The 71,288-nt window shown below is 33.9% G+C and overlaps 5 protein-coding genes and 1 long non-coding RNA gene across 11 annotated transcripts in view; 3 read left to right on the top strand and 3 right to left on the bottom strand.

The window, feature by feature from the left end:
* LOC127900673 (uncharacterized) overlaps positions 1-68 on the top strand; it is a 732-nt gene extending 664 nt beyond the window's left edge. The window contains exon 2 of the mRNA XM_052435862.1: positions 1-68. This exon is cut by the window's left edge and continues 64 nt beyond it. Within this exon, the coding sequence (XP_052291822.1) occupies positions 1-68 (68 nt within the window).
* Positions 69-22,499: 22,431 nt separating this feature from the next.
* On the top strand, positions 22,500-27,712 carry LOC102630953 (uncharacterized). 3 transcript variants are annotated; one of them, XM_006478102.4, is made up of 7 exons: positions 22,502-22,728; positions 22,993-23,246; positions 24,580-24,797; positions 24,906-25,146; positions 25,323-25,408; positions 25,748-25,839; positions 26,910-27,712. In XM_006478102.4, exons 2-7 carry the CDS (start codon positions 23,148-23,150, stop codon positions 27,182-27,184), a joined length of 1,011 nt encoding a protein of 336 aa, XP_006478165.2. In that variant the 5' UTR covers positions 22,502-22,728; positions 22,993-23,147; the 3' UTR covers positions 27,185-27,712. The 3 variants fall into 3 exon arrangements, with proteins under 3 accessions (XP_015385674.2, XP_006478165.2, XP_024955151.2); XM_025099383.2 differs by having other exon boundaries at positions 22,502-22,809; XM_015530188.3 differs by lacking the exon at positions 22,993-23,246 and having other exon boundaries at positions 22,500-22,728.
* A 19,781-nt stretch (positions 27,713-47,493) lies between these two features.
* LOC102630242 (uncharacterized) lies at positions 47,494-53,632 on the top strand. 2 transcript variants are annotated; one of them, XM_052437401.1, is made up of 8 exons: positions 47,494-47,851; positions 48,188-48,411; positions 48,955-49,663; positions 50,071-50,161; positions 50,237-50,440; positions 51,634-51,728; positions 51,959-52,153; positions 52,789-53,632. In XM_052437401.1, the coding sequence occupies exons 1-8, from the start codon at positions 47,654-47,656 to the stop codon at positions 53,416-53,418; spliced, it is 2,346 nt and encodes a 781-aa protein (XP_052293361.1). In that variant the 5' UTR covers positions 47,494-47,653; the 3' UTR covers positions 53,419-53,632. The 2 variants fall into 2 exon arrangements, with proteins under 2 accessions (XP_052293361.1, XP_006478163.2); XM_006478100.3 differs by having other exon boundaries at positions 47,495-47,851; positions 50,071-50,440.
* A 58-nt stretch (positions 53,633-53,690) lies between these two features.
* On the bottom strand, positions 53,691-56,391 carry LOC102630661 (pentatricopeptide repeat-containing protein DOT4, chloroplastic-like). The gene is made up of 2 exons (XM_006478101.4): positions 54,007-56,391; positions 53,691-53,907 (listed from the first exon to the last, which is right to left on the bottom strand). The coding sequence occupies exon 1, from the start codon at positions 56,268-56,270 to the stop codon at positions 54,348-54,350; it is 1,923 nt and encodes a 640-aa protein (XP_006478164.2). The 5' UTR covers positions 56,271-56,391; the 3' UTR covers positions 53,691-53,907; positions 54,007-54,347.
* Positions 56,392-57,795: 1,404 nt separating this feature from the next.
* Positions 57,796-59,125, bottom strand: LOC107177015 (uncharacterized). Its single transcript, XR_001508178.3, has 2 exons — positions 58,845-59,125; positions 57,796-58,247 (listed from the first exon to the last, which is right to left on the bottom strand). It is a non-coding gene; the product is annotated as an uncharacterized LOC107177015 (long non-coding RNA).
* Positions 59,126-61,472: 2,347 nt separating this feature from the next.
* Positions 61,473-68,740, bottom strand: LOC102629675 (alpha-galactosidase-like). Of its 3 annotated transcripts, XM_006478099.4 has the most exons (14): positions 68,386-68,737; positions 66,400-66,458; positions 66,194-66,250; positions 66,045-66,079; positions 65,803-65,906; positions 65,614-65,689; positions 65,245-65,369; positions 65,035-65,118; positions 63,338-63,402; positions 63,151-63,233; positions 62,849-62,939; positions 62,693-62,742; positions 62,357-62,503; positions 61,473-61,837 (listed from the first exon to the last, which is right to left on the bottom strand). In XM_006478099.4, exons 1-14 carry the CDS (start codon positions 68,547-68,549, stop codon positions 61,751-61,753), a joined length of 1,227 nt encoding a protein of 408 aa, XP_006478162.2. In that variant the 5' UTR covers positions 68,550-68,737; the 3' UTR covers positions 61,473-61,750. The 3 variants fall into 3 exon arrangements, with proteins under 3 accessions (XP_006478162.2, XP_052292281.1, XP_015385701.2); XM_052436321.1 differs by lacking the exon at positions 65,035-65,118 and having other exon boundaries at positions 68,386-68,740; XM_015530215.3 differs by lacking the exon at positions 66,194-66,250 and having other exon boundaries at positions 68,386-68,738.
* Between the last annotated feature and the right edge of the window lie 2,548 nt (positions 68,741-71,288).

Below are 71,288 nucleotides of genomic sequence, written 5' to 3'. Positions count from 1 at the left end.
CTGATCTTCCACCTCCAGAGATAGCTGATCCTTTACTTGCTGAGGCCGTTGACCCTCCTAATCCTTAGGTCTATTTTTGTAAAGACTTTAGATTTTCATTTGCTTTGTAAACATTTAAACGTTTATAAATTTTTAAATGCTCTCTATTGGCTTTCTTGTCTGGTTTTTGCTCATGGGTTGCTTCTGCAAATTAACTTGACAATTTATTTGATTTTGCCTGTTGGTTCTTTAGTGCACTGAGCAGGAATAAGCATCCGTTTGCCTTAGTAAAATTTTCGCAAAATTGCCTGCCGGTCTTCGGTGACCGAGCAGGAGCAGGCACTTATTTGCCTTAGTCGAATTTCATGGAATCATCTGCTGGTCTTTCGATGACCGAGTAGGAACAGACACTTACTTGCCTTGGTGAAATTTCGTAAACTTGCCTACTGGTCTTTCGTTGACCGAGCAGAAGCTGGCATTTTCTTGCCTTAGTAGAATTTTCGTAGAATTAACTGCTGGTGTTTCGCTGACCGAGCAGAAGCAGGTACTTACTTACCTTAGTAGAATTTTCGTAGAGTTAGCTGCTGGTCTTTCGCTAACCAAGCAGAAGCAGGCACTTACTTGCCTTAGTAGAATTTTCGTAGAGTTAGCTGCTGGTCTTTCGCTGACCGAGCAGAAGCAGGCACTTACTTGCCTTAGTAGATTTTTCTAATAGGCTTATTAGCCGGGGGATTTCATGCTGAATTCATCTTTATTGAAATTTGAATGCGTTACAAAATATAAGCATGTGCACCAAGCCACCATGCATTTGACAAATATAACTTATCAAATTGAAGATTTAGTGGAGCACTTTGCTTACTGAAAATACTTCTTTAAGTGCTCGGCGTTCCACGACCTCTTCACGTCTCGTCCATCTAGGTATGCTAACTATTAAGTTCCTGGTCCAGTGGCTCGTATCACCCTATACGGGCCTTCCCATTTTGGGTTGAGAGCGCCATGGTTAGGATCCCTAGTGTTTTAATTCACCTTCCTAAGTACCCAATCTCCTGCTCGGAACCGCCTCACGCGTACGTTCTTTTTGTAATGATGCATGACCCTTTGCTGACACTGGGCCACTTTCTACGAGGCCCCTTCCCTTTTCTCCTCAAGCAGGTCCAGGCTTAAGCAAATATGCTTGTCGTTTTGCTCCTCAGCGAAATATTCCGTTCGATGTGTCCCCACTCCAATTTCTCCTAGGACTACCGCCTCATGACCAAAAGTTAAAGCGAACGGGGTTTCCCCTGTGGCGGTTTTGTGAGTTGTTCGGTAGGCCTATAATACTCTTGGTAGTTCGTCAACTCAAGCTCCCTTCTTCTCTCCCAATCTAGTTTTCAAGAGCTTCTTTATCACTTTGTTGGCTGCTTCCACTTGTCCGTTCGCCTGGGGGTGTGCGGGGGTACAGAACTTCAGGTCTACCCCCAAATTTTGGCAAAATTCCCTGAAGTTACTGTTGTCAAATTGCCTCCCATTGTCTGTAATGATGGCATAGGGGATCCCGTATCTGCAGATGATATTCTTCCAAATAAAATCCGTTGTCTTCCTCTCCGTGATTTGACTGAGGACTCCCACTTCTACCCACTTGGTGAAGTAGTCTATTGCCACAATTGCATGTGTCGCCGCTCCTCGGCCCTTAGGTAACGAACCAATCAAGTCGATTCCTTATTGAGCGAAAGGCCACAGAGATGTCATAGTGGTCAGCTTTTCCGGAGGTTGTACAGGAACCTCAGAGAAGCTTTGGCATGTTTTACAGTTTTTTGCTGTCTTTTTTGCATCCTGGTGCATGGTTGGCCAGAAGTATCCTTGCCGGAGTGCCTTGAAGGCTAAAGTTCTTGCTCCCGAGTGATTGCCACATATTCCTTCATAAATCTCCCTTAGTACATAATCTGCCTCCTCATCATCCAAACATCGCAAAAGGGGCAAAGTGAATCCTCGGCAGTAGAGCACCCCATCAAGTAGCGTGTACCTCGCTGCTCGGCATTTTAATTTTCTTGCTTGCCTTTTGTCCTCTGGTAGAGTGCCATCGCGGATGTATGAGAGAATCAGGCCCATCTAGGATTCTTCAGTGCTTACTCTCATTACCTCTACTTCCTCCCCTATACTCAGCGAGGTCTTCACCTCTAGTGGAACTGACTTAGGTAACTTTGGGTCTACAATTGCAGCAATTCTTGCCAACATATCTACTCGGTGATTCTCATTCCGGGATATCTGTTTTACCTCTACCTCTTTGAAGAGTCCAACCATTTGCTTCGCCTTCTTCAAATAAAGCCCTAACTTCTCTTCCCTTACTTGGAATTGGTCACAGAGCTGATTGCAGACTAACTGGGAATCGGCTCAGATTTCTACCCTTTCAGCTCGTAGTGCGTGTGCAAGCCCGAGCCCAATAATGAAGGCATCGTATTCAGCTTGGTTATTTGTAAGTTGGAACTCGAATTTTATTGCATAGGATACATCGACCCCTTCTGGGGTCCGTATTACAACTACTGCTTCGGATCCTTGTTCATTACGTGACCCATCGACCATCACTAGCCACACCCCCTTTGGTTTCTCCTGCTCTATTGGTTGTGCCTCCGGAATCTCTTCCCCTGGTAGAGCACAGTCAACCATAGGAGCTTATAGAACAGATCAAATTCGCTCAGCTCCACGGACCATTTGACTAACCAACCAGACGCATCTGGTTTTTGAAGCACTTGCTGAAGGGGCTGGTCAGTCATCACAACGATCTGGTGGGCTTGGAAATATGGTCGGAGTTTGCGCGCTGCTGTTATCAGAGCTAGCGCCCACTTCTCCATTAGTGGATATCTGGTTTCTGCGTCTACCAGGGCCTTGCTTGTGTAGTATACTGGGTGTTGCTTCCCTTCTTCTTCCCTGACTAAGACCGAGCTGGTAGCCCACTTACAGATTGCCAAGTATAAAAGCAGCTGGTCACCCTCTCTCGGAGTTGATAGTAACGGGGCGCGGGCTAGGTATTCCTTCAGCTGTTCAAATGCCTCATCGCATTCCGGTGTCCATTCCATCTTCCTCCATTTCTTTATGATTTGGAAGAAAGGGTGGCACTTATCAGTGGCTCGCGAAATGAATCGGTTCAATGCTGCCAATTTCCCTGTTAGGCTCTGTACCTCCTTAACTGTTCGTGGGGACCTCATTTCTATCACCGCCCGTATCTTTTTCGGGTTGGCCTCAATCCCTCGATGGCTCACCAAGTATCCCAAAAATTTACCCGAGCTGACCCCAAATGCACATTTCTCCGGGTTCAGCTTCATTTCATACCTCCTCAGCAATTCGAAGGTCTCTTCCAAGTGCTTCACATGATCTCTCGGTTCTCTTGACTTGGTGATCATATTGTCCACGTATACTTTCATAGTGTGACCGATCAATGGTTTGAAGACCTTGTTCACTAGCCTTTGATAGGTAGCTCCTGTATTTTTCAGGCCAAAGGGCATCACCCTGTAACAAAATAAACCCATGTTAGTTATAAAGGTAGTGCTTTCCTCATCCTACTCGTCCATGGGTATCTGGTTGTATCCGGAAAAGGCATCCATGAAACTGAGCAGATTATGACCCGCGGTTGAGTCCACCAACTGATCTATTTTTGATAGGGGAAAGCTGTCCTTCGGGCATGCCTTATTGAGGTCCGTGAAGTCTACACACATTCTCCACTTCCCATTGACCTTCTTTACCAGTACTACATTAGAAATCCACTCCGGGTACTTGACTTCCCTTATAAATCCTGCTTTCAGCAGCTTTTCCACCTCGGCATTTATGGCCTCGTACCTTTCTTGGTTGAAGCATCTCCTTTTCTGCCTCACCGGCCTTGTCCCTTTCTTGACTGCCAGCTTGTGACAAGCTACCCCGCGATCAATACCTGGCATATCCTCATGAGACCAGGCAAATATGTCTGCATGGGACTGTAGACACTTCACCAGCTCGCCTTTTATTGCTTCGCCCAATTCTGATCCGACCTTAACCACTCTGCTCGGGTCACTCCTGCTTACAACAACCCCCTCTAGCTTCTCAATAGGTTCCTGGCGACTATTTTTTGAATCCCCTCGGTTATCTAGAGAGGTAACCTGCAGCGTTTCCTTGGCCGTTGTAGTATAGCAGCTCCTGACCATTTTCTGGTCGCCTTTTACTACACCAACAACTCCATTTATTCTGTACTTCAGCGCCAGATAATGCGTGGACATTACACATTGGCTTATCCTCATGAACGGTCTCCCCAATATCATCTGGTAAGGACTTCTTTCTTCTACCACGACAAAATCCAGCATCATCGTTCTTTCAAATGGTTTTGATCCCACGGTAATCGGGAGTTCGATGATCCCCATGGGAGTTAGCTGTCCCCCTCCAAATCCCTTCAAGGATGTATTCGTCCGCTCCAGCTTCAAGTCTGAAATCCCCATATCATTTAGGGTCGACTTAAACAAAATGTCTACTGAGCTGCCCGTGTCCACCAGTATTCGCCGCAATTTTGTACTAGCCACCAATGCTTTAATCAACAGTGCATGCTCATGAGGATATAAAATGCCCTCTTCGTCGTCATCTGTCCACATAATGGGAACTTGCCGCACTTTTGCCTTCTTGGTTGCTGGCAAATTGAAAAGCACTTCTTTGCTAGTCAGGGCGTATCTCCCATAGTTCTTCCGTGCCCTGTTCGAATCCCCAGCCAAGGTTGGCCCTTCTGTTATCACACGGATGATCGGCTGTTCTCGTTCCAGACCCCTCTCAACTCCTACATCCCGTGTGTACTGTGATTCAATGACAGGGGACACTCCATCTACATACTCATCCAAGTATCAGTTCCTCACTAAATCCTCCACTTGAACCTTCAGGTCATGACATTGGCTGATAGTGTGACCGTGAGTGTCGTGGAATTTACAGAATCTGCTCTTATCCCGTCGATGAGCCGGTTTTGTTATTGGGGTTGGAGGGTACAGCAGGCCTCGTCCCTCGATCCTCTCATACAATTCCTCCAAGGAGATCTTTAATGGAGTGTACTGTCTATATGCCAAGCTCTGGTCTACCAGTTGAACTGCTCGGCTATCATGAATGTCATCTCGGGCTGGTATAGTCATTAGCTGATCTGGTCGTCCAGCCCTGGAACCAGTTGCATGTAACCCTCTGGGAGTGTTGTGATAAGGGTGGGCAGCCATCTGCTTGAATTCTCGTTACCGCTCCGGGAACGGGGTGCGCGGAGGTTGGGCTCGGCTGTGTTGGAACTGTTGCGGCCTCTGAGCTATGGGGTAAGGGCGGGACCGAGCTGATATTCCGCCCATAACTGATGATTCCCTAGCTCGCTTTCCCGATCTGCTCCCGGTCGGGGCTCTCCGTTCTTTTTGCCTCAGCTCTTCCAGCTATTCACTCTTTATCCTTGCCAATTTCTCCTCTTCGATTTTTATGTCTCGCCTCGCTTGTTCATACCCTGCCGAATAATTCTGCACTAAGGGGCTTATCAAGTTATACCACAATCGGCCGATTCTTACACCTTCTTTTAATCCCCTCAGCGCCTGTGGGTGATTAAAAGCTCCCAAATCTAGCACGGCCCGGTGATATCGCTTTACAAAATCCCGAAGGGACTTATGCTCCTCCTATTTCATCCCCATCAGTTCCATCATGTCGTCCTCTGGGGCTACTGCCCCTCGGAACTGTTCGGCCAACTCTTGCCACATTTGCTCGTACCCTTTTATACCTTCTCGGGGCAGCTTGCGGTACCATTCTCGGGCTCGCCCCTCGAGAGTCAATGGGAACACGCTACACCTCTGAGCTGGTGTCAACCCCTGCACCCCCGTCATGTCGTTGAAATGCTCAATATGCACCAGAGGGTCACTTCGACCGGAGTATTTGAGGTCGGGGAATCGAAAATCTCTTGGGATTACTGTACCCATGATCTCGGTTGATAACGGAGATTCTTTATCCAGCATTATCCTCCAGCTCGGGAGCTTTCTCTTGCCTTGTATCTCCTCCATTACCTGCACCAATCTGCGCACCTCCCCTTCTAATTCTACGGCACGGTCAGGGTCACATGCAGCTACCCGGTCTCGTTCCAGCTCGGCATTGTGCAACCGATGTCTGAGCTCTCCTTCATCAACAATGGCCCCTCGGCCATTGACTTCCAATACCCGTCCAGGGAGAGGTTGGTCCCTCCCTTCATCTACTCGCTCTCCTGGAACTCGACCAGTGCTTCTGTGGGGATGCACCCCGTTAGGTTGGTCTGCCGGCGGAGGGATTTCCTCGACTCTACGCCTCCGGAGGCTGGGTTCTGCTCCAACATCATCTCTCCCCACGGGGGTTTCACAATCCCTTCTCCGCTCATCCCTCAGCTCGTGCAGTATGGTCGCGAGAGTTTCCATTTGTTTCTCCATCCGCTCCAATCGATCTTGCATCATCCTCTCTCGGGCTTCATTTGTAATTTCCCGGAGAGTGATTGTCTCCACCGTTTCATTGTCCTCCCTTAAAGTATCCTTTCTTGACACATCCATATCCAATCATTCGCTGCTTCTCCGGTAATTACTAATTTGGTGGTAGCTTTTTATTCAGCTCCCCACAGACGGCGCCAAAATGTTGATGCTTAAATCTACTCGCCTTTTGACCGACCGGATTTTTTCACCAACGTTTGTGTTATCAACTGTTGCTCGAATCACTGGGGTTGGAATCGCCCTCCTTTCTCCTACTAGACATGCGTTCACAAAAAACGGATCAAAGTTAGCACAAGGTGTTTACGGGAAAACAATGCAATTTGGATTCAAGAATCGTTTCTAGTCTATTCGAAGTTTTTTAAGAAAAAGGCCTGATTGCAATTTGGCAGCGTTTTCCCTCTCTCAATTTTTCTCTCCCATTCTTCATTGATTTCTTCTTCTTTTATAGCCGCTGTCCCCACGTTCCCGTTTGCCCTGCATCCCACTTTTTTCGGGTGGTGGCAGCCCCTCATGGGACTCTAACTGCTACATTATGGGCAAACGTGGGATCTCGCATCTCTCGCAACGGTTTTGGGAAAAGCATAACTACCGTGATTCTGTGAGATCGTGTTCCCGCTTTTTTTGGGGACGGGTATCGGCTCGGTATATACCTCTGGTCGGTATATTCGCCTATGGTCGGTTCATCTTGTCACCGTGTTCTGCTCGTACCATTCGGCTGAAGTGATCCATGCCGGGGTGGAAATAGTAGCATGGCCGACCTGGTGCTTTTATTTACGTAACAGTAATGACGAGAGGTGAGCCGTCAACTCGGTAAGTAAAACTATTCCTAACACACTTTTGCAAGCCTTATTTTCTTTATCAAAATATATATTAGAAACATAAGTTTTACAAAATTACATATTGTAATAGAAGGACACAAATTCGTAACGATCAGAATCAGAATCAACATGACTATTGAGAATGAGCCAAAATATTTAAATATATTTTTCATATGTAATGACTTGCATGTGGCACTTTGACCCTCGAGAGGTGAGCTTCATAAAATCTCAACAGGTGGCCATTGAATAAATTTTCATAAATAATCTTGGTCACATTCGTATAGGGTTCATAAAAGATCATAAAAATGATTTACACTTGAAAAGTAAATTCCATTCTAACATTTAATAAATAACTTCATAAAAGATAATCATTTAGCAAAATAAATTGTTTGTTTAAAGGCATTTAGAATATTTTGTTAAAACCATAAAAACCACTTAATTTTCATATTTGAAAACATTTATATAATTTTGGTATGAAAATCAGTGAATTTTTAAAGATCTATAAAAACACATTGACTCATAATAGTTATCAAAATAATCATACATAACCAATACATTAGTAATAAAGATACTTACCTTGACAAAAGCAATGATCTTAATACACCACTAATCCTCCAACTGCCTCAAGTAACTTGAATAAATACAAGATATAACTATTAATAACTTATTCCAATATCCTAATTTTCTAACTCATACATGTACAAGTCTGGTTCTCTGAATTTTCATTGTTAATCTAATAATCAGAATGATACAATATTATGCAAAACTATTTTACACATCCATGGGTATCTCCCATAAAATTTTCAAGACGATCCTATGCCAAAAACATTTTCAAAACCATTTGTTTCTTGACAAATTCAAAACTGTCTTACAGTGCATTAACTAAACAACATAGGTTCTGAGATTTTTATAAAATTATATATTGATAAGAAATATGAAATTAAAAATGAGAATACAAGACAATATAATAATCTTTGTTTAAAATTTTAGAATTTTCTGAGTTCATTTGGCATTCCAAATAAATTTGTAAACTTGGTCATTCTACTAAAATCACAGTTTTTGAGTACAACAATGTCTTTCGAAAATTCATATAAAATCGAAAATAAGGCCAAATCTTATGAAATAAAATTTATTCAATAAGCCCTATATATCTAGTTTACATAAAGACAAGGCTTTGCTAAATAATCATTCATAAAATATAAGTTTTATTTCGAGATATTCATATTGTCCAGAATTGTTCAGAGCTTTTATTGCATAAAAAATTAACTAACAAGATTCAACAACAAATTAATGCACTAAACATAACTTAAACACATCCTAAATCATACATAAAGGTAGAGCTGACAAAACGGGTCATTGGGTCGTGTTCGTATCATGTCAGCTTCATATCGTGTCAAATTTAGGTCGATCCAAACCCGACCCATTTAATAATCATGTCAAAGTATTGTGACCCAAATCCGACATGGAAAAATAATCGGGTTACCCAATAACATGCTTAATATCTATATATTAAAGAAATTTATATAAAATATTTACCCACTGTCATACATACATACATAATTTATCGATATTATAAAATATACACATCTAACAAAATATTACACATTTATACTATTGAGGTTTTAATTATATATGTAAATAATATTATATATCAATATTATAAAATATACATATCTACTAATATTTTACACATTTACACTATTGAAGTTCTAAATGTATTTAAAATTTTATAAATAAAACATTGTATTTATATTTAGGGATCCCCTATCTTACATGCATGTAAGATACATGCCTCTCACATGAATAGTGTGTGGATCCCACATATACACTATTCATGTGAGAGGCATGTATCTTACATGCATGTAAGATAGAGTTTGCCTTATATTTATCATTTCAAAGAATAGAAATAAAAGAGAAAATCATCTATAATATTTGAGTTTTGATGACAAGAACCTGTAAATTATTTTAAGATAGAAAATATAATCGGGTTATTGATCGGGTAAATAGATCAAGAATTTTAACCCTAACCGGACACGGAAAAAAATTGTGTTGACCCGGACCCGACCCATTTAATAATCGTGTTAAATTCGACGACCCATACTTATTTATTTTTGTTGTGTTCATGTCGGGTAATCAGGTCATGTCAAACTTTGCTAGCTTTACATAAAGGTCTATAACAATCTAAAATCATGCAAGATAAGACTCTTAGTAGAACAAAACAATAGGAAATTTAGTAGAGTGTAAGTAAAGTAAGACTTAGCAATCTCTTCTAAGCAATTGTTCAAATTATAGGGTATAAGAAAGGAGTGATGTGCAGATAAAAGAATTAAAAAAATAAATGCCACTATGAACTTAGGGTTATAGAAGAAGAAACAAAGAGTATGAATTTTTAGAGAACCATAAGAAATCCTATTAACTTTGGAAAGAATAAATCTTTTCTAAAATTACCTCATGAATCCTAATTAGGAATTTAACAATTATTATTAATAAAAGGTAATAATGCCATTTTGATTTCTTATTAAACAAAATTTTCATAATTAAGATTATGGAAATTGAAATACAAGTATGCAACCCAAGAGGGGGGGTGAATTGAGATTCTAAAAATTATTTGATTCTAAAACAAATTATCATGCAAATCTAAAATGAATTTAATGGAATAACAATTAAATCAATTACAATATAAAAAGATAAGGGAAGAGAGATTCAAACACGAAGATTTTTACGTGGTTCGGCCAACCTCGCCTACGTCCACGCGTCCAAGCTTTCCGGGCTTGAGAATTTCACTAGGCAAACCTCCAAGGTTTCAAATGCTTACACTTGACTTCCAAGGTGTCAATGAACCTTTACAACAAGAGATTATCCCCAATCTCTTAACCCAAGTGTATCCCAGCACTTACAATCACTCAAAGTAAAAGATTAAAAATTGTTTTTCTCTCACACAATATTTAAGATTACAAATCAATGCCCAATGTGTGAATAGATGAAACAAGAATGTGTTTTAAAGTTCTATGAAGATTGTATTCTCGAATATAAGCTCAATGGTCGTGTTTTGATCAATCTTGTTTGAATTTGTATGACCTTATATATAGTTGGAGCTGAAAAACTAGCCGTTACAAACTGTCTGCCCGAAAACTGTTCACTGTTAGCCATTAACGGTTAACCGTTTAGGCTGGTCAAAAGTTACCGTTGGGCCAAATTTCAAATAAACGGTTTGCCGTTTAGGTTTACCTGTTAGCCGTTAAAATCCAGAGACCTGCAAGATAAACTTTGGTTGTTAGTTAATATTAAACGGTTAAAGATTTATACGAAATAATCTTTCTGGAATTTATCAGTTAGCCATTTGTCATTAACGGTTCGCCGTTTGTTTCCAATAACCTGCAAAACAAGTTAGCCTTATCCGTTTCAGTTAAGCTTTTGCCGTTTGTTTCTAGGTACAATCTTTCATTATGGATTTTATTGGTTAACCGTTTAAATAAACAGTTCGCCATTAAATTCCAATAGCCTTCCCAGCCTTTTGTGTTTTCCGTTTTTCTTAATCGGTTAGAGTTTAGGCAATTTATTGCTCTCTGGTTTTAATTGGTTAACCGTTTAAAATAAAATGGTTTACCGTTTATTTCCAGAATTGCATTTTAAGCCAGATTTTGCAGAGAATCATTTTCCAATTTGAATTTTAACAGTTATCCAACTTTTATGAATATAATTGGAATTATTATAAGGCTCTCATTTATTAAGGTATAGCTCCAACATTTTAATAAAAAACCATTTAAAATTTGTTATCATCAAAATCAATATTATTAACATATTCATGTTAACAGAAATATGACATTACATACCGAATATAATTCGATCCAATCCCATCCATGACAATCATGTTCTTATACAAATATTCTTTTATATTTTATGCATATATAGAGGAAAAATTTTAATCTAGGAAGAATCCTGCACATTATAAAATTTGGATGCTATAAATATATAACTACCACAATGTTATAAAATACATGAAAAAGACAATTTAGAATAATATAAAATACAGGAAACATATAATTTACAATGATGTCAATAGGGTCATGAACTTTACAATTTCTAGATTACTCACTTGAGAGGGCAGGAATGCAAACGAACTGAGAATGTTTGAGTGTACATGAGTCTCCTGAATGTCAGCATGAACAAGAGAATCTTTGTTTTTGTATGGAAAAAAGTAGGGACCCAATAAAAGAATAGATCTAAAACCTTAAGTAATCAAATAAGGGCATGTTAGCTCTCCTAAAATCATTTTATTGAGTTAGCTGATCTATCAAACAAACCTTAAACTTTATATAATGGTTCAAATAATGAACACCACTTATAGTTGGGCTGTTGTGCTTGATGAAAATCACTAATAACAACAATTTAAGTGAAATTACTCAGTTATCCTTACTTAAGGAGGTAAAAACTAATGGAAAATTTCCAAAGTGGCTGGATCTCAAGTCCCTCGAGTTCGCTCCTATTTAAACTCAACAAATTCAATTTTAAAAGAATTTGATCTCTCTCTCTCTCTCTCTATAACTTCATCTTTAACCTAATTTGAGTGTCGTCGTTTAGTTGTCGACTATTGCCGATCATACCTTTAACTTATGTTCTCTCTGTATTGAATGTTATTTTATGACCTTCAGATCCAATCATTGTTTTATTCACACACGCAAATTACTTTACCTACCTCACCTGATGTAGCCACTAAATTAGACTAATTATTGTTCTAGATATTCAATTTTGGATGGAGAGTTAGGTACACCTAACCTTTTTTTTAATTTTTTTTCCTGCAACTATAAATACCTCTTTTGTGTAAATTATGAGGCATAAAATCTTCAATCGAAATTTCATTGTTTCTGAGTTCTCACTAAGAATTTGCTTTCAATTTTCTTCTCTAATTTTTAGAGAACGCAAGTTAAAGCGCATCTAGCAATCCGCTGCGTTATTACCTCAATTCAACAAACTACATTGATGATTCTATACTCCTCACTAAATCATTCCTAAACCTTTGTTAATCCGTCTTCTTTAAAATATAAATTGATTTGTAGAAATCGAGTTACAACTAAATTCAATGATAATAATTGAAATCTAGTGAAAACAATTGGTGGCCTCTGTGGAGAATGCTACAACAAACCTTTATAGCGATAACCAACAAGATTTAACATATGTATGAATGAATGGCAGCAAAGCATCCGTGGAGTCTAACACCATTTCTAATAAGAAAAATGTAGAACTAAAAACCTGTTATATGGAGGATGAAATAAAGAGAAAAGTGATCAACACCAATAGTAGGTCATGAAGAGTTATCAATAATGATCAACACCAAATATAAGGTGCATTTATGATATCGTAGAATGGTTAGATCTACTGTTGAAGTAACTATAGTGATATAAAAACAAATAATATAGGCGAAATAGTCATTATAGACCAAAAACATCTTCCATAAAAAAGAGTCTTATATTACTAAGAAGGATGAAAGAAAGAAGGCTTAATAGAGAATATCCTGCTAACTTAGGAAGTCACTAAAAAGGCACATCACTTAAAGTTGGGGTACATTAGATTATAGGCTGAGAGAGTGCCAATGTGGAATCAAACACCAACAATGTACTAAATGTAATTCCTTGGAGATCCGCCAAATAATATTTTCTCCACATCTCAAAGTACTTGGAGTACCCTACGAATAGATATTTAGGGTACAGTAGATATATCGAGCTTTCCCAATGGTTGGGTAGGATAGCTCAGGTCCATAATACATCAAAGGACACCTAAAGTTTAGAAATTCATTCCAAGCACTAGCCTCGCATGCCTGTCCCAAATTCGAGTCATTGTTGATTTCATATTTGAATTTGGTAATAGCTCAAGAAAGATGGAATTTGAGAGAGTCGAGTAAGGAGATAAATGTAAAAGGACCTTTATGCAATCAAGAACGTTTTGTTAACACATTATAATTGCTTTTTACATTATTAAGTTTATATATACTTTGTGAGAAGACCTTGGGAGGCTTTCAAGAGCACCCTACTACAGTCAACTTAATATCTCTACCATTTGTAAATGGATGCTTAATCTCTGGCTATATTTATCATTGAGTTAACTAATTAACTTCTTATTTATGAATGAATGACTTGTCCTTTATTTATGCAAAGTTAAAGCATATTCCTTAGCGTTTGGTACGAAGGTAGTGGTTCTAGTTGAAATAGGGATGCCATCATATTGAGTGCAACACTTTCAGCCAGAGCAAAATGAGAAGCAACTAAAATTCAATCTTGACTTACTGGAAGAAAAAATATAACATCCCCGACTTAGAGTTGCTGTGTATAAACAAAAGGCAGCTCGATATTTTAATTTAAAAGTAAATTCAAGAAGCTTTCGGGTTGGGGACTTAGTTTTTAGAAAGGTATTTCAGAATACCAGAGCAGCAGAATGTTAGAGTGTAGGGGTCGAACTGGGAAAGTCCCTACAAAATAACAGAAATTGTTCGTCCTGTAATCTACAGGATAAAAGATATGAGTGGAGTCGTGCTTCTGCGTCCCTGGAATGCAGAGTATTTAAGGATCTATTATCAATAGAAAGTTTATTAATTTTTTAGTAGTAATAGTGAAGCCCTCCTTAAGCCATTATAAAATTTAGTTATTACCAAATGACTGTTCACGATCAAACTTATAGCTATTTATGAATAAAGGCTTTTCTTTCACAATCTATGTTGTTTTCCTTTTTAGTTTCCTATTCTAACCAGAAAGAAACAAGAAAAGCTAAAACCAAATTTCAAGCAATTTCTCAGAAAAGTTAAAGCATGCATGAAAATTTAAAGTAAATTTCATGGCAAAGTTAAAGCAATTTCCTTAGGTAGGAAACGTTAACGCATGTCGAAAAGAGTTAAAGTAATTGTTAAAGCACGTTTCCCGGTGCAGGAAACAAGCAAAAGAAAAGTTAATGTAAGAAAAGACAAAAAAAAGTTAAAGCAGGAAAAATCAAAAAAGAAAAGTTAAAGCAGGAAAAATTAAAGCAAATTTCAAAGTCTGATGTAGAAAAGTCAAGCGAATTTCACGATTCTAAGGGACTTCCCAAAAGTTAAGCATGTTGAGCAAATTACTGGTTCAAGAAAGGCTTCGTGCACGAAAATTGAGGTGACAAAAAAAGAACAACAACTTTATAAGTCTATTACAAGAGAAGTGGAAAGTAGAAGCATCATATAATCCCACCAGCTTGATATAAAAAGGGGGGGCATATTCCATGATCAGTCCTCGTCTTCATCATCTTCTAGGAAGCTATAGTCAAGGTGAGGATAATGACTTTCCATCAATGTTTTCACTTTTCACCTTGGTAGCACCTTTCCAAAATTCCTCATCAATAATGTTGGCAAACTTAGCAAAAGTTTTGCATTCCTCCACAGCCGAAGCTTTGGCCGTGGACATTTGAAAATTAAGTTGTTTAAAGGAATTGGACAAATTTTGAATCTTAGATTGGGACTGAGCCCTCAGGTTGTCATACTCAGTTTCCAGGTTATCATATTTCGTCTCTAGTTGCACCACACGAGCTTTTTCTTCAACTAAGTTTCCCTTTAGCCCAGCAATCTGCCTCTCAAAAGCTCACCCAGATTTAATTAGTGTGTTCCCTTTTAACATCAAATTTTTAATTCTTTTTTTAGATACTTGGATGGCACAGGTAAGCTACAGTGAAATAAATAAAAAATTTTAATCGATGGACACCTTGTTGAAAAACCAAGAGTAAGGAAGTGTGAGGTACCTGACAGATATTATTTAACATGATGTCAGTTGGGTCACAATTTTTAATATGCCTCACGTCATTGGAAGAAACGTACTGGGGTCAAAGTTGGTTGAAAGAATTAAGATACGTATGAGCAGAGTCCTCTCAAGTAAAGTTGGGTAAGCCTTCCACTGCAGGCAAGGTCCCTTGCCTGGAGTCTGATGGGAAAGGAGCAAAAGTAGATATGTTGGCAGTAGCAGAAGAGCTGAAAGATGGTGGATACAAAGTCATGTTAACAGTTGGCAAGGTCTTTTGCTGAGGATGATTATGAATAACAGTTTGGGAAGATGATCTTCCAACAGGAAATGTAGGCATGTCTCGTAACTTTCTACTAATCTTAGAAGGAGGAAACTTTTCAATCTTTTTCTTTTTGTGAGCTCCGTCATTCCTGGAAGACATGGCTAAAAAAAAAATAATTACATGTTTCTGCGTGATCAAAGATATGGAAAAGAACAAAAACTCACCTCTAGGAGTATCTACAAGATGTGTAGGGCAGATAAAACCAAATATTGACAAAAAAAAAACTTGGTTAGGAAAGATATGTCCAAGATCTATGTTCTGATGGAATATTGAGGTCACTCAGCAACAACTCTCCCTCATTACCAAAAATAGGAGGAGGTGTATTCCAAGTAGCTAAAAAAAAAAGGGGGTTAGTGACGCTGTGGTAGTATATCAAAATAGTGTCCAAATAGTTACCTGGGGTATAAAAATGGGTTTGAACCCGACATTTAGGGTTTATATCACTAAATTCCCTAAACTCTCAGTCTTTACTAACAAAAAACTATGAGTCTTTCCAAGACCCCCCCAGAAGATTTCTTTTGGATAATTAAAGTAGGAAACTTAGACCAGGTGCGCACGTAATACCAACCCTTTATAGAAGGGCCTCGATTAGGATTGAAGATGGCCATCAATTGGTAAACAAATTGAAATTGTTGGAAAGTAGGGCTAGGGAGGTTTTTTTTTTTTCCAAAGGATGTACATGTCAATCATAGCACGCCATACAATTGGACTTAATTGAGCAGGGGCACACTTGAAGTTGGTAAGCATGTACCTAAGAAAAGGATGAAAAGGGAGTCCCACACCATGGGTAAAAAAATCAGGGTGCATGGTGACAACCGGGAGGAGGATGGCTAGGTTTATCATTTTCCCCAGCCCTTTCTAAGGAAATGGAATGAGGTATGTCGTAAGAGACACAGAGGGATTCGAGTGACATTTCATCGATGTGGTTAACCTCTTCATCTATACTCCACTCTGTAGAGGTAGAATAGGGACCAGTAGAGATAAAATGAGGGAAAAAAAGCAGGGGTAAAGTTTACATTGAATGGTTGACTAATTACAGGCTGATAATCATCCTCTTTTAGAGGATATTCACAAAGTTCATATTCAGAAAAGTCTGGTGAATTGAATGACATTGTTGATAAAAAAAAAAAAAAAGAGAGAGTAGGGAAAACAATGGCAAATGCTCCCCAAAAGAGAGTGGGCAAGACTTAAAAAAAAAGTTGGTTGTTGAACGAGAGAAAAAAGACCAATTGATGGGTTGAAGAGGTGACAACCAAGTATAAATAAGCGAGGAAGTAGCTCTTTTGAGCTTGAATAATAAAACCCTAAAAGTGCAAGGGGGCAGTTGATACCAAGAGAAAATGAAGCATGAAACCCATGAAGCAGCATGGAGCATGAGTATAGAAAAAGAGGCTAAGTCCAAGAACCAAGAACTAAGAATCAGAAACCGGGAACCAGGAACCAAGTAAAAGTGAAAAGTAGAAAAAGAAAAAAGTCCAAGAATCAAGAACCAAGAACCAAGAAAAGTCAAAAGTAAACCAGGAAACCAAAAATAAAAGGAAATATAGCCTTCAACATACAAGGAAACAAAGCGTAATAAAATTCTAATTAATCTAGAAGTTTCGGAACCTACTTTAAGAAGGAGACAAAAATAGATTTTAAATAAAATTCTAACTAAGTAGGGGAAGTTGATAAAAATTAGGAATTAATAAAGATTTAGGATATCGAAAATTTATATTATAAATAGAGAGCTCCAGAGGTGTAGAGGCAGGCAAAAACAAAAAAAAAATTGGCAAGAGAGTAGTAAGAAAGAAAATCTCCGTTGTAATCATTATTTTATAGTGAATTTGTTCTCTTGACTCCCGTGGGCGTAGGCCAAGCGCTGAACCACGTAAATCTTTGGTGTTTTACTCTTTATATCACCCTTTTATTGAACTCTTCGGTTGACCAGAAATTAGCGTCAACAATCATCATGGAAAAGATTCTATGTAGATTATGTTTAACACTATGGGTTTATATGCCAAGGGTATCTAATCTCCCCAAATGTTGATTATAGAGATTTGTGATTAGATTGGGATCCTTCTCCACCAAATATATATCTATTAAAGAAGTTTTGTGTCTAATTTAGATTTATCTAAAAAAAGAGTAGTTGTGATTTTCTCCAACTTTTGGATAAAGATTATAAAGTTCAAGAAATCATCGAAGCTCAAGTAGAGCTAAACTAGAAATAAAGGCATCATCTTGAAATAAACATATATCATATAACTTAATACTAAAATAAACCAAGTTTACTACATAAATAGTCTTGTTTGGCATACCTTGCTTAAGGCACATGAACCAAATGCAATGTCCAAAATAAAAAATCACCAAAAAAGTAAAATAGAACCAAAAAAAAAAAAAATCCTAAAAGCTATAGTGAGAGGAACTTCAAACCAACACTAAGTTTTAAAGGTTTAAATAGCATAAGCACAATTAATCTGTTCTAGAAGCTCGTCAAATGGTGGTTTGTAGATTCTTCTCTTTGTCATCATCATCAAGATCAACAAGATGCTCAGGTACATTAGAGTCTCTAGTGGCTATTTGATAAAATCCACCTCTGCTGGGATTATCCACTTCAAGATCATTAGTTATAAGAAGAGATACCAATTCACTCACTTCTTACATAATTTTTTTTTTTTTTAGTAATTCCAAGCTCCCAAAAGAATGATCAACAGTCAGAAAATTCTTCCAAATTTGGGACACAGTAAAACCATGGCCTTCCTTGTTTTACAACTCTTTCAGTAGATGTAGTATGGATTTGAGCATTTTTCTGGGCAAGCTCTAAGGCACGCTTCTTCTTGGCAGCATCATATAAGCTTTTTATACTCTTCAATTCATCTTTCAGCCTTGCATTCTTTTCAACAACCTGTTTTCTCTACTATGGGGATACTAGAGTTACCCTATTTTTTCTACTTTGGCAATCTTGGGTTACCTAAGATATTTTCTCATAAAAAATATCTCTTTCAACAATGTTTTTCTCAGCACTTGCAACCAAAGCAGGACCATTGCTCAAATATAAGGCAAATTGTCAAAAACTAGAATAAATCAGGCACCTTATAATATGGAAGAGTAGAAGAAGTATACCTCCTAAGCAACATATAGCATATTCATATGACAATTCTAAAAAGGCAAGCGCTTGGCTTCGTCTACCATTTCAGGAATCAAAATCTTACGAGCATGAAAGAAATGTTCAGCCAAATGCTTTGCTTGATCACTGGTTGACATTAAAAAGTGTACATTTAATAAGGATAAAATTATCAGTTTTTCACTTACAATATCGATTAATGTGTTCATTATTCCCAAATTATCTTAACACTCCCCAAATATATTTTTATGTTAAATTAATTTGTAACATGTTAATTTTATTTTAATTTTATAGTATATATATATTTCAAGAATAAAGAGGAGTTGGAACAGGAGGTGAGAAATAAAAAAGAATTGCTAGACCATTTGGAAAACATTATTGAGGAGATGTAATTAATTAAAAAATAATAAAAATAAAAAAATAAAAAAGAGAAAAAGTGGGCAATCATGTTGGTGATGGTTAGGAGGCCATTATGCCACCTGACCATCACCCATGTTTTTCTTGTTTGTTTATGTGATAATAATGAGAAATAATAATAGAATAAAAGAATTTGATGCTGACGGCTGCCTATAAATAGAAGAAGCTTTTGCGAAGAGGGGGAGCTGGGGAGGAAAGAGTAGAGTGAAGCTGAGGAATTTTTTCTTTCTTTCTTTTCTTGTTTTTTTGGTGTAATGAATATCCTTGTAATTTATTACAAAAGTTTGTTAAATAAAATGAGTGTTTTTTTTTTTCTTAAAATGAGTGGCTAATTTTCTAAACTGAGGTGAAATGTGAAGCTTAAGGATTCAAATTATTGAATTAATTATTCTCTCAAATGAATCATAAAGTTTTATTTGTTGTATTTTTCTTCCTCACTAATTTTTTTATGGCATGTTAATTTATAGATCTAAATCACTTCATATTTATATGGCGTTTTGACTTAATGTCGACACTTCAATCTAGTTGTGGCACATTAGATACTTAGTCCCATATTTATCACACTTTAAGTTAGTTAAGAATTAAATGACATAATAATTAATTGGTGAAATAATTGAAAAATACAAATGTGAGAGAGTAGTTATAATTGTAATTTGAAATCCGATAATGGATCACGTAATCTTAGTATATTTTTAAATTGATTCATAGTAATTTCTTTTCCCGCAATTAATTTTCTTTATTTAACAAATTGATTACTAAATTTTAAATTCCATGTGGTTCGACCCTAGACTCGCCGGGTTATATTATAACTAGACACTCTTATACTTATGAGTAATAATACTTTTGAGTCGTGTCAATCACCATAGTTAACTCGAACTCACCAATAACAAACATTCTAGCTACATCCGAAGAAGTGAAATGCCTTTTACTTTTAGCTGAAGGGGCATCTGAAGTTCCTCCAACTTTAAAAGATGAAAGAACTTGAATAGATTTTCTAATGCCGTTTAGAGAAGCCAAGAAATTAATATTAGCTATCAAAGAAGATTGTTTGTCTGCAAACTCTGCTCTATCCTTGCCTGTTGGTCTGCACATTTTTAATTCTCCTCCTCCAGGGCCTGATTTATGGCTTCTGCATGATTGTACTGGGGTTTCATACCCTCGCACTGTTTTGCCTTAGCCTTTAGATAGGCTCGTTATTGTACCAAAAAAAAAGAAGATTGTTTGTCCTCTTTAGGTGCACCATGCATTAAATATTGAAGGAAAACCTTTGCATTGATTGATTTAACGCCACTACTATTATCAGTTTTTTGGGAAAAATTCATTCTTGCAAAAGCTTAGAGAAGTAGTTAAAAGATAATTAAAGAACTATTTCAAGGGAATTGGCATTGCATGGGCATGACACTTCCCATAGTTTTAAATATAGAAGTAGAAGTCGGCAACTATTTAATCAGATCGGCATCAACAACCTTTTATTAATAACAATTTCTCCCTCCTTATTTTGCCGACCGATCTCATGTCCAAGTGCACTTACCTTTTCCTATATCTTTATTAGAAGGGTATTGTTCTTAGTACAACCCAAATCTACCCTCAAGAGGAGGAGGCCTAAGTCACAAACAGTTAAAAGAAAAGAGAATTATGGGAAATAGTTAAAGTATAAACCAAATACCCTAAATATTAAACCGATTCCTCACTTAATAAATGGCCTCTAATTTTTATATATTATGAACCAACTATGTTTTCACCCTTTTTTTTTTTAATTAGGCCGAGTGGGAATAAGGTTGTTTACCTTGGACAAGGTTGAAAGATAAGTAATTCGATCATGTTTGCTAATATTTATGAGTTGAAATAAGCCTTATTTCATCAAGATGATCTCTCTTTTTCTCCATTTCTGCTCAGAGGACAAGTAACCCGCTCAAAATCCTCCATTCAGGTAGAGATAATTGTCCTGGAGCAACATCAAAAGTGCAAAGCATTTTCCTAAAATATTCCTAGAGGAGAAGTCTTACCCTAAAATTAAATATATCTAAACGAAGGGAAATCCAATTCGTTTGAGGATTACTAAGAGTCTCATATATTTTAAGGACTCTAAGTATGAAACTAAAGGGAATCTTTTACTTCGCCTTAAGAAATTCCAAATCTTCTGTAGTAGCTCTGATCTTAGCAAAGGAGTTGTGATCCCTTAAGAATGGATATAGTAGGAACCTAGAACAATCTCATTGAGACAGCTGAGCTATCAAAGCAACACGGGCGATGTGGACAATGGTCCAAATGGAAAACACCGCTTGCATATGGGCTACCAAGCTTAATAAGAATTACCAATAACTGGCATTTTAGTGAAATACCAAGCTATCCCTACTTGAGGGGAAAAGAACCAATGGAAAATTGCCCAACTGGTCGGAATAAAAAAAAAGGACGCTCAAGTACACTTTTATTTAAGTTCAGTAGGTTTCAATTTTAAATGGACTTGAGAACTCTCTCTTAACTCCACTCTTTCTCTCGCTAACTTTAATCTCTTGATATCCACCATTGTTGAGATTCAAGGGTTCTTGAACTCTAAACCTTGATTGGATGATTGAGGAATTTGACTTGAGAGTTAAAGTGTCGTCATCAGCCACTGCTAGCCCTACCTTCGACCTTTATTGTCTTTGTTTTATAGGTTACTTCATAATCTCGACATCCAATTACTATTTTATTTCGTAGTTCAATGTAACTTGCCTACCTCATTTTAGTTCACCATCAGGCTATTTCATTGATTCCATACTCCTTACAAAATCATTTGTAAACAACCAACAAAGTGTTGGCTCCACTGGCAATGGAGTCCCCTTAAGTGGCTTGACTGAGTTTGTTCCCCAGTTCGAGTCGCAGGAAAGTCGCCTTTGTTGGGAGAACATGTGCCTCTCGGTTCGAGCGGAGACTTTTAGTCTGGATTGTGGTACGGGCTTAAAGGTGCCTCCCACAGTTGGGGCCCTCCCTAAGATATCTCGTGGTAAAAAAAAAAAAAATCATTCGTAAACACTTGTTAGCCCATCTCCTTGAAAATATAAATTGATTTGTTGAAAATTGAGTTTGTATGTGTGTGTAGAAATTTTCTAATTCAGAATTTTAAAGTTCGGGTTTCTTGAGCTTTTCCGTTTTTTAAAATTTCAGATCAGAAAATTACTATATATATATATGTGTGTGTGTGTTTTTGTATATGTATAAAAATGTTTCAATCTGCAATTTTAAAATAGAAAAAGTTTTAAAACTTTTAAATCTCATAGTTTTAAAAATTTTACAAAAATTTTCTGTATTTTAAAATTTCAAACCTGAAAACTAGTTTATATGCGTATCTACGTGTGTGTGCATGTGTATTATGTGCCGTCATTTTCATCGTATAAGAAAACAAAACGTAAGGAAAGAAAAAAATCGTGAGGAAATGTGGACACTCGACGTTGTTTAAAAGATGGGAAAACTGAAGCGGACACCTGTGCTACAACCAAAAGGCCAAACCAGTCAAAAATCCAAAAAAACAGAAACTTGAGAGTGCAACATCGATGCTGTCTCGAGAACAACACGCGGCGAAACGAACGCCCAAGGCCTCGACACCACTCACCCTTTAGTCTTTGCTTCTATCCCCTTTTCACTTCACTTATAAAAAAAAAAAAAAAAAAAAAAAAAAGTGTCTTTATGTTATTTTCTTTAAATAAAATAAATTAAAAACACAAGTAGACTTCTGCTCTAATCCGTTTTGTTTTCACTCTAATAAATAAATATAAAAGAAATGGGGAGCAATAAATACCCAAAAAAAACTCGTAACAGAGCCGAGTGAAAGAAAGATAGCAAGAAAGAAAGAGAGTAAGAAGAAACAGAGAGAGCGTTATGCTTTTGCTTTGCTCTGCTTTTTATGGTATTGAATTCCTCTCTTTTATTTAATAAATAGCAACATATATATCATACACACACACACATTAAGCATTCAGAATCAGAGGTGAGTGATAAAGAGTGTCTTTCTTATTCATTTATCCAATTTTTTATTTTAATTAATTAGCTATTTATCGTGTTTCGGATATTTTCTAAAAAAGGTAGTGAATTCAAGCGAGTTCACACTTTCCATTTTTTGTTTTTTTTTTATCTAATTTAATTATTTTTCCTTCTTCTTCTTCCTTTTTAGAGTTGAGAAAATCTGCAAGTCTCAAAAGGATTCTCTAAAACAATCCCCTTTCTTTCTTTTCGTTTCTTGCAAAAAATTTCCTTCTGCTTCGGGATAGCCAAAACGCTGCCGTCTCTCGAATTTTCATCGGGAAAATAAAAACGATCAGTCGATCAATGTGGTCCTCGTCGTGGTCAACGAGAGGTAACTCGAATCTCGAAAACTTCATTCACTGTGTCACCCCCAATCTTCCATCGCGATCGCATCCTCCTCAGGTACTGCCGCCATTGTTTTTGATTTTTTTCAAGATCAAATTTCGATTTTCGATATCTAGTTGTCTGCGTAGATAATTTACATTATGTTTTTCCCCTCTTCCGACACCGAAACGACGCCGTTTCGTGTGGATAATTTTTATTATTTTTAGTTGATTCGGAATAATAAAACAAAATAAAAATTTTGCGGGTCGGGAAAAATTCAGGAAAAAGATAATATCGTACTGTAGTAGTTTTTCAATCAATAATTTCTCCGTTCCGTTTGAGATTTGAGGGAGGTGGGGCCCCTTTTTAGCTTCCTCGACAATTTGAGCCGTACGCGCAACGGAGGAAAACGATTAAACAAAAATAATACTGGTCGTATTTCTTAAGCTGCCAGGAATATTGTCTTGTTTTAAATATTATTTTCAATTGTGCAGTTGATTAGGGGAAGGAAACATAAATTAATAAACTAATTTAAGTGCAATTTAGAGTTGAATTTGGGGGCTTGAATTGTTTCATTTTGTAAGATTTATTTATCCACTGATTGAGGGTTCAGCCTTTTGACCAATTGAATTATTTTTCTGATATTTTTTGGTGACGTGGCAGTGTGCTGTATTAGTTAGCGTGTAACACGTCGGGTGTGAATTTAGTTTATTGGCCCTACCTGCTATAGGTCTATTGCAGTACAGTTGTCAGTTGTGGATAAGATTAGCAACGCATCAACTTCATACTCCAAATCTGAAACGTGACTATTTAAATGTTACAAATACGCCACTAGGTTTTTAGCTCTCGTGGTTAGAGTCAAACCTCACAATTGTGAGATTATGGGTTAAAGTTTTTAATTTTTTTTCTTAATTTAAGTAAAGATATTTTTTTCCTCTTTGAAATATTAGTGGAGTAAATATATCTTGAATATTAAAAAGGATAAAAATACATCTCTCGAATATTTAAAATGATAAAAATTTAGACGGTCTTTAATAAGAATTGATGTAAACTAATCTCAGTAATTTTATGTAATATAAGTTGTACTCTTGAGCAATAATCTCATGTAATAAAAAAAAGGTTACAAATACGACGTTTATAACGACGTAAATAGCAACTTGTAAGTTAATTGAAATAAAAGTTGGTTGTAATGGGCTAGGTAATTATTCTGTACATTTTATTATGCGTGATTACAAGATAAAATAATAATAATAATAATAATTGGTGGTGATTTGCTTTTAATCTTCGAAACAGTTCCAGGGATAAAATGTTTCATGAATTAGGTGCATGCCATGGGAGTTGCTAGCTTTGTGAACTTTTTAAATTAAAATATTTGGAAATTTTGTAATTTAATTTTGTGAAATATTGGCAGAGCTGCATTCATGAACTGAAAAGCCAATGTCAACCAACTGATAAGGAAATTGTTGAATATTTCACTTTGGGAGATCTTTGGAACTGCTACTGTGAATGGAGTGCATATGGTGCTGGTACGCCGGTGGTGTTGAGCAACGGAGAGGAAATTTCGCAATATTATGTCCCTTATCTATCGGCCATCCAGATCTACACTAACAAGTCTCTTGTCGCTTCCAGGTTCTTAATGAATTCATTTTTATGTTTGACGTATCAAATTCAGCGAGCTAGCCATTGTAATAGTGTTATTAGCAATGAGTTTGAGTATATCTATTCAATATAATGTAGGAATCCGAGGGAGGATAGTGATGTGGTAGAATTAGAAAGTGATTCTTGGAGTGATGACAGTGGGAGTGATAAGCTATCGAGGTCCCTCAGCAACAACTCCAGCAGAACTTGGGATGGCATTTCTGAGGATTCAAGCGTAGAACAGGATGGTTCATGGCTGATGACCAATAAGCTTGGCCACCTTTACTTCCAGTATTTTGAGATGGCCTCTCCTTATTGGCGGGTTCCGCTTGCTGACAAGGTAATCCTTTTCCGTATGCACAGTTATGTCATTACTACTAATGGCTTAGCGTTGTCAGCTTCTTCGCGAAATTACAAAATCATAACTTAATTGAGTTTCTTCGCTATATTACAAAGGCATACCATGCTTGACTATTTAATTGAGTATTAGATATTTAACTTTTGTGTGGCATTCAGATAACAGAATTAGCTCGGAATCATCCGGGACTAACAACCCTTAAAAGTGTGGATCTCTCGCCAGCAAGTTGGATGGCTGTTGCTTGGTAAGCATAATTTTCTGTTCTCATTACACGTTTTCTTGATTAATAGGTTCTATCTCTGCCCAACCACTTCAAAGAGACGGCTTAAAGGTGATTTTGTCTTTTCTGACGCTGATAAAATCTGATAAGAGAATTGATTATGCATTAATTTTCTTAAATTTTTTCTAGAAGTACAAGTGGCAGCTGTGTATTGATTACCTATTATAACATGTGATTGATGAGATAATATTAATCATTGCAGAAGTTTTCCTAAGACATGGGAAACTTTGTTGCATACTATTTTTGTTCTGTATTTGGAGATTGATTCTCTTAGGTTTTCATGTGGATGATTTTTAATGATAGGTATCCCATATATCATATTCCATCCCGGAAGAATGAGAAGGACTTGTCAACATGCTTCCTCACTTATCATACACTGTCGTCAATTTTTCAAGGTATTTTTCTTATCTACATAATTCATAGATAAATTATCGCTGGTTGAATGATAAATGCAAGAACATTTTACAATATCTCTTGAAAAGTTAATTGATATTCCTTAATATATTTTTCTCTCCACATTCTCCATGGTTTCCTTGCAATATCGACATGGAACCAGTAAATGCATTGTATGGCCTTTGTTTGGACGGTTTAAATGAGATGGTATTAAGTCAGACATTAACTAACTGAAGTGCCTTCCATTACATCACCACCAGCCTGTTGTGTTTCCCGCTGCTGCTACGTTTCCCCGCACAAATTTTAGACCAGAACAGTTTATTACTTAGCATACCAACTCACTTACCCAAGGGTCTGATTGCGTTCTTTTGCCCATCATGCAATAGTAGCTTGACAAACTGTGTAGAAATGGAAAGAGGCTTATGCTAACTCTGTAGTCCATAATGCTTTATTTTTGGTAAAGTCATTAGCCCTGCCATAGGGGTGTTAAAGTTTTCTGCTTTCTTATTTCCTTATACTTTTCTTGCATTTGGTGGTGAAATATTGTTCTGTACTGGCTTTCTAATTGAAAGGGTATCTGGCAACTGATTATTATTACACATTTAAGAGGGAAAATGAATTGCTATTATCCATATAGGGGGGAACTATGGAGGTTTAGAATCTTAAATTATCTTGTCATACCAAATTTTCACAATCAAATAGTGCATCACCATCATCTCTATTTTCTATCACCAATGATTATATTTTTTTACCACTAGTGCCATAAATCATTTTGGTATTTTCTTTACATAATAAAGAAAGATTTTGACCCGGATTAAGTTATGTCGAGCTTACAATTCAAGTTTGGCATCTCTTTCCACATTATATACTTTTCGGCCTGCCTTAGAGTTTTCTGATGCAGGCATAAAAGAACTTTCTGAATGTTGGGTATCCCTTTCCGTTTATTGCATATTTTGGTGACTTGTGGATGATTGAGCGGGTTCCTTTGGCATACTATTGATGCAATTTATTAATGCTGTATCATGGCTCCTTGTGCTTAGATATTTCTTTTGTCCCTGGCATGATTTTGCAGAGTGTGTTAAGGAATATGATGACACAGATAATTCATGTTGTTCTGAAGTTGGTGAAAGAACAGAAGGTAAGCCAAAAAGAAAAAGCAGCAGCAAGATTGCCCTTACTCCTTTTGGGCTGGCTACTTACAAGATGCTAGGAGATCTTTGGCTAAATCCAGATACAAGCGACCAAGAAAGGATTCTCGATCTTTTCAATGCAGCGGATTCCTGGTTGAAGCAGCTCGGTGTCCACCATCATGACTTCAAATTTTTCGCTTGCCACTCTAACATATAGATCGGTATGTGTTCATGACTCCCCAACCCTTCATTTTGCTTCAGTTCCGGTAAACTCAACGGGAAAACTCCCAATGCTAGCTCTAACCAGTGCGTTTCAAAGGTAGCCCCGGAACCAATGGTATTGTAACTATCTCAAAGCAATGGCTCTCTTCAAAGGATTTTCATGAATTGAGTTGCTTTGTTCTGTGAGGTACTTGTAGACAGACAAGTAGAGCGTGTTGGTAAATTAAATAGGACTCAACATTTCTCTAACTTCCTTCTTTTTCTTTTCGTTTTCTTCATCTTCTCTAGGTCAAGTTTGTGCAGGAAATTTTGTGTTGTATGAATCTAGAACAAGTTTAATCAGAATCATGTGACATGTTCTTGTTGGTAATTCCCCTTTTTAAGGATATGTTTGTAACTGTTGTTCATCTAATTAACTTTGGGAGCAAAAGTCGCCCCACTTTTTCTTGACTAACTAATGTTTGTCAATCACTCGTATAGTCGAATGCAAGTATTTTTGTCAGGGATATTGAATTTTGCTTTTCGTTAATTTTTCAGATAGCCTAGTAGGATGATGTAGCTAATGAGTATCTTTTGGTTATGTTTGGTGCGCCGAACCGTATTGAATTATATTCTATTATAATAAATTATGTTGGAGTTCATTTGTGGTGGAGTACGAATTTTAACTTCACACATAAAAATGAGAAATAATAAATAATGAGTCATAATAAATTTTTTATTATTTATTATTTTATGTGTGTGATTGAAATTCGTACTCTATCATAAGTCAATTCAAACATAACTATAGCCTAAATTATATTATATTGTAATACTGTATATTTAATATTACAAGAACTCACGATTGCTGTAGGTATGATCCGTATTACATTTTTTAATATTTTATATTATTATTTTATTATAAAATTAATTAATTTTAATAATTATTTAAAAAATAAGAATGTTAATCGCCGGCGACTGCGCCGGTTGCCGTCCACCGCCACCGACAACCGCCCACTAGAGATAGTTGAAATCAATATTTCATACCGTTAGAATCCTCTTTGTCGAATCTACACAGCTGCACAGTGATAATAAACAAAAGAAACACCCTTCGCCCAGAAAAGGCTTATCAACTTCAATTCGCCGTGGTGAATTGTCGAAACCGATTATTATCAACTTTCTTTTCCAGCCATATAAGTCTCCTTCATCAGTGATTATTTTATAGATGTGTAGATCTAAACGATAAGGATTCCAAAGACATCAGATTCGACTTCTAAAGACTCCGATGACCGCTAATTAGCGACGATGTGTGGTCGCCGGCGGTGACTATCTATATACTGTGTATATGCAATAACTTATCATTAATTTGTAAATAAATTAAATAATATTAAAAGCATTTTAATAATAAAAAAAATAAAAGAAATGTGCAGATACGCGCAGACCCGGCGGTGAGTGCGAGTCTCAATAATCTATTTTTTTTTTTTTTTTTGACTTTGATGTGCAATTAATACAACGCGGTTAATCTTTGTTTTACTACCAAACATGGACCATTTTAGTACATGTTATCAAACCTGCCCCATTGATGGACCAGGTAATTAAAATTCAAACATGCTAAGTTTTGCTATGAGTTTTTCATATGGTTCAGATTTGTTTCTTTAATATCCTTTTATTAACCATCAATTATTATTTTAGATTTTACTTATACTATGGATTGATAAGGGTCCTAATCAATTCATGATCATTGATTTCGTAGTCAATACAAACTCAGCAATTCAACTAAATCGTAAATTTTTATCTAATTTTTAAGATCCTCTAAAACAAGTAAAAGAAAGTGGCCTTGATTACAAGGTTTTTGACAATATGTGTTTAATCTTTGCTTGTTTATCGTGCAAAAGTAGGGATCTCTTCTAATCATAATTAGCATATATTAAGCTACTGCAAAGGAACCATCAAATTCTTTGTGTTTAGTCAAAATACTACGGCATCTGCTCTATTCTATGGTCAATCTTATCTTTTTAATTTTCCTGGCTTTCAGCCTCTTAATTTAATTATTTTATAAGTTAAGGTAATTGATGCGACAACCTATCCATTTAAGTAGAAAGATTATGGATGATAAAAAAGTAATAATAATAAAAAATGAGAATATAATAATATTTTGAATGTTAAGAAATGTGAACATAATCTTCTTAGCTACGATCAACTTTTTTTCCTTTTTTTTTCTTTTTCCTTTTGAACGTTAGAATTAGGGTGCAGCAGGCACCGTCAAAATTAAACCCATAAAAAAATCAATTCCTGTGTTCAGCATTAATTTAACTGAAAAAATTGAATCATAGCAATGACTTTAACCATTTCAAAGTAGTTTGGTTTGCTTTTTTGTTTTTATATTGATTTTAAATTAAATTAAGTCTATGATATGTTTTACCGTAGAATAATACCATTAACAGAAGATAACACAAATTTAATATAAAATACATAAAGATATAAAATAAAATTCCTATCTTATAATGATTTTATTTTATCGTGTAGTTAATTTCCTTAAAGAATTAAAATGAATGAAGATTCTTCATGAAACTGAAATCAAACCAAACTAACAATCTTTTTTTTTTTTTTGGAATTAGTGATATATATTTTATAATCAAATATCTACGAATATTTACATCGGATTTTTTTTTGGGGACCAACTACATCTATTTTATTATAGCACAGTTATCCACTATCACAAATAGTATAGGGATATATGCTCCATCGACAAATTAGTGAGAGAAATATCTACCTCCACCCCAATATTATATTAGAGAGGACACATGAGTCCCTCAGGAACTCAAAAGTCTCGAACAACTCTCACACCAGCAATCGTTTACTTCAATGTATATTTATTAAACCAATAATAGTTTAATTATTTAAATCAAATCAATTATCAAGTTTTTGCTAATTTCAAACTAAATCAAACTTAATTTTGATTCTCGATTCGTTCATTATATCGTACAAAATATGTAAAAAGTCAATAAAGAAGTGTGTGGGAATAATAAAGTTAAAATATCATGCTCCTCAAGAATGAGGAGCAGCAATCATGCCCCCCAAAGAGTGGGGAGGAGTAGCCATGCTCCCCAAGAGTGGGGAGCGGAAACCATGGCCCCCAAGAATTGGGAGCAGCAGCCATGCCCTCCAAGAGTGGAGACTAGGAACCATTCTCCCCGAGAGTGGGGGGGGCAAGATCCATGTTTTCCAAGAGTGGGGATCAGCAGCCATGCTCCCTAAGAGTGGGGAGCAGAGATCGTGCTCTACCAAGTGCGAGGACCAGAATTCAAGCACCCCAAGAGTAGGGGATAGCAAAATAAGTCATAGACCATAAGCTTATAGGGATCATAGACACGATTTTAGATCATAGACCACGCAAAAAAACCAAGTCTAAATAGAGCTATTGTTGCATTAAGATCAGCTAAATAAAAGTAAAAAATTAAAAGATATTGCTTGGTCCAAAAGTAGAATAGATGAGACTTGACACGGATAAAATTAGTGAGAATATAAAGAATATCTTGTAATTCAAATCCTAAAGGACAGAGAAGAATTAGAATGAGTTTTAGTTATAAATGAATTTTATCTATAGAGATATAAAGAAAAGGTCTTTCTTAGTATGAGAAACAAGCACCAAAGAAGCTAATATAGTAAATGAGAGTTTAATTATAATTGCAATCTTAATAAAAAAAATTATTTTCTCTATCCATGGATATAGGCCAATGGCCGAACCATGTTAATTCTCTTTTTTTGTATTATTATATCATCCCCACATAAATCAATTCTTTAATTGACTGGATTTCTATGTCAATAGATTAGCGTCGTCTGTGGGGACAATATAAACACTATTATTAAGGTCACATCAAGCTCTCTGTAACTATGAGTTAACGAAGTTGTTGCAACTACATAGCAATTTGCCAACAGTTCCCAATCCACCAAGAAAGTGACGTAGTAGTGCTGGGCCATATCCACCACTTGCACAGCAAGTGGTTGATTTAACGCATAACATGGCCAAGGTTCTCCAGTATATATAGAACCAGGAACATGCAACAAACCTAGATCCAACCCTGTAGGAAGAAAAAAGGGTGGCATAATGATTTGCAATATAATTTGCAAGATGATAATAATAGCCCACAAAGGGTTCGTAAAAAAACCAACTTTGCCATATCAGCTAGAACAACATAGTTTCATGCAAGTCATACTGATCATCCAAGAGACCTCCAATATGTACTGGAAGACAAGCAGGATTTTGCACCAAAAGTTGAATTCAAAACGTCAGTACAAGAAGCATAACTCAGAGGACTCTAATGTTGATCAACATGTCCTGCAGAACCTCACTTGGAGGAGGTGGAACCACATTCATTAAGGACATATTAGAGGCCCCATTGTCAACAAAATTTAAGTTGCCCCAAGTAAAGGTACATGAGGAGAAGGAGACCCAACCAAGCATCTAGAAACTTTTAGGTTGTAGATGGAGTTGTAAGGCGCAATAGGGGCAGCCATGTGTAGGGCTTTCTCCTCGATACTTACAGGAGTGGCATGTAAGTGGTATAGAAAGTTGAAACTCGATTCCATCTAATCATTTATCTAGCTTAGTCAAATATTTACTAGTCAATTTGTGGGAGCAAAAGACCATTAACTTCTTTTAAACTTATATGTTATCAGTGAAGCAGAAGAAAGATGAGTCATTAAAGAACTATATTATTTATTTTAACAAAGAGATAGTGAGGGTAGAAAATTATATAGATGTGGCAGTGTTAACCATCATAATCACAAGGCTATGACCAAGAAGATTCTATTACTCACTCGCCAAGAATGCATTAGAAGCCTTCATTGAGTTACTATTAAGAGCACAAAAATACTCCAATGCCGATGAGTTAATACAAAGAGAGGAATAGATTTGAACCCTCGGAGGTCTAAAGAAAAGAGGAATGATGAACTGGTTAAAAAAAAAGAAATAAACCAAAAGACAACAGGGGACCAAGAATCTCACAAAGCAGATTCTCTAAGTATAACCACTTAATGTACTGAGGGAGTAACAGCTTCTATTGACAAGGGATCTAGGATTGCTGTGGAAGCTTAAAGAAATCACGACTACACTAAATCAAAGAGACAGAATCAAGTATTATAGGTACCACAGAGATCATAGACATTATGCTAATGACTGCTTTAATCTTAAAGAGGAGATGGAGTCTCTAATTCAGAGAGGATATTTAAAGATTTTGTAAGAATAAATGAGCACAGGGTATGCAGAATGATGCCTTAGTTGATGCGCCACAAAATGTTGTTGTAGTGGTAGGAGATTGGATTGATGACCAAGAGGTTGTATGAGGGGCCTTTGCAAGAACTATCTTTAGTGGACTCATAGGAGTAGGGGACTCCAAGAAGACATGAAATGATCATATAAGGGAGGTTAGGGCTACACCAGAAGTTTTACCTACTAACTTGGTAGGTAAACCCTCGAAAGAGGCTAGAATGGAGCATAATACTATCACATTAACATTAAAGGAAGTAAGAGAATGTACCAACCACAAGATGCTTTAGTTATTTTGGTAACCGTAGCAAATAAGAAGGCCTAGCAAACAAGAAGGTTTTTAGAGTACTAATGAACAATGAGAGTTCAGCATACATTTTACAAGTAGCAGCATTTGAAAAGATGAATATAAGAAGAGAAAAACTGAGGCCAATCTATACTCCACTGATTGGCTTTAGCAGAGAGTGCTTAATTCCTCTAGGCAGTATAAATTTGCCAACTACTATTAAAAAAACCACATTATCAAGCTACTAAGATAACAAGCTTCTTAGTAAAGGAGCATCCTTTAGTTTATAATATTATTTTGGATAGACCAGTTTAAACTTTTTCTGAGCAGTAACATCAATTTTATTACTTTATGGTAAATTTTCCTACAGAAACCGAGGTTATATTCTTAAGGGTAGATCAGAAGAAGTCTAGAAAATATTATACCACAGCCTTTAGAGGCAAGATGGACAAATGAGAATGTCTTCAAGTCACGCTTGATCTTAGAAAGGAGAAAAGTGAACAAATGGATCACTAATAGACGAGCTAGACACCATCCGAGTGCAACACGATGACTAAAGTAAGACAATTTATGTTCACTTATTGTTAGCTCTAAAAATACGATCACAACTAGAAGATTTTCTTATAGCACAATCTAATGTGTTTGCATGGTCTCATGAGCACATGCCACGTGTAGATCCAGAAGTGATCGGCCATCGATTAAGTGTAGATCTAAGTCATAAGCTAGTACGACAAAAGAGAAGGTCTTTCAATCTAAAAAAATACAAGGCAATAAAAGATGAGGTGGAGAAACTTTTGAAAACGGGCTTTATTGGAGAGTGCTACTATCCAAGCTTGTTGGCCAATATAATGATGGTTAAAAAGTAAAATGAGAAGTGGATGGATTTTTTCACTGATTTAAATAAAGCATGTCCTAAAAATAACTTTCCTTTACCTAGAATTAATCAGTTGGTCGATGTTACTGCAGAGCATAAGCTAGTTACTTTTATGAGTGCATACCCTGAGTATAACCAAGTTCAAATGTACCGTCCAAATAGGGAAAAGACATCTTTTGTTATGAACAAAGGCCTATATTGCTATAATATTATGCCATTTGCACTAAAAAAAATACAAGAGCGACCTATTAAAAATTGGTCAACAAAATGTTTAATAGCCAGATTATGAGAAATATGAAGGTCCACATAGATGATATATTTGTTAAAAGTAGAAAAATGGATGATCGCAGACCTAGATGAAGCATTTAGATTTTGAAGCAATATAATATAAAGCTATATCGAAGCAAGTGCGCATACGGGATCTCCTCAAGAAAGTTTTTAGGGTTTATGGTTAGCCAATAGGAAATAAAAGCTAACTCAGAAAAATTCATGCCCTTCTGGACATGGAGTCTCTAAAGTCAATTAGAGAATTTCAGATGTTGACAGAAAGAGTTGCAGCCTTGAATTGGTTTATTTCATGAATGACAAATAAATGCCTACTAATCTTCAAAATCCTTAGAGAAAAAAAAATAGTATGGACAGAGGAATGAAAGAAAGACTTCCAGGGAATGAAGAAATATATAAAGAGTCCTCTCATTCTCTTTAAGCCAATATTGAGAGAAGAATCTTTATTTGTATCTGGCCATTTCAGACTTGGTAATAAGTTGAATATTTATAAGAGAAGAAGATAGGGTCTAGAAGCCAATTTATTGTATGAGTTATGCTCTTTTAGATGTTGAGACAAGGTACCCAACTATAGAAATAATGGCCCTAGCACTAGTAGTAGCTGCCAAAAAATTAACGCCTTACTTCTAGGCTCATGCCATAGTAGTGCTCACAAAATAGCACCTAAGACAAATAATACAATGACCAAATGTGTCAGGAAGAATGATTTAGTGGACTGTAGAGCTAGGAGAGCATGATATCAGGTATCGACCTAGAACAACATTAAGGGGCAAGCAACTACAAACTTTATAACAGAATTCACTAATAACTAATTTATGAAGGAGAGAACTAGTAAATCAATTATGCCAATTTGGAGGTTGTACGTCGGTGGATCGTCAACCAACAAAAGAGTGGAGTAAGACTAATTTTAGTGACTTTATAGCATACAAAAATAAGTTTTACTCTCAGGTTTAGATTTCAGGCCTCCAACAATGAAGCAGAGTATGAGACCCTAGTCGTTGGGCTCAGGCTGGTAAAAGAGATATGAGTAGAAAAGTTGAAAATTTTCAGTGATTTATAGTTGATTGTAATCAAGGTATATCTTAGTACAAGGTAAAAGAAAGTAGAATATTAACTTATCTTTAGAAGGTAAAAGAACTACTAATGGATTTTGTATAATACATCATAACTCAGGCTTCGAGGGAGGAAAATAGCAAGACAAATGCCCTTTCAAGATTAGCATTAGACACTGATACAGGCTTCACTAGATTAATCCATGTTGAGTTCTTACAAAATCTGAGTATTAACCACAAAAGGAACTAGAAGATTAATCTTGTTAATATAGTAAGGAGCTAGATGAGTCCTATAATCCGTTTCTTGAGAGATAAAAGATTACCTGATAACAAGAAGAAAGCAAAAAAGATCAAGTTAAGGTTAGCATGATATGTAATTTTAAAAGATGTGTTATACAAGAGAGGATATTCATTACCTTACTTGAGATGTCTATCATATGATGAAGCAAATTATATAATGAGAGAAATCCACAATGGTATTTACGGCAATCACTCGGGTGTAAGGTCATTAGCTTATAAGGCCATTCGCCAAGGGTATTTCTGGCCTACTATGAAGAAATTAATATGCACAAAAATTTGTTCAACAGTGTGACAAATGTCAAAGGTTCTCCAACATACTTCGTCAGCACCCAGAGTAGCTCACCTTAGTTACTAGGCCATGGCCATTTACTCAATGGGCGGTGAACATCATCGATCCAATGCCAACTGACAAGTGGCAAACAAAGTTTACTGTAATGGCTATAGACTATTTAACAAAGTGGGCAAAAGTAGAACCTTTGACATAAATCACAGAACAAAAGACTACCAGATTTACATGGAAGTCTACCATATGCCGGTTCGATATCCCCTAGGCCATCATGACAAACAATAAGAAACAGTTTGATAATACCGATTTTAAGGGGTTATACGAAGACTTTGGGACAAACTTTTTCTCTTCACTAGTTCATCCTCTAGTAAACAGATAGCTGAAAGTTATCAATAAAATAATTAAGCACCACTTTAGAATCAAATTGGAGAAGCAAAAAGGGGCTTGGGTAGATAAATTACTATTTGTACTGTGGACCTACAAAACCACACACACCTCAGCAATAAGAGAAACTTCATACTCTCTTGCGTCTACGTCTAGGACAGGAGCAGTAACTCCTGTAAACCTTTGCATGCCCTTTTATAGGGTGTAGTACTTTTAACTCGAGGAAAACCTAAAGTAACTGAACTTAAGTCTAGACCTAGTAGAAGAAAAGATGGAGCAAGCTCAGCTTAGAGCAACAACACACTACAAAAGGGCAGCTAGGTACTTTAACTCAAAGATAAAGCCAATAATCTTTTGTGTTCTTGTTCTCAGAAAAATATCTCAGAGTGCAAAAGAGAAAAATGTCAATTTGCTAAGGCCAAATTGGGAAGGCCCTTATAGAGTGGTAGAGATTGTCAGGCCTAAGACTTATAGGCTCAAAGATATGAATGAGATCGTGCTTCCACATTTTTGGAATGCAAAGCATTTGAGGAATTATTACCAATAATAAAGCACCATTGGTTGCTTTTCTTTACCAAAAATTTAAACATTTAATAAGGCTTTCTTTAAATCATTAGAAATATTTTTTTTTTATGCTAACAGGAGGTTGTTACCAATTAGCACCGGTAAGAGTTTATTTAATAATAAAGCATATCATTAGCTTGCTATAGAATTTCATGATATTGTTTAAAGTTTTCTTTTTATTTAAATTCAAGAAGTTAAGAATTTCCTGGTTCCCTAAAGTGGGGAACAACAGGAGAGGTTAAAGATTTCCTGATCCTCCAAAGAGGAGAGCAATAGGAAAAGTTAATAGTATTTCCTGCTCTTCTAAGGGAAAAAAAAAAAAAAGCAAGGAAAGCAAAATAATTTTTGTTACCCTCATAAAAAAAAAAATACAAAAGCAATGAAGAGGCAAGGATCAGTAAATTATTAGTGTCAAATAAATTAATAAAGACAGAAGAAGCATGCCTAATTTACATAAAATTCTTTCTCCCAAGACCTTTTATATAATAAAAAGACCCAGAGAACTAGCGTGGTACGACCCTAGGCCTACTTCTACGGGTTAAAAAAATAAATCTTTTATTGGCACCACAGTTATAATTAAGCTCTTACTCTCTTCACTACTTTTTTCGGTGCTTGTTCCTTATACTAAGAGAGACTTTTTTTAATAACTTTCTATAGATAAAATATATTTCTAACTGAAACTTGTCCTAATTCTCCTCTATCCTTTAGGATTTAAATTACAAGATATTCTTTCATTTCTTACTATAACATCCTTTGATTGTTGACTTTTATTTAGCTAAACTTAATACAACAATAGCTTTTTTATTTAGATTTGGTCTTTTTGCGTGGTCCATGATCTAAAACCAGGTCTATGGTCCTTATAGGCTTATGGTGCATGACTTTTTTTGCTATCACTACTTTTGGAGTGCATGAATTCTAGTCCCCAAATTTAGTAAAACCCGATCTCTACTCCCTACTCTTGGGGAATATGGCTACTGGTCCTCACTCTTAGAGAGCTTGGATTTTGGTCTCCACTCTTAAGGAGCATGGTTGTTGGTCCCACTCTTGGGAAGTATAATTGCTGGTTCCCACTCTTAGGAAGTATAGCTCCTGCTCCTTACTATTGAGGGGCATGGTTTCTGCTCCCCACTTTTGAGGAGCATGGCTTCTGGTCTTTACTCTTGAGGAGTATGGTTACTGGTCCCCATTCTTAGGAAGCATGGCTCACATTCCATACTTTTAAGGGCATGGTTATTGTAACTTACTCCTAAGGGGACATAGTTTCTACCCCTCACTATTTGGAAGCATGGTTGTTAGTCCCCACTCTTGAGAAGTATGGCTCATGTTCCCTACTCATGGGGAGCTAACTTTTAACTTTACAATTTCCACACACTCAATTATTGACTTTTTACACATTTTATACAATAGTTACTCCCCAACTCTTAGTTTCTAGTTCCACCAAAACCAAAAGCATAAAAGCTTAAGTCGTTTCTGTCTCCATATCTTCTATATGAACTATTTTTTACACCATTCGTCGATACCGTTGAAGTTCCATTTCTTTGCCTTTCATTTTCTTTTGTGGGTGTTTTTTTTTTCTTTTAAAATTTTTCAATGTCTTTAAATTTCGACAATAGTTCTAACTCTTTCTATCATGACTGCTTTGGTGATGATGATTATTATCTTATATTAATTGACTAAACACCCTCTGTTGTATATTCTACTCTCGCGTCATTTATCCCTGATAACCAAACCAACTTCCAATCCAACTTTGATAGGTCTATCGATAAGGTAAAGAATAAGATATTTGAAAAATCTATCTCATCTCTTTGAGTCAAATATGAGATTCCAAGTTCAATTAAACTTAAAAATGTACAAACTACTAAGCTTGCTAGTCAGCCTCTTCCTAGGACTGTCGCTTTTTATCCTGACTTTTTCTAATGTGACATTATTCCTATTATACCATTTTTTGAGGTACATGCTTATCTACCTTAACTGTGCTCCGGCACAGCTTTGCCCCAGTGCTTAGTGGATCACAATTAGCATGTATATCGCATAAAAATTAAAAGGTTTCCTTGACCCTACATTTAGTTAATTTCAACGAGTTTATCAACTAATGAGTCTTTTATGAGGTAAAAACTCCTCTTTCAAAGACTAGTATTATGTTTGAACTTGGGCTAAGTCTCTCCCTATAATTATTCAAGACAAATCACATAATGGTTTTTGGAAGAATTCTTATTTTTTACTCTCAAGGATTGGGAGTTAAGGGATTTTCCTTGGTTATCGGACTCGAACTCACTTTTCCACCATAGGAAGCTTCATAGAAAATCTTTTTAGAATATGTTTGTCTTTACTCTCAAGGATTGGGAGCTAGGGGATTTTCCCTGTTTGTCTTTACTCTTTTTTTTTTCTTTTCAACAGTGTTATGAAGCTGCGCTTCTATCAATCTCACTGAGCAAGGTCAGATTGACAAAGTTTTTGAAGACCTTGATAACTTAAAATCCTAGAAATATCTTTCTCAAATAGGCTTTCTAACTATTTTTGTCTTTACCTCTCCTGCTTCTATTATTATTCCACCATTAGGTGAGCTTCTGTTTAAGAATAACAATTTTTATGTTGCAAAATGATTGTAATATTTTTTTTTTAACCAAGCCTCTTGAGACGACGTTTCTCGAAAAAAGAAAAAGAAAATAGACAAGTATCTAGCCTCAAAGATTCGTATAAACATAAGGATAAACATGTCTTTTGAGCCATGGAGTCATCACCTCAAGCTGTGGGATCATATTCCCAAGTTGCGGGATTATCCTCCTAGGCAATTGCAACTAATCAAGGGTAACACCAAACATATAAAATTGCTCCAGGTTGTAGCAAAAAACTTTTTTTTTCAATTTTCACTCATAAAACTTTGTATCTACAATCTATAGGCTCTCATTTTGCATTTGCATCCACTAATGCTCCTATGTCCATACCTTTTCCAGTAAATCCTGACTAAAAAAAACTATGCCCTTTTTTAAAGATTTGCAGAACTTCACTTGGGAAGATCCTTCTCAAGCTTACTTGAACTATTTTGTTCAAGTTTGACCTCAATATGTAGTTTCTAATGACATGAAGCATTTGAGAGTTTTGATCTTGTTGATGTCATGCTTGTCAAAGTTTGCCAGGTGTCATACAATATTGTTTTTTTGTTACTATTATTGGTATAAGGTTGGATCCTAACTTTGCTCATCCCCTGGAGTTTAGTTGTGTTATTTAAGCATCAAGGAAAAAGATAAAAACCCTGATGCTGGAGAGGGATGCTTTACTTGAGTCGGGTCAAGCTTTTAGGAGAAGCATTGATGAGTCAAAAAAATGTTTGAGAGAAGAGAAAGCTCTCGTGGGCAATTGAAATTAGATTTTAGTGTTGCAAAGGAAGAGCTAATTCAATCCAGTTGGATTTTAATACTGCAAAAAAAGAGCTAAATCAATTTAATTGGATTTTAATGCTGCAAAGAAAAACCTAGCTTAATCTCAGTCCCAAGTTCAAAAATTATTCAGCTTTCTCGACCAATTAAACCTCTAAATTCCAAGTATGAAGGCTTCAACTATTGAGGAGTTCAAAACTTCTGTTGAGTTTGAGAATATCCTTAGCAAGGAATTTTTAAAAGATCACGTAAAAGACCATGATAGAAAGTCATTAACCTCAACTTGATTACCGTTTTCTAGAAGATTGATGATATTGGTTGCTAGTTATGTGTATGGTGCAACTTCTTTTATTAGCTCTTAGTTGTTGCTTTTGTTTTTTTTTACACTCTTCTCCGTAATAATGTTGTTCCAGTAATAAAATTATAAACTGGACATGGTCTTTCTGTTTTATTAATCTATTTGAGACAAGTAGTTTGCTAATCCTTGCCCTTTGACTGCTTTTGTGGATTTTTTTTTTTGTGAAGGTAACAAAAATACTTATTACAGAGCATAAAGGAAAAAAAAAACAACTAAGAGCTAATGGAAAAAGCAGCATCGTGCACATAATTGGCAATCAATATCATCAATCTTATAGAAAGTGGTGGTCAAGTTGAGGATAACGACTCTCCATCATGGTCTTAAAGTTTGCATCACTTTTTTAAAAGTTCCTCATCAAGGAAATTCTCAAACTCAACAGAAGTTTTGAACTTCTCAATGGCTAAAGCCTTTATACGTAGAATTTGTTGGTTTAGTTGGTCAAGAGAGCTGGATAGTTCTTGAACTTGGGACTAATATTGAGCTAGTTTTCCTTTACAGCATTAAAATCCAATTAGGATTGAGTTAGCTCTTCCTTTGCAATATTAAAATCCAATCTCAATTGAGCCACGAGAGCTTTCTCTTCTTTCAAACATTTTTCCAACTCATTAATCCTTTCCTCAGAAGCTTGACTCGACTCAAGTAAAACATTTCTCTTCGGCTTTAGGGTTTTTATCTTCTTTCTTGATACTTGAACAGCACAACCAAGCTGCAGAGGGATGGACGAAGTTAGGATCCAACCTCATACCAATAATGGCAACCAAAAAGCATTACGGTATAATACCTGACAAACATCGGCAAGCATGACATCAATAATATTATAACTCTTAATTTGCGTCACATTATCAAAATATTATAACTCTTAATTTGTGTCACATTATCAAAAGAGACATATTAAGGTCCAAGTTGAATAAAAGAGTTCAAGTATACCTGAGAAGGATCTTCCTAAGTGAAGTTCTAGAATCCTTTAAAAGAAGCAGAGCTCCTTAGCTGAAATCTACTAGAAAAGGTGTGGACATAGGAGCATTAGTAGAGACAAATGTAGAGCGAGAGCTTGCAGACTGTGGATACAAAGTTTCTTGCTATGATCCTAAAGTAGTTTCAGGTGTCTGCCGTAACCCTTGAGTAGTTGTAACTACCTGGGAGGATGTTCTCGGAAGTTGAAATGATGATCCGACAACTGGAGGTGATTACCTTATTTTCGTCTTTTTCAAGCAATGTCTTCTACAAGAAGCATAAATAAAAAAAAGTAAAATATCACAATCATTCTACAACATAAAAATTACTATTCTTGAATAAAAGCTCACCTGCTAGTGGAATAATGGTAGAAGCAGAAGAGATAAAGCCAAATACAGTTAGAAAGCATATTTCCAAGGTCGTAAGTTTTCATATTCTTTAAAAACTTGGTCAATCAGACCTTACTCAGCAGGATTGATAGAGGTGCAACTCCATTATAATTATAAAAAAAAAAAGCATATTGCGTTTAAAAAAAAAACATTCTACAAAAATTTCCTATGAAGCTACTTAGGGTGGAAAATGAGTTTGAACTCGATAGCCAGGGTACGTGTCGGAAAATTTCTCTAGCTCCCAATCACTGAGGGTGAAAAGCCAAGAATCCTTTTAGGAATCATTATGTGATTTGTCTTGAATAATTAAAGGGGGATACTTAGCCCAAGTTCGGATATAATATCAGCCTTTGAAAGAGGAGTTTTTACCACATAAAAGACTCACTAATTGGTAAACTCGCTGAAATAGACTAAATGTAGTACCACACAAATCTCTTAATTTTCGTGCAATATATATATCAATCACTGCACACCAAATATTAGGGCAAAGCTGTGCTAGAGCATTTAAGGTAGATAAGCATATGCCTCAAAAAAGTGTGTAATGGTAACCTAATACCATATCAGAAAAAATATGGATGAAAAGCGACAACCTCAAGAAAAGGCTGACTAGGAAGCTTCCTAGTTTGTGCTTTTCTAAGTTCAATTGAACTTAAAATCTCATATTTGACTCTTAAGGATGAGATGGATTCTTTAGATATCCCATTCCCCGCCTCATCGATGGACCAGACAGAGTTGGATTGGAAGTTGGTTTGGTTATCAGGGACAAATGATGTGAGATTTACAACAAGGGTGATTGATATACAATAATAATAATCATTATCATCAAAGTAGTCATGATAGAAGGAGTTAAGACTATCCTCATAATTTAAAGACATTGAAAATTCAAAAAGAAAATAAAAAAACACTCATGAGGGAAAGTGAAAGCCAAAGAGATGCAAGTTGAACAATGTCAATGAATGGTGTCAAAATTAGTTTGTATAGAAGGTACGAAGAGAGAAACAACTTAAGCTCTTATACTTTTGGCTCTGGTGGAACTAGAAACCAAGAGCTATGTGAGTAGCTCTTATACAAAATGTGTGAAAAGCCAACAAAGGAGTATGCAAGAATGGAGAAGTTGAGAAGTCGTGCTCACTAGGAGTGGGGAACATGAGTCATACTCCCCAAGAATTGTTGTATTAAGCCCAGCTTAGTAAAAGTCAACAATTGAACGATATTGCTTGGTTTAGAAGTAAAATCGATGAGGCTTGACACGGATATAAAATGGTGAGAAGATAAAAAAATATCTTTTAATTCAAATCCTAAAGAAGAGAGGAGAATTAGGATGAGTTTTAGTTAGAAATGAATTTTATCTGTAGAGAGCTATAAAGAAAAAGTCTCTCTTAGTATAGGAAGCAAGCATTGAAAAAAAATAGTGAAGAGAGTGAGAGTTTAATTGTAATTGCGATCCTAAGAATATTTTTATTTTCTCTACCCGTGGACGTATGCAAAGGGCAAAACCACGTTAGTTTTTTATATTTTTTTATTATATCGCCCGCACCTAAATTAATTTTCTAATTGACTAGATTTCTATTTCAACACATTCAATCAATTAACACTCAAAACAAATAATTATAACATTGAAAAAGAGTAATATTAAGGCCACGTACCATTCAAAGTTCAAACTAAATTAATCGGAAAAGGATTGTGAACCCCCTAACGTTTAGGAAAAATAATATAAAACCCCTTAATATTTAAAAAAAGACATATAACCCATATTTTTGTTAGTAAATTCAATTTGTTTTAATAATAAATTTATTTTTAATTTATAATTACTTTTATGTTCCTATAATAAATAAATTAATATATTGACCTAAGATATATAGTCGATAACGTGTATAATAAAATGAATAACTTTTTATTTAAAACTTAAAATTGGAATATAATTACCTTTTTCCCTAGTTATCCACTCTAAATTATCAATATACCCTTCCAAATAAAAAATGATGAATGGATAAAATTAAAATTCACTCTAAAAATAATGAATAATTTGGATAAAAGGTAATTATATCTTAATTTTAAGTTTTAAATAAAAAATTATTAATTTCATTATACGCATGATATATCTTAAGTTAATATTTTAATTTATTTATTATACAGACATAATAATAATTATAAATTAAAAATAAATTTGCTATTAAAACAAACAAAATTTATTAATAAAAGAGGATTATATATATCATTTTTAAAAAATTAAAAAATTTTATATCTTTTTTTTTCAAACGTTAGGGGCTGATTGTCGTTTTCCCTTGAATTAATAGCTAAACCTAGTAAATTATAACGGCTTTTGCTACGTTACATGCACGTAAGGTATAGCCTCTCACAAAGTTGGTGGGCCCAAGTGAGACCCACATATGAGTTTTGTGAGAGACTGTACCTTACGTGCATGTAACGTAGCAACTCCCAATTATAACATAACGGGCATGAATTTATTTGCTTTATTAAAAACTCTAATTAGACGGTTGGATTTACACCTGACGTACCATTAGTGGACAGCGGAGCTGAGACGGTTATAAGTACAAACTGGTCTAGAGTTACTAAATTCCTAATCCCAAACAACACCCACAGCCAAGGACAAAAAATACGCGCATTTGAATTTTGAACTGCTGAGTGTCTTTTCTTATATATCAAGCAAGCATTAGAAATATAGGTTCTTATCACCAAGATCTCTAATTTCTTATTTATTCTCAAACAAAGAATAGTTTGTCCCTTATGTTAAGTTGGCCCTTCGTTACTAATTCAAATGACCAAAATACCCTTTCGGTTTAAAGGTTGGTTACTCTTCATTGTTTGTTTTACTTGCAATTATTGAAACACGTTAAACTTTTATTAAATTATACACAAATATTATAATCAAAATCAGTTTTATGACTTATCTAAGATCGATTTTGTACAATTTTTACAATAATCAATGGGCCATATTATTGTATTTTTACACTTAAGAACAAGGGATAGTGCCTTAAAAATATCTCCATTAAAAAGTGACGTACACATATCAAATTTGAACTTCACTAAAATATATCTTCAACTCTTTCTCATTACTCTCAATTATCCGATTGGTTCTTTTAATTGACATTGTGATAAATTTTTACATCGATTGACTATCTATAGAAACACTAGAACCAGAAGAAAGTAATACTGTATACAAAGATAAAAGTCAAAGTATAATTATCACAAATTTAAATTTGAGTAAACAAAAGTTATTATAAACTTATATATATGGATATTCGTATGAAGTAAAAGGATTAAAGAAATTATATAAAAAAAAAATAGAAAGTAAGATGAATTTCGCTTTTTTTTTCCAATGATAGAAAGTAAATGAGAGATAGTATTTATACTAAATCATGATTTGTAATGTCGTTTGATATTTTACTAATATTGTATATATAAACTCTGACATAAAAAATTTATTTGTACAAATTAAGACAATAATGTTACTTATTGTTATTTCAAGAAAATAAATAATATGAAATATGAGACAATAGTACAACATACCACATTATTTATATAATAATTTATGCTTTTAGTAGTATTATTGTTTTGTTTTAGAGTGTGTTTGGCATCTCGCATAACATGTGACTGAATTATATTATGCAATGCAGTCTTATGTTTGGACTGCAGCAACTACCACATTAGTTATTTTCTCTTTTTTTTTCCTATATTATGACAAAATAAAAATAAAAATAAAATTGTAATTTAATGTCACATTATTTAATAATAAATTATAATTAATAGACATTGACGAATTTATATAATATTATTGAATAATATTATATTTCATTCTATTTTTACATAATTAATAAAAAAATATAATATAATATTATGTTATCTAGTGATATTATATTATATTATATTACAAATAATATAATATACAAAATAAATTATTTAGTATAACTAATAATAAATTTTAAATAATATTAATGTAAAATAATGATATACAAATATTATATAATAATATTGTCTACTACACGAAACATGACCAAGCTACGATATATCATGATGCAATACGACAAAGAAAATGTATTTTTTACCCTTAAGATTTGATATAATAGCACATTTCATTCTTACTATTTAAATAATAGCTCATTTCATCCCTATTTTTTAAATAATAGCCCAAAATACCCTTTCATTAATTTACTATTAGTATATGGCATAGTGCATTGAGCACAAAATAAGATTTCCAAATAATGATAAATTATTTTAAAATAAACTCTTAAACACAATAAAAAAAATCTACCTTTAGGCAGAAATTTAAAATTTTAGGGTAACTTAATAAGTAAACAATAATAATACGACATAATCTGTAAAATAGATATTTGGGATAAAAAAAATAGATTTCACAGGCATCAACCTAAGTATTTTTTTTTAAAAAAAATCCTTTAGCTTGTTCTTAACTTTGATTCGGTCAAGATAAATAAATAAATAATCAATCAATATTATTGTTCTGCTAAAAGTAAACACAAGCTACTTCATTTACTTAAAAAAAATGCACACTAAAGATATAAAAACACATATTTAAAAATACTATAAAATAAAATAGACTACATTAGAGTGTGTGTGTGTGTATATATATATATATATATATATATTAATTTTTTAGCATCTCCTTGACCTTTATATAGACAATGACCCTTGATTGGAAAATTATTATTATTATTATTTATAAAAAAAATTAGGTGATGTTTGTTTTTTAGTTTGAAATTTGAATTTAACTTTTTTTTCAGACATATGTTTATTTTAGGTTGTTTTTTTTTTTAACTTATCACTTATTGTTAGACAATTTTATCTGAATAGAAAAAGTCTACTTTTATCTTGACTCTGAAGTGTAAATAAAAAATTTCAATTTCAAATCTCAAAAATACCCTTAATAATTCATGTATTTCCAATTTATGTATAAACCTAATATTTTTGTATGATTCTTGAAGTTATTTTTTTTAATTGCTTTAAATTTTTATTCACATGATAACATTAATTAAATTGAAATATTGAACAAATCAAATTATTTTCATTGTGTAAATCAAAAATAAAATAACAATGTTGACTTTATAATAAAATTAGATGTTATCATTACATTTTTTTATTAAAAAATTAAATTAAGATCAACAATGATAGTATTTTTTTTTTTAATGCTACCAAACTAATCAACTTGTAAAAATTATAAATTGTGTAGAACAAATATATGCACCACTTAAAAGGATATTTATGTCAAACTATTAGCATTTAAGTTTTTTTTCTTCAGATGTTGAAAAAGGAAAAAAAGATCATGCCATTAAGATATTTTCATTCAGACATATTTAAACTTCAACTAAATTTAGACCTATTCGCATTTAAGATAAAAAAACAAACGCAACCCTAGTTAACTTCATTAAAAAAATTTAATGAACACACATACGCGCGCGTGTTTCTATATATATATAGTGTTATTTTTGTTTCATTAAATTATTCTTAAATTTTAAATTTATGAAGAAAGTTGGATGGTATTTAATTGTTCTTGAGATTTTTTATTTTTAAAATGATTTTTATTTATTTAACTAGAAATTTTATTTTACCCTCAATGAATTATAGAATAAACTAATTTTAAATTTACATAAGGATATTTAAGGTTATTTATTAAAAAAAGGATGAAAAGAGATATTGTTTAAAAAATTAAAATAAAAAAAATTATTGTATCAAATCCTAAAGGTAAAAAAGTTTTTTTTTTTTTTTTTTTCAATTCAGTAGGACAAATGCAACCTTTGATTTCAACCCGATGACTAAAAAGTAGAAAATTTGGTCATTTTAAATTGGACACAAACCGGGACCTATTTCATACAATTCCTAAAGCTATGTCATCATTTCAAAATAAATTCAAAATTAGTAGCGTAGATGATATTATCCATATTTAATAATAAAGAAACAAAAAAAAACGAAGCATCCCATTTACAGTGTTATCGCCCAAATCGGAGGAATTTGATTCGAACAAGTTGAGAAGCAAAGAATATATATATCGTTACCATCATTATTTTACACAATAAACAAAACTACAATTTTTTCATTTTGAGTTTTTTTTCTTAATTTACTTGAAATTTGAAGAAATGATTTCATTTTTTGTCGGTTTAATCATTGGAGCGATTGGTGTAGTGGCAGTGGAAGCAGCGGCAGTGTTGTATTTCATCTACAAATTGAATCAGAAAACGAAGAAAGCGGCGTCGTTTTCGCCTTCCCCTTCATCAGTAGATTCCAGTGAAGTGCTTGATCCTCAACAGTCTCTTGAATTTGCTTACAAGAAGCAGGTACTTGATCTCGTACTTGTTTATACATGTATGCTTAATTTCTTGATTGGTAGAAGCTATTGTGTTTATGATTCTTCAATTTGAACTAATTTTGCTCGGTAAATTAATTGAAATTTTCAGCATTTTATTTATTTATCGTTCTTAGTGATATTGTGTTACAAATTCTTATTCAAATTTTATGTGTACAGACTGATGCGACATGAAAATAAATAATAGACAGGTGAAAATAAAAAAATTGTTGAAATTAGTTAAAGGAGATTATGCTGGAGAAATATGGCAGTTTAAAGTAGGCTTTTTGTTTTTTTTAATGTGCTAGCTTATTTCTGTGCTTCTCAGGGATACGTTTGGGTTTTGGAACCAGAAAAAGTACCAAAAGAAAAATTTTCGAAAGAGCAAAAGAAAAAAAAGGAGTTCTTGGAGGTTTATCCCGTTCGCAAGTATGCAAAAATAAAGCATCGAGCTCTTATTTTGACCAGCACAGATGGTTCCCAGACAAGTTTTCCGCTTAAGGGTTGCGAAATTAAAGCTGTCTCTGCCTCAAGTCTATCCTCGAGAAAATGGTATACATGGGCCCTTCATTCTGTTTGCTTACTGTAGGCATACTTTTCTAATCAATATTTCAACGGAGAATGCTTCTCAAGTTGTGGTAATTCTTTTGGATTTTAATTGGAGCTATAAGGGAAGTGGCAAGTCAAAAGACTTTCTGCTTATTACCTCATCTCTTAGGATTCAGAAGCAGTAATATAGAAGCCCCTTAGTAATTGTGTGTACATAGATGAGATAATAGTATTTAGCAATAGCTAAATAGATCATAAAAGTTTCCAATAACAAATATTTAAAGAATTTTAGATCAAGTACAAATAATTATTAGCAAAAAGATGGGTGCAGGAAAAAAAAAATTGAATTCTCGAGAACATATATTGCATGCATATTATGCATTTCCAAGATGTAGATTCTGGTTATAACATTAGGCTTTTTCTCTTTTTTTTTTCTTCGTTGCGCTAAACCATGTAATATTATTCAAGAATCTATTTGGTCATAATTGATCCGCATGTCTTAAAAATTATAAAAATTTTCTTCTTATACACATAACTGTTTTACAGGGCAAAAAGATTCCCCATAAAAGTGGAAAACAAGAGTTCAGTGTTATACAATGGAAGTAAACTAATTTATATTTTTCTGGAGACTTCCTGGGAAAAGGAGGCATGGTGTAAAGCCCTTCGTCTTGCTTCATGTGAGGACAAAAAAAGACTAGAATGGTTCACCAAGTTGAATGAAGACTTCCACATTTACCTGACAACTTTAGTCGCTGGATATCCTTCATTTACAAAGCCTTCAATGGGTATGACTGGCGAGTCCCCTTCAATGGGGCTGATTGCTGACCCAATGGAGAAGGCGAGTAGGTACGATGGGTCTTCATCAAAGGTTCGACTGCTATGGAAAAAACTTGCCAGAAAGGCTTCAAAACCTTGTATAGAAAGTAAGGCTCTTTCATCCTATTCAGGTCGTGAAGAAAGAAATGTTTATGAGAAATTTCGTCCATTCCAAGATTCAGTTTTGGGTGCTACCTCAGTGAAATCCAGAACATCAAAGGTGCCGAACTGTTCTGGAGAGGAAAATGCGGAACCACTATCATCAACATTTCCACGATCAAAAAGCCAGAGTCAGCTCTCTGTTGTCTCTGATGCAGACTCTGATGACAAGTTTATTGTTGATGAGGCGACACTCTGCTGGAATTTGTTAATCTTTCGGCTCTTTTTTGATGCCAAAATTAATGTAGGGGTGAAAAGCTCCATTCAGGCACGAATCCAGGTCTGTTACTTTCCCAATCAAGATTTATTTTGTAGTTGTAGTTATGAAGATGTGTTCCGGGACTGATTTTAAATGTCACAAACTGTTCCTTTGTTTTGTATTTCCACGTTAAATTTTGTGGATAAGTTGGTAATATAGATTATACTCTCCGAGGCATAAATATTATCTCACCTGCTGATGTTAGGTATGGCTTTAGTCTGCACATTATTTGTTTTGTTTACAGCCAATCAGTATTTGGTTTACCTATCTATCTGCCTATCTATCTATCTATCTATTTCAGATTCATTAGTACATGGGGCCAAATGTTTACTGTTGTTGCCTCTACTAAGCTATTCCGAAATTTATGTGGTTCTTCTGGTGTTGTTTAGATGTTGATGTAAGCCTGTTCCTTCTTGTTGTTATAACAGAGGGCATTGTCGCATATGAGAACCCCAAGTTACATCGGTGAAATCATCTGTACTGACATAGACACCGGAAATCTCCCACCTTATGTCCATGGTATGAGGGTTCTTCCTACAGACATGAATGAAGTATGGGCATTCGAAGTTGACATTGAATATGCTGGTGGTGTAGTTTTAGATGTTGAAACAAGACTTGAAGTCCGTGAACTAGATCTCCATAAGGGCATAGTGGATGCAAATTCAGAAGAGGCAGGCGCTGTGGGGGATGTTTCTTCAGATCTTCTTGAAGGCTTTGAATATTTTGGAAAGCAGTTGAATATATCCGAAGGGACTTTTGATGGACAAGACCACAAGGATCAAGGCGACCCTAAGCCTGGTTAGTAAGAAAATTTGTGTTTGGTTTCTAGATGAATGTTGCATGCATATATTTTAGATGATTCTGGATACATTTTCCCTTGAATATGGGTTAAAAGATTTAAATGTGATGCATACTGTGCAATTTTATGGTAAGAGTTCACTATTGATTTCTCTTATAAAATAATGTTTGGATTTTAAGGATTTCAAGTCTGGGTTGAGAAATTGTAATATGGATAGTACTTCCGTGCACTTTTTAAGAGCAATTTCTTAATAATTTATTTGTGAGAGCCTAGTTACTCGATACCTAGCAGCCTAGCAGCTGTTGCTCTTTGACATATCCTGTTAGATGAGATCTGCAAATAGGTTTAAGGCTGTTGCGGAAGCAACTTCTCCATATTATGAAGCATGCGCAAGTTGCAGTTCTCTTTTTTCTGGATATTAGAGAAACAAAATTCTCCAGCTGATGGTGTTGAACTTGCTTAGATCACTATTTAATGTTATTTTATTGACCTCAACTTTGTTAATCCTTCGGTACGTGTTTTCATGCTTTGCTGAGGCCAGTCATGGTGTTGTAGAAGTCAACAAGAAAGTTTTGTCCTCGTTTCTTTTGTATAAAATTTTATGAATGTTTTTATCTTTTCTCTTGGATTTTATTGATTAACCATAATGTTATATTGTGTTTTCTGGTTTTGTTCTGATGATAGTTGTTGAACTCTGTTATTACTTTGGTGACAATGTGCTACATAATGGAGAGAGAAAGGAGAGGGGGGGGGGGGGGGGGGGGGGCGCGGGTGTTGTTTGTTTTAGCTAGTGGATTCTGATGAATGAATGTCTGAGGTAATTTTAAACAATGTGGGTGTCTTTATTGCGTGAACTTATGATTTTCTTAACAATTACACTTACCGCAGAAAAGTTTTGTCGTCAAAAGTTCGAGTTAGATTGGTGTCTCTCTGACAGTCAAAATTACCAATTAATTAAACCTAAAATTCTTAGTGGCGAAGCATTGTGACTCAATGAGCTGAATGAATGATTCTAAAAATCACGAGGGCGAACTGAATGGGAGTATGAAAAGTCTGTTAACGTTGAACCTCTCTAACTTTTTCATGTTAGCGAATCAATATGGTCAATTTGTGATAATTTCTTCTTCATGTTTTGCATCCTACTTTTTCTTATTCATGAGAAATGACATTTTACATCCTAATTCTGTTACAGATGGCTTAAAGAACAACAGAAGCACTATGCCTGTGTCAACTTCTGGATCCAGGTGGAAGTCTATTCTAAATTCCATAGCCAAACAGGTTTCTCAGGTTTGTGAGCAATTCTTGTTCTTGAACTGAACTAGTTTCTAACTAGACAGGCACCCAAATCTATGCATACACACATCATTCTCTTTCTACTGCAATGAAACTTTTGATTCATACACAATAAAAAATGAAAGAGAAGAAGGAAAAGAAAACATTGTATTTATTGGCTGATTGAAAATATTTTAGTGAAAGCTAGCCTATACTCGCTTGCTAATTGATTCTTTAAATTGAAGGTGCCCATCTCTTTGTCAATACGGGTTGCAGCCCTTCGTGGAACACTGCGTTTGCATATAAAGCCACCTCCTTCTGATCAATTATGGTTTGGTTTCACATCCATGCCTGACATAGAGTTTGCCATGGAGTCCAGTGTTGGGGATCACAAGGTTACCAGTGGACAAGTTGCATTGTTCCTAATCAACCGGTTTAAGGTATTTACTTTTTGTCAAATGTCCAACCTTCACTAATTTTCCTTTCGTTGCTGGTGAGCATCCACGGGAAATCTGGCTGTAGAACCGGATTTGCATGATTTATCCTTGTAACATTTTAGAGAGTAGATGCATACTGAAGTGCATTCTGTAAGTCAGTACTTAGTCTTGAAGAAATAAAGTACTTAAAATGTTCCAAACGCTCATGGATTCTCGTTTGTTTTTTATTGGACATTGGAACAAAGCATCTGCTGAAACATTTGTAACTAGTTTCATTCCTATGGTTATAATCATGTATAAAGATTAAAAGAGATGAAGCCATTTACTAATGATGTTAACAAAAAAGATGAAAGTATGTGTTTTGCAAAGATTTAGACAATTCTTTGAAACAGAGCAAATCCCGAATTATTCATTCAAAAATGTTAAAATATCCCAAAACTTATCCCAGTAAATTAATTTTAATGCACATGAAGATTGAGTGATGCCTCGTTAGGGATGAATCTCATGGTCAAAATTTTTGGGATAATTAGCATTTTTCTTATTCATTTAATAAGAGAACATATTCTGATAAGAAATCTCCTTTGGCTGGACTTGGTAATTGTAGTAGCTACTGCTGATATTGACTTCATTTTTTGCAGGCTTCCATCCGGGAAACTATGGTACTTCCAAACTGTGAAAGTGTATCCGTTCCCTGGATGTCAGCAGAAAAGGATGATTGGGTGCCACGGAATGTTGCTCCTTTTATATGGCTTAATCATGAAGCTAATAGTGATCAAGTCCCTGCATGTGAAGCTTTCAGCTCCCAAACCACTGAAGTAAAAACCACAATGGAAGCTACCACTGTGACATCAATTGATCAGCCAGAACAAAAGAATCAAAATTCAAAGAACTTAGATTGCTATGAACGGCCGGACACTGTATCTAAAGTTACATCAATACCCTCAACAAGTTCTTCCACTCCGGCTATTCAAAATAGCAAGTTTTTACGAGAACTAAGAACGCCATTACTGGAAATTGACAACTCACAGGAAGCATGTCAACAGAATAAAGAGGAACTCTCAGAGTGCCAATCACCATCTGCTACTAGTTCAACTCAATCAGAAAAACAGATGATTGGAATAGAGGAGGATGATTCAAGGCTGAAAAAACCAGGTAGAAGGGCACGAATGCTTGATCTGGGAAAGAATATGAAGGAGAAACTTGAAGAGAAAAGGCGTCACATCGAAGAAAAGGGCAGGCACATTGTTGAGAAGATGAGAGGGCCATGAAATAGCCAAATTCTCAAAATAAGAAAGACATGGGCAGGAAATTTTAGAGGATCTACGGTGAGAGCCACTGTTGCTGTTGCATTGATTTTTGTTGTACTTTTCAGATGTGTATTCCTTTGAATTTGAACATCAGCTCTTGCTTAGTTTCTTGCAGAAAGGATGTAGTTCATTCAAAGATTACAGCATTCTTAGATAAGGAATTACAGCAGATGTAGATCACGGTGGTTTCAACTTTTATAAGTCTACTGTTTATAGTAAAATGACACCCGATGAAAGATATAAGACGTTATTTACCTTGTAAAAAGTACAGACTAAGAGAAATTAATGCCAGTTACCATTCTTTGTTGTAAATCATACTTGTTTGTCAAATTGTCAAGCATGAAACGATTTTGCCTTGAGGATGTCAAATTTTCTGCCAAGCTGAGGTTCATGAACTGCCTCTTCTTTTTCTTGCACCACAGAGGACACGTGTCACATACTAACAACGTTCTGTAAATTCAGAGTCAGAGTCAGTTGAAGGAAAAGTTCCAAGCGTATCAAGTATGCAAGATTATTAGAGGAAGCCAATAACCGAAGCTAGCAAATTACCTTCATCAAGTTAAGGCGTGATTACATCACCAACTTTCCTTTCATTTGCATGGCGAAAAGGAACTAATGCATGATGTCTCTCCAGTGCAAGAAGGTCCTGGTCTATTCTGAGATCACATAGAGATAATGCTTGGGATGTATTTGGCACCGAGGAGAAGTATGATCTCCAGAAATCCTTTTATCGTACAAGAAACAGACAACGTTGAAAGCAGGGACAATGTCTGGAATCAGATGGCTTCCTGTAACTCTCGGTCATACTTGCCTTAGAGCTGACGAGGCCAAATTCATTGTCCAATTACTCACTATTAACCTCCAATGTTTCCTCCTCTTCCCTTCACAAGTCATGGAACAATGTCTGCTTCTGCAATATACCCTGCCTCTAATAGTTTAATATGTAGCTCCTTTAAGGTCTTACGGATGTCAACTGACAGATGGTGGGATCGGTCTCCAGCAACAAAAACTTGAACAGAGCCATCAATCTCTACCTGACTCCAACCAGGTTCTTTTGTCAATCTCCTATCATCCATCAAGCCTCTTGCTGTAGCCGCTTCCTTCCACATACCTGCAGATGTGAACAAATTAGCCATCAATATGTAATTGCCAGTGCTTCCAGGGTTTAGAGTCAACAAATTCTTAGCTGCATATTCCCCTAGTTCAACATTATGGTGTTTCATGCATGCACTAAGCAATGGAGCCCAAACTTGAGCTTGTACTTCGACAGGCATCTCGTGGATGGTCTTCAGGGCCAAGTCAAAACGACCGGCTCTACCAAGAAGATCTACCAAGCATAAATAATGTTCTATGCTGGGTTCTATCCCAAAATTACTCTGCATGCTTTTGAAAAAACTCAATCCATCGTCAACCATTCCTGAATGACTGCAAGCTGATAATATGCTCGTGTAAACTACAGCATCTGGCTTTAGACCTTCTACATGTTGCATCTTATAAAACAGATTAAGAGCCTGATCTCCCATCCCATGAATAGCATAACCATTTATCATTGCACTCCAAACAGCTAAGTCTTTGTCTGGTACCCTCTCAAACACTTCTTTTGCCTTGTTTATCCTCCCACATTTGGAGAACATGTGTATCAAAGAGGTCTGAACTTGCCGATTTGATTCTAACCCATTTAGCACAATGTACTCTTCAATCTCTTTCCCCTCGCTTAATGACCCCAACTCTGCACAAGCTGAAAGAGTAGTAGCAAGAGTTGCTTCATTGGGTCTAACAGATGTTTTCAACAATCTTTTAAAGAGATTCACTGCCTCACTAGGATAACCCAACTGTGCATACCCACCAATCATGGACGTCCACAAGAACACACTTTTTTCAAGTACCGCATCAAATACTCTACGAGCCAACTCAAGGTCGCCACATTTTGTATACATGCTAACTAGCAAGTTGTCAAGGGGATCCTCATTATTGTATCCAGATTTCAGTAAAAGAGAATGCATGGACAAAGCTAGAAACAGATTCCCTACTTGTGCACAACCCAAAATGAGATTTAAGAACACTACCAAATCGGGAGTGACACTCATTCGTCTCATTTGATTACATAGACCAAAAGCTTCATTCACATTTCCAACATTCACATACCCACCAATAATAGTAGTCCATGAAACGATGGAAGTTTCACCTATTTCATCAAAGATGGAACGAGCTTCATTAACTTTACCGAATTTTACATACATACTCATGACTGAATTAGCCAAAGGTATCTCATTATTTAACAGCCCAAGTTTATAGACGCAGCAATGCATTGATATTCCTTGTCGAAAGCTACAACCAGACACAACACTAACAAACGTAGAAGCACTAAGTTCCAAACCAAGAACCCACATTTCCTTCAAAACCAAAATGGCTTCATCATTCAAACAAGCACGGGAATGCGCAGATATTATAGAGTTCCAAGAAACGACACTTCTCAGTCTCACAGGCATTTCATCAAGCACTTTCCTCGAAGACACAAAATCGGAGCATTTAGAGTACATATCTATAAGACCCGTTTGAACAAATGCGTCTTGTTGAAATCCCACTTTGAGTACATGAGAATGAACCCTTTTGCCGTCCCAAATAGAGTTTATGTTAGCGCAAGCTTTCAAGACTAATGGGAAAGTGAAGCTGTTGCCATGAACTCCGGTTTGTAACATTGAAGAGTATGTGCTGAGAGTTTCTTCGAAAGAACCATTGTTGGTAGAGTTTCTGATCATCAAGTTCCACAGATACAGCGGTCTTTTGGGGTTTATTGATGAAAGGTGTTGCATTTACAGTCACACACACTCTATCTCAAATCACAATTTTGGCGGCTTTATTATTATTATTATTGTTGTTGTTCATGCAATTGGCATCTTGTAAGATGATGAAGTTACCGGCAATCAGTTGTGTGATGAAGTTAAATGACTTGGCAAAATGAATTTGCAGCTGGGCTGGACCGAAGTTCGCTAAACTTAAGGCGGCCCAACTTGGCAGTTCTTTGTATTTTTTCAGCCCTGCTTCTACAGGATTCGGACACGAGCGAAAATTACTTGCAGAAATTAATTTGAAAGCCACTGGATTAAGTTACGGGTCAAATTAAATTGAAGAGCCATCCGAGATAATGCTCAAGTGACTTTTTTGTGTGTTGCTCAATTCACTTCGCTCTTCCAATTTTGATTGCTTAAGAGTTCGCGGGCTTTGTGGGCACTGGGCACTTGTGTTTAATCATATTTATCTTTGTGAGAGACACTCGAGATATTTCACAAATCATCAATTAAAAAGTTTCAGTGATGATGGTACACTGATTGAATGAGCCCCAGGGGATCAGTTTAGTATCGGATCTAAATTTGGCCTTGAGATCAAAAAATTCAGAAATATATATATTGAACTAATGGAAGACTAACTTTGGGTTACGCTTTGGAGTAACTATCCTTTCATAAAAAGTTAATTAGAGCTAATGACGTGGAGCTAATTAGAGCTAGTTTCATAAACAGTTAATGTGAGCCTAAGTACAAATGGTTAAGTTCTTTTAGCAGAGAGTTCTGCTATTTAGACAAAACGGCAGCACATGCTGCCATTTCCTATCATTTCTCTCTTCTGTTATGGGCCTACAATAAGTTTTAAAAAATGAATATATAATGGCGCACATGCTTGAATAAAGTGAAAAAAAAATTCTGCTATTGGACAAGATTTTAACATGATGATTAAAGTGGAAGGTCATAACTCTATCTACATCTCTTTTAATCGTTTATCACACAACTGATATATATATTTCCAGCTCTATATTTACTCGATTTTAATAACATAAAAAAAAGGCCATAAGGAAGAAGGGAGAAAAGTTAGATTTAGATTTGTTCAATAGCAGGAAAAAAAAAAGTGAAACAAAATAAGTGGTAATAGATCTGCAAACAGAGGCTAGATTTGACTTTAAAATTTGTAAATTCTAGTGATGGATTAATGGATTATATAGCTCATGGCCCTAATGTGTTACATATCTGACCAATTGCAAACGAAATGAGATTTGTTAAAATCCAGAAACAAAAGTCACTTGCCAAGTAGCTACTACATTTTACCTATTCAGACTATATATATTTATGTATATGTGATGCTTTTGTTTTGCCATGAAAGCAACGTTGCCCCACAATTAGTTTTTATTACAAATTAGCTGATGTGGGAAATGCAATTTGTTGTACTGCTGAATCTATTATGGTAGTTAAATATCTATTTACAACTGATTGCAAAAATGCAAATCTTTGAAGTTTAATGGTTATAAATATAGTTGCAATTTTAAATAACACACAGCACAAATCACGATAGAAACAACAATAATTTTATTTACATATCGCAATTCATACATAAGAAAGGGTACAATCTCTTCATTTATGCAAAATATATATTGCAATCATTATTCCTAAAATACAATGTACAAAGGATAAAATAGGTAGAATACTACAATCATTTCTAGCTTTATCAGATTGTACATCTTTATCGCATGTAGGCACTTTAGTTTGCACTCCCCCTCCTTTTTGCATGTTTCCACAATATATTTTGTAGTTTCTACCATATTAGATGTCTCTAGCAATTTTTCAGACATATGCCCTTGTACTCATTGTACGTTATTTTTGCATCCAACAAAGACTTATAAGATTGATAAGCATTACCTTTGAATCCATTACCTGCTTCTAGCATTCAGGCTAGGAATCGTATATGCCTTGCTTTCATCCTTTGAAACACAAACATAATAGGTTTGATTAGGCATTTGGTTTCTACATTGAAAAAAAAAATCAAATCAAATAATACGCAACAACCCAAAATAGACATGTTAATTGATTTTTTCACAATCCAGTACATCAAATTGATATTATAGGAACAAATTCATATTTGTATTTCTAATCATAAAATATTGCATTAGTACAAAAATGTAACAGTCCTAAAACACTACAGAATCAAGTATCCACTAGAAATACAAGATCAGGAACTTCGTCTTAACCCTACAAGTGGGATAAATATTAGCAATTAAGACCCTAATGTGCCAAAATTAGAAACTATGGCTTAACCTGTTGTATGTATAAATCTATTTAAGGTTCAAAATTTATATCTAAGAATTTGATTAAAATCCTAGCTCTATTCCCATCCAAATAAACACAACAATAAGAAAAATGGCAAAAGAATATTAAATTCAATTAAGTACAAATATTAAACAAAATCAAATCTGCAAGGTTAATTTGAATTTAACATTGAACACAATTTAATTTGAGTTTTAATCAATTTTAATTAAATACGAATATTAAACAAAATCAAACAAATTAACAAACAAAAACAGTTCCTTTATGGAAGGAAAGTGAGAGGGAGAGAGTATGTACGAGTGAGAGGTGACGGCAAAAGAAATTTGAAAAAGAAAGTCTGCAAAATTCGTAGATATGTTGGCTCCGTGCTGCGTCGACGGCAAAGGAAAATCTGCAAGGTTGGTTGGCGTGGTCATGGTATAGAAGAGATAAGGTTGGTTAGCCGGTTCCGTGATGATAAAGAAGAGATAAAATATCGTAAAACTGATTTGTGAAAGACAATTAAAGATAAGGTTGAGAAGAGATGAGGTTTGCTATGATATCCTTCTCGACCTTCTCTTTTGTTTTTTTATTAATATTTACTTTTTTTAAACTAATTGTGGGCCCATGAAGAAGAAATGATAATTGAGCGAAACGGCAACAAGTGGCTGCTGTTTCCATCTTCCCTCTGCCATCGCTGTGTTCACTTATCATTTTTCTTTAAAAAATCTAAAATGGGTGGGGCTATTTGAACCCACCAAATTACTCAATAAACCCACTTTTAAAAATAAATTTTTTATGATTAAAATCTCTCTAAATTAAATTACAATTATGGGCATTAGAACATAATAAAAAAGAAAAAAAAAACAATTTTTTTTACTCTTTGAACCCATCTCTATATTTAACATATTTTTATTGAATTCTAATCATATTTTCATTAAATCCTAAATAATTAAGAGGTGTGATTCTTCTGTCAAGCCATATATTTTTGTTAAATGGGCATGTATGATTCAATTCAGAGTAACAAAATTGGTTGTTGTTGATTTGATGGATATTGATTTTATGGAGGAACAAAACAATATTGACAATAATTTGAATCACAAACAAGTATGAAATTTTTTTATTTACATTTGATTTTTGTTTTATTCCGTTTATTTTCTCCATTCTTCACTCTCCACTAACACCGAGCCTTACCTTCACCAACCAAACTCAAAAATGGCTTCCGTTGCTTCAATTTCTCAAATTCAATACCCTCCAACGTGTTCTACAACCACGACAATAGCTACCCGGAAAACCCTTAATATCTTCAATACCAAAAGAGACGGCAGATTGTCCAAAAATAGCCAAGCATTAATCAAATAGCCAAATATTAATCCACATGATAGCAAATATTAATTCTAGAAGTATAACATCTAACATAATTCCTTTTATGATTTCAGTTTTTTAGTCCAATATAATTTCATAAACTGATGTGGAACATGCCGAAGAGCAAATATGTTGGATGCATATGTGATGCTAACTTTAACGTAACCTGCTTCATCATGAATGTATTCTAAAATCGTCAAAAAAAAAACTTTGTTTCCTTCCCTTTTGCTTCTTTTATTTTTTATTTTTTATTTTTTTAAAAGAATTTAATGAGTTTAATGAGTAAAATCACAATTATTATAAAAACTGGGTTTAGTGAGGGTATATTAGATATTTAAGTGAGTTTATTGAGTAAAATATAAAATTTCAAAATTTAACAGTGGGTACATTTAGTAAATAAATTTATTGAGTAATTTGGTGAGTTCAAAATCAAATAGCCCCACCCATCTAAAATTTGAGCTTCTCTAAAATATATTATTTTTTATCCCAAAAATTCGACCCAAATTACAATCAAGGATAGAAAGGGGGGCTTTCAAAATAGCCGCCTTTAGCCAATTATATTTATTAGCTGGTCCAAGACTATGCACTGGTCTGGCCCTTCCTAATTGGGCTAATCTGGACTTTTACAGAAAGTAGGCCAAGTCTATCACAGCCTTAGATGGTTAGACCTACTTGTGACTTGACACTTCTATACGCTTTGGAATGGTTGATTAAACAAAGAGGGATTGCCACTTTTTTCCTTACAGTAATTAATATATATTATTTATTTCTTTATTATTTTTATAATGGTCAAAAATCTTCCTGACAGTATAAGTTTATAATATTACCTTTATTTTCAATTACTCTTTTATTTATATTTATTAAAAATTAAATAAATTACATGAATATAAACTAAATAAAAAAATTAAATATTAAAAACAAGAAATATATGTTTTGATGTGAGTAAAAAATTAATAATAAAATTTGTTTCTTGTAATTATTTATTTTGTGAACATTTTCTTATAATAAATATTTTGTAATATTTTAAAATTAAATGTAAAAATTATAGGCAAAATATTTTATTATTTATCTTATAATAAATTTTTATTTATCATTCAAGTTTTCTCATAATAATTTTTTTTATCATTTTATAATAATTTTCTTATATTTTTATTATAAGAAAATTTTCACAAAATAAATAAGTACAAGAAAAAAATTTATTATTAATTTTTTTGCTCATATCAAAATATATATTTCTTATTTTTAATGCTTAATTTTTTATTTAGTTTCTATTCATGTGATTTATTTAATTTATAATAAATATAAATAAAAGATTAGTTGAAAATAAGGGTAATATTGTAAACTTATGCTATCAGGGGGGTTTTTGGCTATTATAAAAACAACAAGGGGGGAAATAGTATATGTTAATTACTGTAGGAGGGAAAGTGGCAATCTCCCATTAAACAAATACTATGAAAGGTACTTTAAAAACAAAAAACTATAAATTTTACTAATTAACCTGATTATACTTAATGATGATGCCACTTGCTGATTAAATAGACAAAATTCAGAAATAGATGACTAAAAGTCACAACATAACAATACCAAATAAAATAAGTGATCGATGAAAAATAAAAATTATTTGTATTTCTCAAGATTATAATTAATTAGTAAATTGCGTTTAGTTGATAATCAATCCTATTTCCATTTTAGATTAAAACCAAGAACTAATTTATTTAGCATCATTGGGAGAGTGCCAATGATACATTGAAAATTCTATATAAATAGTAAGACGGAGCAAATTAAGCATCCTTCTTCATTCATCTTCATGATCTTCTTCATTCTGCCTTGAAACATATACATGCTAGTTGTTGGCTCAATTACTGAGGAGTGAGGACAAACATTTTACAAGCATGAGATTCCAAATTTGCTGCGATTTGTCCATTGATTGGAAGTATGGTTTTATGCTGCACAATTAATATACATATAGTAAGAATAAAGTAATAAACTGCCATACAATTGCCTCTATATTCTTGTTTTGGTTATATTTTTTAAGTTTTTTTGAAAACTTAAAGTACATTTTAATTCAATGGAAAATTTAAAGGGATAATCAAAAGTTTGATAATTTTAACAAATAACTTGAGAAATAGGTCGAAAAATTAGTAAATATTTTTTTGTGTTATCATTATATTGATCATTACCAAGAATGACATTCCCCCCCCCCCCCTTTAATTTTTTTATTTTACCATTATCCTCGTACTATTTTTATCATACTTTTTACTCATGGTGTCAACTTTCACAAAAGAACTCATTTTACAACAACTATTGAAGGGTTAGTGATAAAATTCAGAAACTATGGGGGGAAATTGTCAAATTCTCTAATTGTTATAGCCATAATCTTAATCTTAATTCTTAATAAATTTGTAGTATATGATTAATATGCAAAATGAATATGAAAAGGAATGAGTAGCATGTGACTTAATTACCTGCCAAAGATCTCTAGCATTGACCACAGTCGAATGATTAAGCTTAAGGCCAATGTCCGACCAATTAGCAGTAACTGTAGCTTTTGAAGAACCTCTATTCCAAAGCACTACTGCTACTCTGTTCCCACTTAAAGGACCTGCCCATACCTACAAATAAAAAATAATAATAATTTTATATATATTCATTTATGAAAATAATAGAGTTCTCTTAATCATTTTGCCAAATTATGAGGGTTTAATTGGTATCTTTGCACTCCAAGTTTATGTAATAATCCAAACATTAATAATTAATAAATAGATATAAAGCAAAGGTGAGGGGATATTAATTAAACAAACCTCAAGATCTCCCTCCTTCTTGACCTTCTTCCCTTGAACTCCAAGTTTATCTAATCACACAAACATTAATATACAGGTACAAAGCAAATTAATTAAGTTAATTAAAACCCTTTTTAAATAGACTTCAAATACATAATTTATAATATACACATATACCTTGGTTAACTGCAATCACTTCCTTGTTGCTGAGTATATTAAAAGTTATTTTGTCCATTGCTCGAATATCGCATCCAATCAATAAAGGAGCCTAATTTTCAAAGGATTTAGTCAAGTATTTTTAAGTAATTCTTTTTAATTAGTCATCCAAATTTAAATCTTTAAGAAATAAGGATTAAACTTATTTGGATCTATCACCTTTATTAGTTTAATATCATATATGGAAATCCATAAGACAGCCGAAATTGCTTAATGAATCATTTATGAGTTTTCAATAAATTTGTGGACATTTTGTTCTGTACCTTAGCTAGAGCCCAAATGCTAAAATGTGCACGATATTCCTCGGTTGTCATGCCTCCATTTCCAACTTCAAGCATATCAGGATCTGATCATCATTAATTAACCATTTGATTTATTTTTCAGTAATAAACTATAATGAAAAAAAACAACAAGAAAAAAAGAATGTTAAATGTCAATTCTTCCAATTACCATTATAGCCACCAGGTCCAGCATAAGATGCCCATTTATCATTTTGATCTGCTAGAGATGTCATGCTGAATGCCCCAAATTAAATAGTAACCTTAAAAACATTAGCTTATTTTTTTAACAAAATAATATAATTTTTTAAATAAACTGTCATTAATAAATATTATTCAATTCAATTAGCAATAAAAAATTAAAGATGACAATCCTGCTTATTAGTCCATTCAAAAGAGATTTGATTTACATTTAGGGGTGTGTGTGTGCGTGTGTGTATATATATATTAATTCTCGGGTGCGGGCGTTTGCATTTTTTTTAACTCTTTTAAACCGCATGATTTATGAGTGTTTTCGAATGAAAAAATAAGGACACCTGAACTAGAAAATGACTATGTATGTGTACTAAATTGTTGACTCGTACAAATTTATGTGGGCTAATTAATTGATTTTTAAAAAATGGTATTAAAAATTAAATTTTTTTCAAGATTTGATCCCATGGGTTGAACGCATCACCTTAATAGTTGAGTAGTGCATCTAATCAGTGGGAGCCTATCAATTGACCAGGTTTGGTGGTTCCTTTAGTTGGATCCACTGGGCTGCCCCAATTACAAGTTGTGATTGGTAATAGAGAAAATGACAAACACACCCTCAATGTTTAGATAAAGAGACAAAAACTCCTCTAACGTTTCAAAAACTACATTTACACCCTCATTCACTAACGAAAATAGTTACTTTTAACGGAAATAGAAATTTTAATATATAATTACCGTTATAGCCTTCAAGCACATAAAAAATAATTATTAATTATCCAATTTGTTCATATATTGTTAATAAAATTACAAATATGCCTTCATTGCCCAATTCCTCTATTTAAATTTTTATCAAATTCTCTCTTCAAGCCAAATAAATTTAATCCATTACTCAAGAATAAAAATAAATAAAATTAGTTATTAATGCCATAAGAATAACAATTCTCTACATGTCAATCATTTAAACTTGTATAATCAACAAAATAAAAAAAGATTGGTTACAATAATAATTACAAAAATGTTATCTTAATTGTATTAAATAACATATCCAATAGACATAAAAATTGATAATGGATTAAATTTATTTGGTTTGAAGAGAGAATTTGATAAAAAAAATTAAATAGAGGAATTGGGCAATGAGGGTATATTTGTAATTTTATTAACAATATATGGACAAATTAAATAATTAACAATTATTTTTTATGTGTTAGAAGGGTATAACGGTAATTATATATTAAAATTACTATTTCCGTTAAAAGTAACTGTTTCCGTTAGTGAATGGGGGTGTAAATATCTTTTTCAAAATGTTAGGGGGGTTTTTGTCATTTTTTCTAAACGTTGGGAGTGTGTTTGTCCTTTTTCCTTGGTAATATGCACTACCTCAACATATTGACAAATTTTACAATATATCTAAGGTATCATGTTAGTTATACAACAAGCAAATGATATTATGATAGGTGTGTATTTATTTTGAAAAATCACCATGTAAGTGATGGTCATATTAAATCTAATTGCATATGTTATATAAGCATTATTTAGTTATATTACCTCTGACGTATTCGTAAACATACTATGGTGGTGCACGGATTCATATAAGTATTTCTCCCCTTCTTCATAGACTAAAATTTTACTTAATTTTATATGAAACTAAAAATTTTAATTAGGTAAGATGCTTGCCTGTTCCAGTTGTCTTTTATGTCACCTGTGGTTCTCCAACTATTTCCAATTTTTGGAGCCCAAGTAGCAGGATCTTCTCGTCCCCTATAAGATTTCAATTTAAAAATAATAATAACAAATAATTAACACTTAATATGCAATGCTACATGTGATTAGAGATTAAATAAAATAATTAATAAATTAATGAAATGTGTAAATAAAAAATCTCACCATTCACATAGAGAGAAAAAGATTGGCCTTCCAGAGTTTAATAATGCTTTGCTCATTATCGGATATCTTTCTTTAGGGCTTGTACCAGTATTAAAGCAATTATCATACTTCAAGTAATCAACTCCCTGTTTTTAATTCATGACTCAATACTTAAATAAGTATCAAAATGTAAAGGTACATTAAGTAAAAGAATACTTCAATATGTTAATTAAACAAGAATTATAAAGTGCTTAATAATTTAAATAAAAAACTCTACCCACCACCCACCATATATGTAGTTATTAAAAGATAAAAATTTATTGATGTACAAAGACTTTAAGAATTTTATTTATTTTTTCTTGTAACTCCTATTCAATTATATTTACTCACCCAGGAAGCAAAGGTTTTTGCATCTTGTTCCTCGTGGCCTAAAGATCCAGGCATAGTTTTACTGCAGGTTTGAGTGCTTCACATATATGGAAAACATAAGAAAAACAATAATAATTAAAAAAACGATTCAAATTAAAAAAAATTATAAATATTAAAATATCTCGATCAATCAAATGTAGTTAAATTTACCCAGCATCTGAGTAAATTCCAAGCTTCAGCCCTTTGGCATGAACATAATCTGCTAATGCTTTGATTCCAGCTGGAAATGCTGAAGCTTTAGGAACGAAATTTCCCTGCGATTTTTTTTTTGAAAATTAATTAACTTTGAAAATCATTAGCATCAGTATACATTTACTTAATTACTCATAAGTATTGAAAAATTAATTAGACAAAATAATTAGAAAAACTCATGAATAATCTTTAAAAAGTACCGTGGAGTCTCTATTAAGTTCAGCCCAGCAATCATCTAGTGGAAATAATATTGAAATAAATTATTTTAGATTTACTTATTAATTCAGAAAATAGCATCAACACAAAAAAAAAAAAAAAGAAAAGTAATAAGCTAACTAATTAGACCAACCTAAATTTATATATTGGTAACCTAAGGCGGCAAGTCCAGATGTCACCATTGCATCGGCTGTTGTTGGCAACAAATTTTTTAAAATAAATAATTAGAAATCAACTAATTAATTAATTAATTAGGTGGGATTAATATTAAATTTTGCGGAATAAAATTTATAATTAATTTCGATTATTTGTTAATGTTTATAAGGATGATTATTTTACCTGTTTCCCTAATCAGCTTCTCTTGAATGTTGCAACCGAAGTGATTCCAACTATTCCATCTGACCACAAAAAAAATTAAAATTAATTTTATCATTAGGAAAATGTATGCTGACTGAGAGTTGTAAAAGAGAAGAAAAATGTAAATAAGCAATTAGCATTTGATTATTTGCTCCTTTAACCACATCAAAAGTTGAAATTAAGAGTGCTTTAAGTTGGTCAATTTAAAATTCTTTAACAATAATTTATTTTGTTTGTTTAATTATATTTTTATTTAGTAACAAATTAGTGTTCGCGAAAAAAATGAAAACAAAATTAAGAAAAAGTTGCAGAATTTGTAGGCTAGTTAGTATTTTTATACATATATAATTTATGCTTAGTATTCATTTTAATGAATGACAGGATAAATGCTACATGACAATATTAATTGATTTTAGGGATATTATCATTTTCCTGGTATTCTGACACATCGTGTCAGTACCATGGTTTGGTAAAACTATCAATTTACCACCAAATATTTAAACTGTTAGCATTTTCCCACAATTCCGTTAAAACTCAGTTAATATGTAATGGAAAATTTCTAAAAGGTCAATTTTACCCCTGGAGCATAAAAGACCATGTAATTAACCTTTTATGAATTTTGTAAGTAAATCATCATTTGTTATTCTTTCTTCTTAAAAGATAAAAATTACTCTTTATGAATTTTGTAAAATTGACCGTGTGGTGTTAGGTACTTCGTAAATTGATTTAATTTATTTAATTTTTAAAGGGCAAATTTATTTATTTAATTTTTTTTGTGTAAAATTATTATCATCATATCAAAGATTAAATTGCTTCTTTTGCACATTATTTTTTTTTCCTTTCATAAATTGATTTTTAGTAGTAGAATAAATTGTCTTTAGCTCGTCAATTTAATAAATAAATTTGTCCTTTAAAAATTAAGTAAATTAAATCAATTTATGAAGTACCTAGCACCACATGGTCAATTTTACAAAATTTATAAAGGGTAATTTTTGTCCTTTAAGAAGGAAGAACAACAAATGATGATTTAAGTACAAAATTCATAAAAAGGTTAATTACATGGTCTTTTACGCTCCAGGGGTAAAATTGACTTTTTATGAATTTTCTGTTACATATTAACTGAGTTTTAACGGAATGGTGGGAAAATGCTAACAGTTTAAACATTTGGTGGTAAATTGATAGTTTTACCAAACCATGGTAATGACATGATGTGTCAGAATATCTTTAGTGGGAAAATGATAATATCCCTTAATTTTAAAATGACCTCATGGATGATGCAATTAATATTTGAAGGTAAAGGAAAAAACTTAATTATTAATTGTATCGTCACAAGCCAAACAATACATATCAGACAACTCATCAAAAGGTAATGGTATTTGATTTTTCTTAAAGAAGTGGCGAAGTGTAGGTAATAATTAAAGTTCCACTATGGATAGTCATCGAAGACTTGTGCTCTTGCTTTACTGTTCTAAGGTAACCTAAAGTAATATTAATACTATATATTATAAGTTATTGAAGTAATTGATGCCTTCAATTTTAATTCTCTTTCTGTCTTTTTTATATGTCTTTATTATGACTATACGATGTATCACGGAGCAAAAATCGATATTTTTTGTCACCGGAATTGTAAGATAGATCAGATGATTTTATCTATGACAATTGATATCACGTTTGTTTAACAAATTTACACCAAAAAAAATTGAAATATTAGGTGAAATAAGATTAGTAATACAATCAGGATTTAGTTAAATAGTTTTAAAGTAATTTTATTTAGTTGATTATTCGACTTCGTTTAATGTTAGAGAAAAATAAAAAATAAAAAATAATTTACATTTTGTTCACCCATCTATATTCTAAAAAACATCATAATAATAATATCAACTAAGAAACTGCATATAAATTCTATCATCTTTAGTGTGGCATTAAAGAAAATGAAAAAAAAAAGAAGAATAAACACAAAGATATTACCCCATGGGTGGTGTTCGACCAAGTCCATTATCAATGAGATTCCTTCGAATATTGCTGCCACCCCCTGTCATCTTCTGGCCATGGCGGACTGCGGCAGCGGCTTCGGGATTTAAGATCAGCAAAAAACAGAAGGCGGCCACCGTGGCCGAGGCTGAAGTAGCCATGGCTATATGAGTATATAGATTTATATTTATTTATCTATAAGCAGAACAAGAAGATGCGAAAGAAAAAGTAATGAAGATAGAAGTTGGCTCAGAGGCGGAGGTGGAATGTATATTTATATGGAGTTAGGAGAGACACTCAAAAGAACATACTTCAGCACCTGCGTTTTAATTACTTAACAAATATTTTAAGAGGAATGGGATAGGTTCCTAAAGTATGTCATTTTTATCACTTAGATCCCTGGTTTTAGAATAATAATTGAAAAAGTACGTGTGTGTGTGTGTATATATATATATATATACATATATTTGCATAAGCGAGCCTCTCAAAGGAGGTATTTATTAATAATAAAAAAAGAAACAAAATAAGAGAAATTAGGAGGGACATAATGAGCCTTATTCCTAGCAAGAACCATAGGACAAAAGCTTAAAATGAGATCCACAAAAAATAAAAGATAGAGAAACCACATGCTATGTCTAATTGAACCAATACTTTGAAAAATCATTAGCATCTTGAGAAAGAAATTTTTAAATCTCAGTATGTGGATCACTTTATCAAGAAAAAAGTGCCAAGTAAAGACCCAAATTAACCAAGCTAATCGTTATACAATTATTGTTTCTGTAGTTGTGAGAAAATCAATAAAATTCAAACTCGTCTACTTTATAATTAGTATTTTGCTTTTATAAACAAAATAACACTAGTTAGACTTACAAAATTAAGACATAAATTTTGTATTCTAACCGATGCGACGTTGACATATATCAATTACTCTACGTGTATTTTAAATTTTGTAGAGTAGACATTGTTCACCAATTATTATTTTTATTTACTAAAAGCATATGTACTCAAACTAAAAATATTTTGCGTACAGAGTTGGTTAAAGGACAAATAATGAAATTATTAGGAGTCCCTTCCTCACGAATTATGGATAATGTGTATTGTATTTAATTATTCACGAGTGAATTAAAAAGCACGAGTATACATAAAAATACATTTTATAGATCAACTTAAGGAAAATTAAAATAAATAATACATATAAAAATCGGAGCTGTTAAATAAACAGCTAAGCTTGATTGCGGGGACTCCGACGCTGATTCTGATCTCATGGGCAATATTTTTATTATTCATATTCTATTTATGTGTTGTGTCCATGGCTGGGCAGCTGCTAGCTCTTGCCTCTAGGTCTATGGTTTTGATGGTACACGTAAGATTCCTGTCGTATTGGGCTAGAAGCAAGCTGTTGTATTTGAATTGAACTTTGAAGACACACTTCATCATTTAATTTGTTTTGAATTCACGTAGCTTTCAAAGACACTAATTAACTTACATGTCTGTCTTGTTTGAATTTGATGATGATCGGCGAAGGTTGTAAGATTTGGCTGCATTCATCATGTATTTATTCAAACTCTTTGGCAGCTGCCTCATTTTCCTAGGACTTGAGCTGAATAACAATACTTTGGCATATATGTCTGCGAAAAAAGAAAAGAAAAAGATTTTTTTTTTCATTTTTTCTTTTGTATGTTTTAATAATGTTATAATGTAGTATGTAGCATTTGATATAGTAACAATAATTATAAAATTTTAATTTTGTTAGCTAAAAAAAGAGAAAAAATTATTTTGTGCTTAAAATGGTTCAAATTGTATATCCATAGAATTTTACTTTAAACTATTTATATTGCTTTTTTTTTATTAAAAAAAAGGTATTATTATAGTCTTGCCACTTCTAGTACGAGAGATATTTTATTAATTGAACAACCCACTTAACATATATATTATAAGGGTATTCATAATCTAACCCAATTCAATTTTCTTCATCCTCTCAATTTGTAGAAATGGATTCCACAAAAATTCAATTTTTAGATGGATTGAATTGAAAATTTTAAACTTCATAGTTGGGTGCACTGGATATGGATTGACTATTTCAGATTAGTAAAAATCTACAAATAATTTGTAACAAGAAAAATTTTAATATAATGAAAAAATAAAATTTAAATTTAAACAAAAGAATTAAAAAATTTGTAGATGGGCCACTATTAGTAAATATTGCATACGAAAATGAAGTTTCACATATTATGTTTGACCTAATAATAATATAAAACCAAAAGAAATAAATAAATTAACAATTAAAATAAAACTCTAGTTTATTTCAATTAATACGTCTGTGAAAGTACTTGGTTGTTGCAAATCTTACTTAATTTGAATCTTATTTTATTTAATTACTTTTTGGATGAGATGAAAATGAAATATTTGTAATTTGCTAATTATCCGTAAAATAGTGGACTATATATGAAATTCTTATTAAATCTGCATATGATCTATTGATACATGAATTGGATTGAATTAAAAAAATGTAATTTGTAAAATTATGGATTTACGAATGAAGCCAATTTACGAACACCCTAATATACTATTACATGTCAGAAACTTTGTAAAACTTATGAATATTGGGCTAACGATGTTGGAAATACTCTAATTTAGAACAAATCTTACAACCACTGAATTAAATAAATAATGATTTCAACTTTAGTTCTAATAGGTGTAAGGGATAATTGCCATATTGTAATTATAGAAAATCTAATTATATAGTATTTTCTCAATCTTTACAATGCACATTTTTTTCTTCTTCTTACTTTTTCTCATCAAGGAAAGTTTATGTATATTTAACTAATCAATCTCTATTATTTGTCAGAGTAGGTGGGTTCCATAGTGCACCAAAGGGAATGCTGACTTCAATACTATAG

This window comes from Citrus sinensis, chromosome 3, assembly GCF_022201045.2.
Source record: "Citrus sinensis cultivar Valencia sweet orange chromosome 3, DVS_A1.0, whole genome shotgun sequence".
In the NCBI taxonomy this organism is placed as follows: domain Eukaryota; kingdom Viridiplantae; phylum Streptophyta; class Magnoliopsida; order Sapindales; family Rutaceae; genus Citrus; species Citrus sinensis.
Note: the sequence above shows the minus strand (reverse complement) of the source record. Positions and strands in the feature narration are given on the sequence as shown.

What these genes read in the sequence shown, in the direction of transcription:
- LOC102630953 (XM_006478102.4), top strand. Translation starts at nt 23,148, where the DNA reads ATGTGGTCCTCGTCGTGGTCAACGAGAGGTAACTCGAATCTCGAAAAC. An exon ending in GGGTTCCGCTTGCTGACAAG is followed by an intron (nt 25,147 to 25,322) that starts GTAATCCTTTTC and finishes TGTGGCATTCAG; the next exon opens with ATAACAGAATTAGCTCGGAA. An exon ending in AGTTGGATGGCTGTTGCTTG is followed by an intron (nt 25,409 to 25,747) that starts GTAAGCATAATT and finishes TTTTAATGATAG; the next exon opens with GTATCCCATATATCATATTC.
- LOC102630242 (XM_006478100.3), top strand. Translation starts at nt 47,654, where the DNA reads ATGATTTCATTTTTTGTCGGTTTAATCATTGGAGCGATTGGTGTAGTG. An exon ending in CCATTCAGGCACGAATCCAG is followed by an intron (nt 49,664 to 50,070) that starts GTCTGTTACTTT and finishes TTGTTATAACAG; the next exon opens with AGGGCATTGTCGCATATGAG. An exon ending in TCAAGGCGACCCTAAGCCTG is followed by an intron (nt 50,441 to 51,633) that starts GTTAGTAAGAAA and finishes ATTCTGTTACAG; the next exon opens with ATGGCTTAAAGAACAACAGA.
- LOC102630661 (XM_006478101.4), bottom strand. Translation starts at nt 56,270, where the DNA reads ATGCAACACCTTTCATCAATAAACCCCAAAAGACCGCTGTATCTGTGG.
- LOC102629675 (XM_006478099.4), bottom strand. Translation starts at nt 68,549, where the DNA reads ATGGCTACTTCAGCCTCGGCCACGGTGGCCGCCTTCTGTTTTTTGCTG. An exon ending in ATAAAAGACAACTGGAACAG is followed by an intron (nt 63,403 to 65,034) that starts GCAAGCATCTTA and finishes TGGGGCATTCAG; the next exon opens with CATGACATCTCTAGCAGATC. An exon ending in AGAAGGAGGGAGATCTTGAG is followed by an intron (nt 62,504 to 62,692) that starts GTTTGTTTAATT and finishes TTTTATTTGTAG; the next exon opens with GTATGGGCAGGTCCTTTAAG.